Here is a 72,089-nt window from a genome sequence, read left to right as displayed (position 1 = left end):
CTCTTGTGAGCCAGTTGGCTTTTGGAAATTTGTTACAGTAGCAACAGGAAACTCATACACCATTTTACATATGAGAGATGAGAGCCCCAGGGAGATAAAGTAGCTTGCCCAGAGTCAAAAGGCTGCTTGATGCCAGAGCTGAGAGTTAAATCTGGGAAGTCTGTTGCACTACTGCTTACCTGAGCCACCAGAACCATTTTGTAAAGCTAGGGCTTCACCATAAATAATAAAATCATTTCATGAGTACCAGCTGCCGTCCAAGGCCCCGACTTGAACTCTGCTATGCTGCTTTTGTTTGCAACACGTAATACAACGCTTTGTCACAAGACTGATAGAATAGTCCTTGGTCTCCAGTCCCTTTCCGACAGCCTAAATGTCACTGACAGGTCCTTGCAGTAACCACACACATGCAGAACCAGCTCAGCCCCAAGAAGCCTGAAGTTTGTTGAGCAAAATGTGTTAGATCCCTACAACCAGTTTTACCTGGACTTGAAGGGGGAAAGCTCTGGCTCTGTGTCTTCTCCATCACTTTTCCCTGCCCCAGAATGTATGTGAGCTCTCACAGTACCGCCCTGGGCAGTTAGCAAAGACTCATCCTTGTGAAGATGTCAGCCAGTAACTTAAGTGTCACGTGAGAGATTCAAGTGGCAGCTCTCCTAAGAATACTGGCAGTGTAATAGGATCCTGTCCAAGAGAAAAGGTATATGCATTTCACATGGCCCTGATACTTTCAGCAAATAATGTTTGGCCTAAAAAAAACTAATAGGATCTTACTGCTTGCCAGTGAGAAATTGAAGATGTTTTATGTAAACACGTGTAGTCACATGCAAAATCTGTTAGCATACATAACCACAGTACAAGTTCCAACATTTTCTTTTTGTTCTGGTCCAGGATCCAATTTGAGATCATGCATGGAATCCAGTTGCCATGTATCTTCAGTGTCTTTATCTGGACCAGTTCCTCAGCCTTTATTTTCTTTCATGGCATGGACATATTGGAAGAAGGCAGACTGGTTATTTGTAGGATGTCCCTCATTGGAGGTGTGTCTGATATTTGTTCATGACTAGAGTCAGGTTATGCATACCAGGCAGGAATATCCTAGAAAACTGATGTGTGTCCTCAGTGTGCCACATCGTGAGGACTATGACATTGGTTTGTCGTATCACAAACATGCGATATGTATCACAGACATGGTGATGGCCTTGCTCTTAGGAAATGCACACTAAATGTAGGCAACATATGCTGAAATGATTCAGAAAAAAATAACCTAGAGAGAGAAGAATAATGTAAATGTGATAAAAACATCAATAGTTGATAAATCTGGGTCAAGATCATACTGGATTTCTTTGTACTATCCTGGTTGGTCATTCTTCTGCATGCTTGAAATTATTTTAAAATAAAGAAGTGTTTTCTTTTTTTAAAAAGATTTTATTTATTTATTTGACAGAGAGAGTGCACAAGCAAGGGGAGCAGCAGACACAGGGAGAAGGAGAAGCAGACTTCCCACTGAGCAGGGAGCCCAATGCAGGACTCAATCCCTGGACCCTGAGATCATGACCTGGGCTGAAGGCAAACACTTAACTGACAGAGACACCCAGGCACCCCTAAGATAAATTTTTAAAAGCTGACATTCAAAGCAGTCTTCAGTGTGTACAGATTTCTCTGGCAGTTGGGGGCAGAATATATTTTGGTGAGATGCTGCTCTTTCACTTGGGAACACACCTTGAGGGGCTTTTTGGTAATTCAAAGGCACTGCCTGGCCTAGGTGTCAGAGATGTGGTGGGGAGAGAGCTAAAGTGCTCAGCACAGTATAATGAAAGGGCGACATCCTTGTGTGGAGAAACTTACCGTGTTACCTGATTTCAAGCTTCCACCGGAGGTTGTAGAAGAGAATGTCATAGTGGATACAAGTGGTTCTCACAGAGATGACAACTAGGCCCCAGGACAGGACAGAAAGTCTGGCTCGAGAGAGGACCTGGCCAGTGAGGGGCCTTCTCGTTCATGGTGACAATCTTGGAGAATAGGAACACACAATAATGATTGCTGGTTCTCCCTTTCCTATGCCATAATTCTTTCATGCTGTTGGTGTGCCTTCATGAAAGCTGATTAACCAGCACGACATAGCATCAGCTTGGATTAATGGTCATCCAGGAGGATAAGGCAGATGCTGGCCATGGCTGACGTAAGCTAGAAGGGGCTCAGGCGGCAGAAGTCCTGATGAGATGATCAGAGATGACTCCCCGCCCAGGAACAGCAGGAGACAACAGGAGGATACTAACAACTGAAAACCTCCCTAAATTATTTGGGAAAACACACTGGACTTGGCCAGCATTCTCTGGGGTTTGCATTGTAGTGATTTGCATAATTATAGTAATTAAAGAAGTCTACGAAACTCAACCAACAAGGGTTCAAATGAATCAAGGTTTTATTTTCTTACCAATATGGGAAGACATCTGCACGCACTGAACTTGAAACTAGAGGCTAAAAATGTGAATATTGCTGTCAGTTCAAGGAAGTGAAGATATTCAGACTGAAGACAGACTTTTATATAAATCAGAGACCACAGTCATTTCCCGTTCTAAAGTTCCCTGGGTTCAGTGGATTAACAACTTTGAGCAAAGGCAAATGGCTTGGTGGAAATGAAACCACAATTTTCAAAAGGTTTGAAGACCATGAGTGACATTCAAAAGTTCTTCAGTTGCCTTTGAAATTTAAGTATCTATGTCCATACATATATAATTAGAAAACTTCCAGTCTGTGTGGTGCAAATTTACAACTGCTGATTTGACTTAAAACTGAAATGGGCCCATCAGAAACAGCAATGTCCATGGAAATATGACAGGCATACGAGTAGAGATGCCAAAAGTCTCATAAACTCTCTAGAAGTATGGTCTGATGATGGGCAACACCTGGGTTTCGGGTAACTGTATAAAATTGTTATTGTTAATGAAACAGCTGAAATCAAAGGGGCACCATGAGCAATGGAAGCCCAGGGTTAACATGAGGTATTCCCTGGCTGTATCCACTTCACATTCCCCAGGATAATTGAGTCTGTTAAATAGCAACATTTACAGGCATTGTTTTTGACTATGCCAAAGATTTTCTCAAGTTCCTTCTCCTTGGCTGCCTCCCAATATAGAGAATGAAAAAAAACAATAAGGCTCCCAAACTTCCCCAAACTCCTTACAAGTAGCCTTCAAATAAAATTGTCCAGGGGGTAAAGAACAAATCAGTATTAGAAAAGCTTTCTTTTAAAAAAAAAAGAGAGAGAGAAAGAAAGAGATGATTTATTGGGGCACCTGGGTGGCTCATTTGGTTAAGCATCTGCCTTCGGCTCAGGTCACAATCCCAGTGTCCTGGGATCCAGCCCCGAGTCAGGCCCCTCCTCAGTGGGAAATCTGCTTTTCCTTCTCCCTCTCCCCTTGTGCTCTCTCTCTCTCTTTCAAGTAAATAAATAAAAAAATAAAGATTTATTTATTTATTTGAGAGAGGGGAGGGACAGGGGGAGAGGAAGAGAGAGTCTCAAGCAGACTCCGTGCTGTGCACAGAGCCCAACGTGGGGCTTGATCTTGATACCTCGAGATCACCAGCTGAATGGAAATAGACGCTTAACCAACTGAGCCATTCAGGTGCCCAGAAAAACTTTTTATTTATTTAAAAAAAAGTCAGCTATGAGGTCAGCAAAGATGATGGTATTATGGACTGAATCATACCCCTCCAAAATTCATATATTGAAGTCCTAACCCTCAAGGTGACTATATTTGAGATAGAGCCATTAGGGAGGCAATTAAGGTTAAATGAGGCTGTAAGGGTGGGGCCCTCATCTCATAGGACCGTGTCCTTGTGAAAAAGAGGAAGAGGCACCAGAGACTTCTCGCTTTCTCTGCACGGCCACAGAGCAGAGGCCAAGGGAGGGCATAGCCAGAAAGCAGTCATCTGCAAGCCCAGAAGAGAGCTTGCACCAGAAATCAACCATGAGGACCCTTCCATCATAGACTTCTAGCCTCGAGGACAGTGACAAGATACATTTCAGTTATTGAAGCCACCCATCTGGAGTGTTTTGTTATGGAAGCCTGAGAAGATTAACACAGGCAAGGAAGGAAATCAGGGGCCTGTCCATCCCCAGAATCGTTGGAACGCCCGGGGAAAACGGTCAGAATAAACCTTATCTGAGCTCTGGAAGATAGTGAAAGGTTTCTAGCAAGCGAGCAAGTGCTTCCCCCAGAGAAGGGCCACTGAAACCCAGTGGGAGAGCTCTGGTGGCACTTTCACTTGCTCTTGTAGGATCCCCTGCCCCCGTGTGGCAGTGGTCCTGAAGACAGCAGACGGCACGCCCTTGCGGGGCCCTATCTGTAGAGGGAGCAGAGCAGACCATTCCTAAGGAACAGGGTTTGTGGGTTCTGACCTATCTGGGGTTCCCTGGGGGATTGGAGCACTTTGTTTCCCCGAAATCAAGAGCTCTTTGGAGGTCTTTCCTCCAAGACATTGGAAGGATATGCGCCGTCACCTGGGGGGGGAAATGTAAGACTCAGGGCACTGACAGCCTGCCAGGAAAAGCTGGGCTGAGATTCTTGGGGGTACGATGAAGGGTTTTGACAACCTGCTGTGTAGACTGAGGAAACCAGAAGGCCATGCACGCACATGTCCAGGATAGGATGCATGCACAGAGAAGACCTAAGAAAACCATAAGCTTCCACGTCTGGCTGATCTTTAGGCTTTGAGCAAGTAAGAAGTGAAGGTTAAGGCAGAATTGTAAATGGCCTGGCTAAGGGGTTGAAGGAGCACCCAAACACAGAGCCACTCTTCAAGGACCTGGAGAGGAGATCTCTTTTCTTTTCTTCTCTTTTCTTCTCTTTTCTTCTCTTTTCTTTTCTTTTCTTTTCTTTTCTTTCTTTCTTTTCTTTCTTTTCTTTTCCTTCCTTCCTTCCTTCCTTCCTTCCTTCCTTCCTTCCTTCTTTCCTTCTCTCTCTCTCTCTTTATTTCTCTCTCTCTTTATTTCTCTCTCTCTTCCTTCTTTCTCAGTTAAGCTCCAGGTATTTAAGGAAATCTCTGTCAAATAACTAGCTGACCATGAGTTCAAGGAAAGAGACCTCATGAAATACTCATGGCAGAGAATACATTCTTTACAAAAGCAGTTTGGGAAAGTCACAAAACAAACAACTGTAACCCATAGCAAGCAACAAATCCTGGAATAGGGGAGAATCTAAGGCACCATATCCTAACTTTCAAAATATCCAGTTTTCAATGAAAAATGACAAGGCATGCATAGAAGAAGAAACAAGAAAGTATGGCCCAGATGAATGACTAAAGAAAATGTACTCAACCATAAAAAAGAAAAAACTCTTACCACTTGCATCAACAAGGGTGAACCTGAGGGCATTATGCTAAGTGAGATAAACCAGACACACAAAGACAAATACTGTCTCATTTCACTTATATGTGGAATCCCAAAAAGTCTAACTCACAGAAACAGTAAAATGGTGGTTTCCAGAGACTAGGGGTTGGGAGAAATTAGAAGATGTTGGTCAAAGGGTACAAATTTCCAGCCCCTAAGATGAATAAATTCTGGGGATTTAATGTGAAGCATAGTGACTACAGTAAATTATACTGTTATATGCTTTAAAAGTTGCTAAGAAACTAGATCTTAAATGTTGTCACCACAAAAAAGAAACATTAATTATGTGAAGTAATGGATGGGTTAGCTAACCTTATTGTAGTAATCATTTGGCAATATATACATGTATTAAATCATCATGTTATATACCTTAAACTTACAAAATGTTACTTGTCAATTATATCTCAATGAAGCTAGGGAAAAAGAAAGATAAAGTCATACAGGGGTGGGATGGACCCTTCATCCAATATGACTGGTGTCCTTATAAACAAAGAGTGTGAAGACATGAGGGGGGAAGAAGTGTTATGGCTGCAAACCAAGGAATGCCGAGAATTGCCAGCAACTACTAAAAGCTAGGAAGAGGCAAGGAAGGATACTCCTCCACAGGTTTCAGAGGGAGCAGGGACCTGTTGACAACATGGTTTAGGAATTCTGCCCTCCAGAACTATGACAATAAATTTTTGTTGTTTAAACCACTCAGTTTGTGGCATTTTGTGATAACAGTCCTAAGAAACTAACATATGCCTCCTATAGAGAAAACAACATGCCCAGAGGCCTAGAGACAAACAGAGAAGATGGCTCAGTCAAGGATCTGTGAATAGCTCAGTGTATTTGAAATTAAGAGAGAGAGAGGATGGGGAATGTCAAAAATGAGGCTGGCTAGATGAATGAGCACAGACAAGATTATGCAGGAGTTTGTGACTTATCCTAAAGATAAAGGCAAGATACACTGAAAGGTTTAAGGAGGGGAATAAGATGATCCGATTTGTGTCTTAGAAGAAATAACTTCACAGAAATAACTCTAACTTCAATAAGAAATGGATTGGGAAGGAGCACTATAGACAGAAATAAAAGTTACGAGGCTCCAGAATTTGTCTTGGTGAGTATGTAAATTGGCCATTACTCTCTAAGGAAAGATCCCAAATTTCGTGGCTTAGAACAGCATCCAGTACTATTTCTTGCAAGTATGTGGATCAGCTGATAGATGACTAATCTACGCTGGGCAAGTTGGGAGTCAGCTGATTTAGAGTGGGTTGGGCGGCCATAACTCTACACCCTGCAGTTTTTTATCCTTCTCCTGGGAACAGTGGGAAAATATGGGCACATCCTTCTCCTCCAGGTGGAAGAGGTGCAGGAGAGCAAGCCCAAGCAGAAAAGTGCTCTTTCAAGCCTCTACGAGTGTCATGCCTGCCAATATCCCTTTGGGCAAAGCACATGGTTGAGCTCAATTTCAAAGGGCAGGAAAACAATTTCATCTCTTCTCCGGAGGAACTGTAAAGCCACATTACCAATGGTGTGCACATAGGGAGTGGTGAAGAATTGGCGCCATTAATGCAATCCACCTGTCATGTGGGAAACTACCTGAATGTAAGGGTGGCCTCCGAGTACCCTACCAGGCGAACTATCCCAGGGGTCACAGAGAAGACCCACAGAACACATGCAAAGACTTGAGTCACATACTTTATCAGGCAAACCTTAAAACACACAGCAAATGGCAAGGGGAAAGAGATAAGGTAGGTTCACATACTGCCCATAGAGTACAAACAAACGGAGGGACCCCAATTCCTGAATACAGGTATATGCAGTGGGCAGACATCCTGTCTGTCTCTTGCTGTGTCAGCCCCCCTGTTGATGGTGTGGTTGTGAGCACTAGACTTCAGGTTTGAGCCAGGGGTCCACAGACGGAAAGTGCCTAAAACTTGTGGCACACACTTCCTCTGAGAGATGCAGACAGGTATACCTACCCATAGCTGTAGCTGTCAGTAAGTCTGCTGAACAACTGAGGACTTGATTTGTATTTCTTAGGGAGAGGACACATGGGACCAGGATGGGGCCCCCAGTGGCAGGGGGCGGGGGGGAGGGCTAAGACTTTTGCCAACATAGGACTTCACGAATATGGAATCCCTCATAATCCTCATGTAAAACAGTATGCCTCGAGTACTTTATGTATATTTATCATATATGTCAGGAGTGTTATTGTTTCCTTGTTGGTTCCATCCTTTTCTATCTAGGTTCACATGCATATTCTGTACTTACTTTACTTATCTCACATGTCTTCCATTGTTTTGGACAGAATTTTGTCACTCCAAAATTTATATGTTGCAGCTCCCACCCCCAGTATGAGTGTATTTGGAGATAGGACTTTTAGGAGATAATTAAGGTTCAATGAGATCATACAAGTAGGACTCTAATCTGATAGGACTGGTGTCCTTATAAAAAGAGGAAGAGAAAGGAATCTCTCTTTTATCTCACACACACACACACACACCAGGGAAAGGCCATGTGAAGACACAGCAAGAAGGCAGCCATCTACAAGCCAGGAAGAGAGGCTTTAGCCAAACTTAATCATTCTGGCACCTTGATCTCACACTTCCAGTTCTCAGAACTGTAAAAAAATAAATTTCTGTTATTTAAGCTATCCAGTCTGTGGTATTTTGTTATGGCCACCGAGCCAAGACACCGATCTCTGCCTATGTATTGTCTGAGTTTCACCTGTCCCATTTGTTTTCTTGTCTTCTACTGCAGAATTGGATGTTCTCAAACAATACAGCAGATAGATATATCCTACCACTGCAAGAGATGGTAGTGATGTGACTTAGACTAGGCAAGGGAGAGAAATGGAAAATTCAGAAGTAATATTGCCAGGATTTGTTGAATGAGCAATTAGTTGGATGAGACTAAGGGACAGGAAGGAATCAAGTCTGACCTCTGGTTTCTGGTTTGGGCAGCTAGGTTAACCGCAATGCCATATGAAGAAAATGGCCAAGAACAACCATTATGCAAAGAAGGGTAATCAATTCATTTTTGTACAGGACTGAGTTTAGGTGGGTTGGGAATGAGAGACCTCCAAGGGGAAACATTGGCTGGTTAATTGGATGTATACATATGGAACTCAATAATGAGGTCTGGCCAGGATGCCTGGGTGGTTCAGCAGTTGAACATCTGTCTTTGACTCAGGTCATGATCCTGGAATCCTGGGATCGAGTCCTGCATCGGGCTTCCTGTGAGGAACCTGCTTCTCCTTCTGCCTATGTCTCTGCCTCTCATGAATAAATAAATAAAATCTTTTAAAATATAATGAGTTCTGGCGGGAGACATAATTGTGAGTGGCAAAAGTAAGTTGAAGGTAAGCAAGGTCATAGGAGAGTACAGGAGTAAGAAGGAAGGAGGCCCAGGGCAGATATTTCTTGGAGACTTAGTTTGAAGAGAGCAGAAAAGGACTAGCCTGAAATGGAGGAAGAGGAAAAGCAGTCAGAGGAGATAGGGCAAACCTGCAACTATAGTGCTTGGCAGCCACTAGACTTTCAGGTACTAGTCATTTGATGCCAAGAGTTTAGGCATAATACAGACTTATGACCCCAGATTTAGCAATCAGTTTAAGTTACCAGTGACCTCAGTAAGAGGTTTCAGTAGACAGCGTGCTCAGTAGATGATGGTGATCCAAGGGGGCCAGATGTTAATGGGCTCAGATGAAAAACTGGAGTCACCTCAAAATGGTTGGCTCTGATAGGGAAGAGAGCATGGCTGGAATCGAGAAGAAATGTGGACACCAGAGGGATTTGGTTTTGTTTTGTTTTCAACTAAGAGCTTGTAACTGTTGTTGAGAAGGAGCTAGGACAAAGGGAAGGAGCTACACACAGAAGATCTTTGATAGAGCAAGGTTCCTGGGGTACATAGAAGGAAGGAATCTTAGGCAGAGGGGGAGGGGCTCTTCTCTTGTAAAAGGATGGAAAGAGTGCAGATGCAGAAAGGTCTGTAGGGCTGGTGGCAGGGGTTTGAGGAACTTCCTCTTTGTGGTTTCCATTTTCTTTGTGAAAGAACAGGAAAGGTTTTCTGTTGATTAAGTGGCTAATGGACATTTCAGGAAAATGAAGAAAGCTTTCAAGTTTTGTGTCTGCTTTTCAGATGTAGGATTTGGCTGTAGAAAACAAAATTAAGAACCCAGTTGGCTCCGAGATCATAGATCAGCAGCGGTATGAATCTGTGGGTAATTTTCATGGCTCTCCTTAACAACTTCTGTGCAAGTATAGAGGAAGAAGGCGGTTGAGGTGATCAGGGTTGGGTTTTGCCTGACAGGTGATACGGAAGGACAGTGTGTGAGGGAGTTCAGGACATGTACGAGAGAATGAAGTGATGGATGGTAGAGTCTAAGATAAGTAGAGCATCAGAAAGTGAACACACAGGAGGGAGGCAAAGTCAAAGAATCAAAGAGACATCAAAGGTTTTGATGAGTTGAAATAGTCACCTTGAATGTGAGTGAATGAGGAAGAGAGGGAAGCAGAAGGTGGTGATCCAAAGGGTCATGTCTGAGCTGGAAACTTTAGAGATGGTATAATTCTGAGAGATGACCAGGTTCAGAGTATGGCCATGAGACAGGGTGGCTGAAGTGGGGGGACATGGAGATCTCTGAATAAGGAGGCAAGGGAAGAATGAGGCAGGGTTTGGATCCACTGAAGTCACCCAGAAGGAAGGACCTCCTTCAGTAGCAAAGGGATCAGTGAAATTGCATAGTCTTTGTTTGAATCTCGACCCTCTACTTGAAGCTGTATCACTTTAGTCAATCAATTTCACCTCTATTACTCTCGCTTCCTCATCTGAAAAATGGAGGAGGGGTATTAATACCTACCTCGCTGGGTTGGTTGGTGAGATAATGAAGGGTACGCAATGCACCCAGCACAGTGCCCAAAAATGCATGAATTTTACCTCCCTTGTAAATGTGGTGCACAGAACTGAGAAAAATGTTCTAGGTGTTGTCTGACTAGTCAAGAGTGAAGGGGGATCTTGGCTTCCTCTGTCTTAATGATAGCATGTCTCTGGTGCAATCTCAGACCAATTGTGCTACCCTTTTAAAGACTTGCCTCACATTATTGGCTCACATAGAAATGTGCAATCAATTTCAACCACCAGACCATTTTAATATAAACTGCAGCAATTGACTTGAGGTACCTGATCAAAAATTTCAGGCCATGTATATATAAATTGGGAAGCCTCATGGGAGGAAGGGCTGTTATAGTAGGCTCCCATAACCAGATACCACAGACTGGGGGGCTTAGACAACAGAAATCTATTGTCTCACAGTTCTAGAGGCTAGAAGTCCAAGATCAAAGTTTTGGCAGAGTTGGTTTCATTCTGAAGCCTCTCTCCTTGGTTTATAGATGGCCCTCCTTTCCTTCGTCTTCATGTGCTCTTCCCTCTGTGTGGGTCTTTTGATCTAATCTCTTCTTGTAAGGACACCAGTCATATTAGATTGGGACCCACCCTAATGGCTTCATTTTAACTTAATTACCTCATTAAAGACTTTATCTCCAAATGCAGTCACATTCTGAGTTCCTGGGGGTTAGGACTTCAACATACCAATTTGAAGAGGGACACAATTCATCCCATATAATTAGTCAATGGGATTTCTATTTTTTTAATTTATTTTTTTATTGGAGTTCAATTTGCCAACATATAGCATATCACCCAGTGCTCATCCTGTCAAGTGCCCCCCTCAGTGCCCATCACCCAGTCAGTCACCCCAACCCCCGTCGACCTCCCTTTCCACTATCCCTTGTTCGTTTCCCAGAGTTAGGAGTCTCTCATGTTGTGTCACCCTCACTGATATTTTTACTCATTTTCTCTCCTTTCCCCTTTTTTCCTTTTCACTATTTTTTTATATTCCCCAAATGAATGAGACCATGTTTGTCCTTCTCTGATTGACTTACTTCACTCAGCATAATACCCTCCAGTTCCATCCACGTCGAAGCAAATGGTGGGTATTTGTCATTTCTAATGGTTAATATTCCATTGTATACATAGACCACATCTTCTTTATCCATTCATCTTTCGATGGACACGGAGGCTCCTTCCACAGTGAGAATTCTATTTTAAAACCATGTAAATTTGTCAAGGCTTCTGGTCATATTTTAAGACACATTAGAAACACACAAAAGTAAAAATGTTGAGACAATATGAATTAAATTTCAGTAACATGTAATGATAATAATATAATATTCATACCAAAAGGGAAAAACCCTGAAAAACTATTCACTGAGGGAAGAAATAAATAATGCATCCTGCCCCATAAAAGATAAAATGTATAAACTGTAGGTCTAAGAAACAAAACAAGACGAAACAAAACAAAAATTCATGTGCGCAGGTGGTCTCTCTCTCTGTATTTAAGGGCTAGGCTGGTGTTTAAACGAATTTCTTCGTGGAAACATGGGCATAAAAGTTTCTCTGGAGTTGGAGCTACAAAAGAAGCTCTACAAAAGAGTGGCAGTGATGGTGCTACTGCCTAAAGTCTCATGGTGGTAGAAACAGAGGCAGGATTAAAATTTAGAATGGCCTAAGGACAAAGCTTTGGTACTTTTGGTTTTACCAAGCAAATGAGTCTAGACCAGTACTGCCCAATATGGGAGTCACTAACCACATGTGGGTCTTTAGATTTAAAATAATTACATTTAAATAAAATTTAAAATTGAATCTCTCAGCTGCACTAGCCATATTTCAGGTGCTCAATAGCTATATATAGTTAGTGGCTTCTGTATCAGAGAGTGTAGGCGTAGAATGCCTCCATTATCACTGAAATTTTTGATTGAACAACACTAGCAGGCCCTGGCATAATTTAACTGTATAATTGCTTCTGTGAACCTTTCATTGATGAGACATTTTATAGCAACTAATAAAAATGTAGATTTTAAAGGTACCAATTTGATCACTTTTGAAAATCTCTTTAAAAATCATGAAAGAGGGATCCCTGGGTGGCGCAGCGGTTTGGCGCCTGCCTTTGGCCCAGGGCGCGATCCTGGAGACCCCGGATCGAGTCCCACATCGGGCTCCCGGTGCATGGAGCCTGCTTCTCCCTCTGCCTGTGTCTCTGCCTCTCTCTCTCTCACTGTGTGCCTATCATAAATAAATTAAATTAAATTAAAAAAAATCATGAAAGATGCATAGCTGGAAGTGCATCATAACATCAATATACAGGGGTGCCTGAGTGTCTCAGTCAGTTAAGCGTCTGCTTTGGGCTCAGGTAATGATCTCACAGTCCTGGGATTGAGCCTCGTGTGGGGCTTCCTTCCCTTGGGGGGAGTCTGCTTCTCTCTTCCCTCCTACCCCTCTCCTTCTGCTCCTTTTCATGCCCCTGCTCTCTATCTCCAATAAACAAATAAAATCTTTTTAAAAAATCTATGTACAATTTAACTAATAATTTTAAAGTAAACATCCATGTAAGCACCACCAGGTTTAAGAAATGGAACATGCCAGCCCTCTGGTATTCCTCACTTGGTCTATCCCTTCCTGATTGTAGTCTAACTCCTTTCCCTTTAGAGGTAACCGGTAGCCTGACTTTATGCAATTATCTTTTTTAAATATTTATTTTTAATTTTTTTTTTTATGATAGTCACACAGAGAGAGAGAGAGAGAGAGAGAGAGGCAGAGACATAGGCAGAGAGAGAAGCAGGCTCCATGCAGGGAGCCCGATATGGGATTCGATCCCGGGTCTCCAGGATCGCGCCCTGGCCCAAAGGCAGACGCTAAACCGCTGCGCCACCCAGGGATCCCGCAATTATCATTTTCCTTTATGATTTTACCACCTATAAGTTAAGTCACAGAGTTTAATTTTTCCTTCTAAAAATTTTGAATAAACTGAATTGTAAAGTAGGCATTATTTTCTCATTGTGTTTTTATGTTCAAAATAAAGTTAGTAAGATTCATCCATTTTGTTACACATAGCTATAGTTCATCACTTACTTTCCTGTATATATAAAATTCCCTTTGTACAATTATTCTCCATTTTATGTTTCTTTCATACTGTCTGTGGCTATTTGAGTTGTGTCCAGCATCTATTACAAATGCTGTCCTTCTCTGCAAAAAAGGGAAGATTTTCCATTCTGTCCAGGTAAGACTTGTGTTAAGAGATTTACAAACATTTCTGGCCACAGTCACAGTAAGAATACATTTTATATTGTGACTCAGCATACTCACAAATGTATAGAATAGAATAAAAAATTCCCCCCAAAGAATAATTGACATGGTATGTGCTTTTATATTTTCCTTTGTATTCAATTCTAGTCTATTTCCTTTAAAAAAAATTTTGACCGTGACCCCCTAAATTAATATTGGGATGCCTTGGTGGTTTGCAAGTCACAGGTAGAAGAATTCTGGAATGTAAGTTACAAGAGATATGGGGATGCCTGGGTGGCTCTGTGGTTGAGTGTCTGCCTTCAGCTCAGGGCGTGATCCTGAGTCCTGGGATCAAGTCCCATATCAGACCCTCCTGCAGGAAGCCTACTTCTCCCTCTGCCTATGTCTCTGCCTCTCTCTCTCTGTATCTCTCATGAATAAATAAATTTTAAAAATCTTTAAAAAATAAAGATACGGATGGCAACACCAGGCTAGTGGGCCCTTCCAGAATAAGCCTTTCAGTTTCCATGATTACCCATCTTTCAGGCCAATAAAAGCAACCATGCAGTGAACCAAAACGATCACGGCCATCTGTTTCTTCCCCTCTTCTTCATCAAAACAGTAAGGTAAATGCGACACATGGCCGAAGCAGCAGGCATGCGGAATCTGCCGCCAGTCTTTGTAGAAAGCATCATGTCCCAGAAATGGCTTGTCAACCTATCTCACCCAGGCTATGGAAGAGGTGACCCCTTCCCTCACCTCAACAGCCACCCAGAGGATAATTTCTTTATGGGCCCTTTTAGGAGCTCACCCTTCCTCAGGGTGTGGTTGACATTACTGAATTACTCAGAGAAGCCAAACCTTAGCTCTAGAATAGGCATGCCTCCTTGCAAGCCACCCTTTGTGTTTCCCCCACATTTCCAAGTTCACGCAGCTTCAGTACTGCAGACTGTGTGACCTCCCTCACTCTATGTCCAACTACAAGTTGCCATTGTGGTAACTTGCCTATGTGGGTCTTCTAGAGGCTTTTTTGCAGCTTGCTGGAGATGGTACCCCAGAGTAAACAATCACAGCCTTTCCTGAGTGGCAGGTCAAGTTGCCAAGTCTGACCTTTCTGCGGTTGTGAGCCATGGGTGCTGAGGGAGAGTGACATCTGGTAAGTGTGAGTGTGGGGTGGGCACAAGGGCGATGGCAGGCATTGTTCTACTTTTGGCCGCTGAAGCAAGAACATGTAATGTCTTGGAGGCCCTCAAGGGAGTGGGAGGTTAAGAGCAAGGGTTTTCTAATCAGATGGCGTGGACTCAACTCCAGCTCTTTCCACTTCCTGGCTGCATGATTTAGACCAATTTTTTATTTTTATTTATTTTTTATTTTTTTATTTTTAATTTTTTTATTTATTTATGATAGTCACACAGAGAGCGAGAGAGAGGCAGAGACAGGCAGAGGGAGAAGCAGGCTCCATGCACCGGGAGCCCGACGTGGGATTCGATCCCGGGTCTCCAGGATCGCGCCCTGGGCCAAAGGCAGGCGCCAAACCGCTGCGCCACCCAGGGATCCCTAGACCAATTTTTTAAAAAAGATTTATTTATTTATTTGAGGTGGGAGGGGCAGTCCCAAGCAGACTCCCCACTGAGCATGGAGCCTGACATGGGGTTCAATCTCATGACCCTGAGATCATGACCTGAGTTGAAATCAAGAGTGAGAGCTAAGTGAGTGAGCCACCCAGACATCCCTTAGACCAATTAAACCTCAACCATGGTTTCCACATGTGTAACTGTTACTTCTCAGCCCTGTTTTGAAGATAAAATGAGATGGTGCATGTTAATCACTTAATGTCCTACACATAGAACGGGCTCATTGATAATAGCTGCTGTTATTAATGCTTTGCTGTTGTTCTCATACTGGGAAAGAGGAATGGTGGAAAGGTCTAGACAGCAGCCCTAAGGGCAGGATGTAATGCCTGGGAACTGTACATATGCACACTCCAACCCTAAAACTTGCCCTACCTAGGGTGGCAAATGTGGGTTTGTCCTGCTGGCCTGTTGTTTAATGGAAACATCCTGGAGAGCTGTGCTGACAAGGACTCTGAGGTCATGACAAGTGTCAGGGTGGCAACAGACCTCATGATTGGTCACCTTAGCCCTGCTGTGGGCTTGGAATGGAGGGACGAGTTTGGAGTGGAGAGACTGGCTGACCATTTGCCTTTCCTGCCCCTTTAGAGATTTAATATTTGGTGACTTACTATTGAATTTTCCAGAATTCTCAAAGCATCTCTTTTTAAAAGCATTATTTTTGGTAGGCACCTTGCTAGGTGCAAGCCTCAACCATGTCTGCAAGGCCACCGTCTACAAGGTGCATATATGAGGAGGTGGTCAGATGTATAACACAGGTGGGTCAAGCAATAGAAGGAGGAGGAAGCAGAAGGAAAGGAACCGCCCATCAGAGGACACGGGGGCCGGGGGTGGGGGTGGGGCGGGGGGGAGAAAATTTAGACTGCATATGACTTCTGAAACAGCATGCTAAACTCAGGCTGGGTTCCCGAGTAAGGGGATTGCCATTGTTTTGTACCTGGCTGAACAAACATCGCCACCTAGTGGCCAAGAAGAATAGGACTGCCCAGGAGTCCGTTTAGAAATCACGTAGTTGAAAAATGTGAGGAAACGGGTGAATGAGTAGAAACTTTAAAATATTTAAAATAAGGATGCCTGGGTGCCTCAGCGGTTTAGAGCCTGCCTTTGGTGCAGGGTGTGATCCTGGAGTCCTGGGATCGATTCCCACATTGGGCCTGCTTCTCCTTCTGCCTGTGTCTCTGTCTCTCTCTCATGAATAAATAATCTTTTAAAAATATTAAAATATCGTGTCTTGCCACGTGATGGCAAATGTGGGATCCAGAAACCCGAGGGTAGCAGAAATGACATTAAAAGGTAAATGAAGAAAAGGCATCTGTTTTTAAAGTGTAGCGGACGTTTGTTGCATATTTACAATACGCCAGGCGCTAGTCTAAGCATTGATGTGTGTTAGCTCATCTCCTCTCGTCAGCCTTATGAGACAGTACAATTGTATCTTGATTTTACCTTTGCGGAAACTGAGGCGCAGAGGGCTGAATGCACCTAGCCCAGAGTCACTCCGGAAAGAACTGGCAGTGCTAACATTTCCACGCGAGCAGTTCAGCACAGAGCCCAATGCATATGTTTGAAATATAAAGGAACCCAGAGACGGCGTGGAACTTTCAAAGATTTTCAGAGTAAGTAAGCCAGTAGGGAAAGGAGCTGAAATAGCAAATAAGTCCCAGAGACAACTGATCTTTTCGGGAGTGAATCACTCCGCAAATTTCCTGAGCGCAGCGCGCCGCCGCACTTCCTAGGGCGCTGGCATTGCACTGCAGGGGGCGGGCGGGGGGTCTGGGGTAGGCTGTCCACCTGTGCGCAAGGAACCAGGCGGGGTGAGGAAGTGGAACACGCAAGGAGGACGCAAAGAGAAAAGCTACATATAGTCGCATCAAAACATGCTGCAAGTTGTGGCTGGCCGGGTATCGATGATGGCCTGGAGGAATCAGGAGGCTGGAATGAGTGAGCTACGGGGTGGGGATGGGAGCGTTGCATCATCAACAAGTCTAGGTAATGGAACCGTCTAGAATTCAGAAGAGCCCGAGACAAAGGACTGGGACTCCACAGAGACCATTAGGTCCTGTGGGGAGAGGGCGCTTTCATGGTTGATAGTAAATACGGTTGAAGTCGCCTTTCCCCTGCATTTATTTACTTTTTGAATATTGCACTCCAACTCCTCCCAGAAGGCATTTCAGTAGTGAGAGCTCTTGGGTCTCCCACATGAAAAGATCTCTTGGGTTTCCCGTGCTTCCTCGCCACTTGTCACCTTCGTGTCTCCCAAGAGGAGAAGTGAAGGGCCACAGAGGGGAAGGGGCCACGTGGAGGGAAAGAAGAGCTCTGGTGCTTAGGAGCATAGACTCTGGAGCCCGTCTAGATTCAAATCCCTGGTTGACCTTGCCAGCTGTGTGACTGGGCAAGTTACTTAACCTCTCTGTGCTGTTTCGTCATTAAGTTGTCACCAGGATTAAGGTGATTTCATTTGGGGCACCTGGGTGGCTCAATGGTTGACCATCTGCCTTTGGCTGAGGGCTTGATCCCGGGATCCTGGGATGGAGTTCCCCATCAGGCTTCCCACAGGGAGCCTGCTTCTCTCTCTGCCTATGTCTCTGCCTCTCTCTGTGTCTCTCATGAATAAATAAATAAAATCTTCAAAAAAAAAAAAAGGTGATTTGATTGGTGTAAAGCCCCCAGAACAGGGCCTGGCACTAGGTAAAGTGTTCCTATATAATTGTAATAGGTGTGATAATCTTAAGATGCATATTAATGAGCTTTTCTCTTTTGTATTCCACCCGTTGACCCTGTCCCTGGTCACCCTGAGGCAGCATCTGCTTGGGATGGGGGAATTAAGGCATGTAGGATGCGCTGGAATTGGAGAGAGGAAGGTAGAGTTTTCCATTTGAGGTTGGTAAAGAGACTTTTTGAGGCTGACATGATCTTGGAAGTCAGGCTGTTGGGAGAGAGAGAACCACTTTCTGAGCTCTTTTGGCTCTCCCAGAGCACATCAAAAGCAAATCCTGGAGGGCTGAGGCTACAGCTGCTCTTGTAGAGCAGAGAGGACACTCTTTCAGCCTGGGGCATGTAGGACAGGGGACATGCTGCCCCAGAGAAAGCCAGCCTATGAGGAAGATGAAGTGGGCTGTGGGCCCTTGGGTGATTATGGGAAGAGGGACCTCCCTGCATCCTCAGGCCAGTCCCCAGACTGAAGCCTGGGAAGGGGCATATTGAGTCAGTTGAGAGAATACCAAAGGTTTAGGACTTTTTGCGCATCTTCCTGTTGGTGACTCTTGAGGGACGTTTATCTGGTGCCCCCCCCCCCCAATCGTGTGTTATCAAGGGAGAGGAAAGGTGCAGTCACACAGACAGAAGGCAGGGACTAGCCCTCTGGGGTGGCTACAGGGATTGGGAAGCCCAGCCTTGCCCAGAGGAGATAGGATGTGATGCTGAGCCCAAGCCTTCCATCGGCCCTTGTCCAAGTGGGGAACGGCCCAGTCCCCAAGCCCAAAGGAGGGAACAGGATGGACTCTGGGGTCTGCAGCTCACAGGGAGCCAAAGAAGGCTGAGGAAGCAAGCAGAGGACAGGCCCTCTGGCTGCAGACCTCAGCAGCAGACTCTAACAGAATGTGTAAGACCCAAGTGTGAACTAACCCTGGCCTGACGGGGCCTCAAGACCAGCCTCAGGCCACAAGGTCCTCTGCCAGGCGGTCACACAGTCTCTCTCCCACTCGGATGCTGCCGTCTTAGTACTGGAGGAGGGTAGGGAGGCATTTTGGAAGACACGGTATTTTAAGACATCCAGTTGGTCCAAAGAGACTTTCATTTGTAAAGCAGAGATGCCAAGCTTAGCAAGGTTTTGTGGGTACTGTGTGTGTGCGTGTGTGCCAAATGGGGATTGGGAATCATGAGGAAGTTCAGATCATTCTATTAAAACATTCATTTTATTCGGACATCTGAGCACAGTGGGGGGAAATCAGTGCTTTTGCTACCTTTAGATAACATGTATTGGATGAAAGATTCACCTGTTCTTAAGCCCCAGACACCCACCTCTGTTGATAAAGATTTATGGAATACTGGAATGCCCAGGTACATTGCAATCACCTGGGGAATAGGAGGGAAAAAAAAAACCAAACTGATATCTGGGTCCCACTCCCAGACATTACCATTTAATTAGTCTGGGTATAGCCTGACTTCAGAATTTTTTAAAGCCCCCCTCCAGGTGATTCTAATGGGCAGCCAAGTTTGAGAAGCACTCTACAGAGTGACATTTCCCCCATTCCTCCGGGCACTCTCTTTGAATACAGAAATAGTTGTAAGGAGTACTTGTTCTCACTGTAAATACAATTTAACTCACACAGGGGATGAAAATGCCATCCAAGGAGCAGACCTGGCTGATCTGGCATTTTTCTGGTGTACTTAGCATTCTTCATAGAAAAGCAGGTCTTCAGTGTATCTATCCAAATATCCACAGCAACCCTGTCCAATATAACACAAACCACAAGTGCCAGCCACATATGACATTTAAAATTTTATAATAGATACATCTAAAAAGTAACTAGAGGGTGCCTGGGTGGCTCAGTGGTTGAGCATCTGCCTTTGGCTCAGGTTGTGATCCTGGGGTCCTGGAATCGAGTCCCACATCAGGCTCCCTCTGCCTATGTCTCTGCCTCTCTCTCTTTGCATCTCTCATGAATAAATAAATAAAGTCTTTAAAAAATAAGAAATAGGGATGCCTGCCTGGATGGCTCAGTGGTTGAGTGTCTGCCTTCAGCTCAGGTCCTGATCCCAGGATCCAGGATTGAGTCCTGCATCGGGCTCCTTGCTGGGAGCCTGCTTCTCCCTCTGCCTATGTCTCTACCTCTCTCTCTTTCTGTGTCTCTCATGAATAAATAAATTCTTTAAAAAAATTAAAAATTAAAAAGTAACTAGAAAGAGGTGAAATCAACTTTAATTTGATTCAACATTTGATTTAGCCCCATATATCCAAAAATATTATCATTTCAGCATGTAATACAATATAAAATTATTAATATTTCCCCATTCTTTTTTGTATCAAGTCTTGGAAATCTGATGTGTTTTACACTTATGACAAATCTCACTTCAGACTAGGGACATTTTTAGTGTTCAGTAGTTACAGATAGCTAGTGGCTGCTAACACTGGTCAATGCTGGGTTAGACATCGTGGCATTCAGTAGTACTGGATGCTGAATCAGAGTGCTAAGAAGATGACATTTTAGCATAAAACTCATTTCCCTTTGGAAGCTTGTAAATGATATCAGGGCCCTGGAAATGTAATGTTTTTTACCTCCTATAATCCCAGGTAGCCCTGTCAGGTACAGAGTCCCACCTTGCCTCAGTAGTTCTCTGGGACCTAACAGAAACCTTGCTTATCATTTTCCTTCAGAATCTGTTTTCCAGAGGAAGTAGAGAATGAATTCAGGTGGGAGGTGAATGTAAAGCAATCCCAAAGAGTTCCAAGACCTAAGAACTGATGTCAACATTCAGGCAGAAGAATTAGGATCTTTTTCCCCCTCCTCTATAACCCATGATACTAGAGATATGTGACCCCAGTGGCTAAAGACCCTCTGCCTCCTTTTGCAGCTTCTGGGACCCTCTCCATAATTCAAGATGTCCAGAGCCAATTGGTCAGATTTTAGGGCCACGATTAGTCCACATGAAATACTTTACAAGTGAAAGATGTGCCCTGTGGAGCAGGTGATTGAGTTTTTTGTCCTGTTGGTCTTTCTAATTCCAAGAGTTGAGCATTGGCAGTGAAAGGAAATACATAGGGGATGTCTTATAGCCTGTTGTTCAATTAAGCTACTTAAGCCTTTCTAATGTGGGGAAAAGGATCCTTCCAGATGTGTCTCAGATAAGCTAGCTAGAGTTCTGCATCAGGGGTGGGGGAGATAATAAAATGTCTTCTTTCCTTCTCTCAAGAAACACTGTCCTGGGTAGCCCGGGTGGCTCAGCGGTTTAGCACCACCTTCAGTCCAGGGCCTGATCCTGGAGACCTGGGATCGAGTTTCACGTCAGGCTCCCTGCATGGAGCCTGCTTCTCCCACTGCCTGTGTCTCTGCCTCTCTCTCCTCTCTCTCTGTCTCTGTCTCTGTTTCTCATGGATAAATAAAAAGAAAATCTTTAAAAAAAAAAAGAAAAGAAACACTGTCCTCAGGGGCTTTGAAGAACGAGGTGATTGATCTGGGTAGGAGATGAAGTATTTCTTGTTCCCTGGTCTGACATCATCAAGTGTCATGTAACTATGTATGACCTCTTAATCCAACTGCCTTTCTCTACAATTCAAGCACTTAATAATCTTCCTAAAATATCAGCTTGAAAACAATGTTTTTCTAATTTATCTAAATGGTGGTAATTTTTTTGATTCCAAAGAACAAAAAAATAAGACTTGATTAAACCAGGTTTATGGGCTCAGGTGTGCTCTAATTCATTATTTGGACTTCAGTAAGTCCTAGCAGTTTTTCCAGGAAAAGAGGAGTGTGGCCCTGAGCACAGGTATTGCTGTAGAAGCAAAGGATCTCAACCCCAGAGTACTTTCCTCTGGGAGCTTCATGAGTCCTGCCCAGTGACCCCCTTATGGCTCTTCAGAGCATGGCTCCAGTGCTGGGAGCTGTGGAGAGCACCCCGCCTCAGCCCCCAGCCTGGAGTCTCAGGAGGAACACCTCCTCCATGCTCAGTAAGAGCTGCCTTACACCTGCTCCTGCCCCTTCACACCAGTGTACCCCGGGAAATGCCACCAGGCTTGCTGCTTTCCTCTGTCTCAGACATCTGCCAGACCTAACCACATCTGCAAATTGGGCAAACCTTAGGAGCCAGGAGGGTCTAGGGATTAAACACTTGGGCTTTGGCACCAGAGTGCAATGGGCTTGAATCCCAACGCTGCTACTTTCTGGGCTATCACAGGAAAGTTCCCTTAGCTTACCAGTCTCAGTTTTCTCTTCTGCAGAATGGAAACAATTGTGGTAACTGCTGTGTAGGGTTATGGTGAGGAATAGAAGTGATCATGTGTATAAGACACTTAGCAGAGGCCTGGCTCCTGTCAACAGTCATTCTTCCTCCCTGTCACTGCGTGGCTTCTGATCACCTCTCCAGTCTCACTTCTCTCCCATGTTCCAGCAACAATGACCTACAGGCTGTTTCGCTGCTCATAAATGTCCTTTGTACTAATTCCAGGCTTTTCCACATGATGTCCCTTTTACCAGGAACATTCTTTCCAGGGCCTTCATCAGGCAAACTCCTCCTCACCATTCAGATCTCAGACAGGGGCAGATCCAAGTTTTATGGTGCCTGAAACAGATAATTTGGTCTGGGGATAGGCTTTGAAAAACAAAAGCATGAAAAACATGAATTCCAAATTTGGTACAAGATGAAAGAATATTCAGACTGAAAAAGAAATCACAGCAAACTCCTTAGAGATTCAGGTTCCTTCCTTCTGTGATCTGTTCAGACAGTGTGGCAGAAATGCTTAGTAGATTGCCTTCCAATTGCTTCCTGACTTCTGCTTCCCACCTAGAACATGCTACACCTCCCAGCATTCACTGGGGCTTAAGCTTGATAGACTTCATGGTAAATTTACCCCCCAGTCTCAGATTTGATGTCACTTTCTCTTTGTACCTTTTCTGAACCTCCAAGACCGGATCTGGACTCCTTATCTCTCTCCCTAGGACCTCTTAGCTATATCTCCATCACAGCTCTTACCTCTATGCATTGAAATCACCAGATTGGCTGTCTCTTCAAATAGACTATGAGTTCTCAAGAATCAGACTAGTTTCTTGCTCACCAGTCTACTTCCAGTGCCTAGTACAGCATCTGGCACATGGGAGCACTCTAAATATCTGTGCAACTAATGAATGAGTATCTGGTTTTCCCCCATCTAACCTCTGAGATTCCTGATCCTCCAGAGCTGAGGAGACGTTTCCTTCCTGCTCCTCCTAAATGCCCATAGCTCCTCCATGATTTCGATCTTGTAACACTAAGACAACCCCACTAGTAGGCATCCTCACAGACTAACTGGGTGTAATTGCCACTATATATTCAATACACAACTTTTTCCAGAGAGCTTCTTAACTAGGGACACGTAATGTTAGAGGAGGTAAGTATAGGATTTCTTTTCTTTTTTTGGAAAGAAGGAATGGAGAGCTTTTGTATTCTTATCCAATCATCAGCTTAGCTGAGTCTTTATTTTCAAAAATGTCAATGAGAATTTACACAACTCAACACCAAAAAAAAAAAAATCCAATTAAAAAATGGGTAAGGACTGGAATAGACATTTTTCCAAAGAAGACATACATACACATGGAAAATGCACATCACTCATCATCAGGGAAATGCAAATCAAATCCACAGTGAGATATCACTTCATACCTGTCAGAATGACTAGAATCAAAAAAGACAAGAAATAACAAATGGTGAGGATGTGGAAAAAAAAAGGATACTTGTGCACTGTTAGTGGGGCTGTAAATTGGTGCAGCCACTGTGAAAAACAGCACAGAAGATGCTTAAAAATTAAAAATAGAAATACCATATGACCTAGTAATTCCACTACTGCATATTTACCCAAAGAAAATGAAAACACCAATTCAAAAAGATATCTGCACCCCTGTTTATTGCAGAATTATTTACAATAGCCAAGATATGGAAACAGCCCAAGTGTCCATCTATAGATGAATGGATAAGGAAGATATGGTATATATATACAGTGGAATATTACACGGCCATAAAAAGGAATGAGATCTTGCCATTTGTGACAACATGGATGGTCCTAGAGGGCATTATACTAAGTGGAATAAATTAAAGAAAGATGAATACCATATGATTTCACTTATATGTGGAATCTAAAAAAAAATGAACAAACAAGCAAAAACATACTCTCAAATACAGAAAACAAACTGGCAGTTGCCAGAGGAGAGGAGGATGGGGGGGGTGAGAGGAATAAAGGGATTTAAGAGGTACAAACTTAAGTCTGTAAAATTGTAAAATAAAGTCTCATAGGTGAAAAGTACAGCACACGGAATATAGTCAATAATATTCCAGTGACAGATTGTGACTACCCTTATTGTGGTATCGAGCAATGTATATAGCATTGTTGAATCGATATTTTGTACACATGAAATTACTGTAATGTTTTATGTGAATTATACTTCAATTTAAAGAAAGACACTCCAGGTTGCCCAGCAAATGACTGTTTCTCCCCCTTGCTGTTGCTAGCAGAACCCTGTTTTTGTGGGTGTTCCTTCTCCCATAAGCTAATGGATGGTGGCCCCTTTGCCAGTCCCTGGGGGTGAATGCCGGGCAGTTGTAGGAGAGCAGGGTAATTGCATTCTCTTTGTCAGGGACAGCTTTAGAGGCGGGGCTGTGTCTTGACCCTAGCCAGTAAGAAATTAGGGAAGTTCTGCAGTAGCAGCTGAGAGACTTCCAGGAAGTTTTTTTTTTTTCTTCCAGAAGTAATAGAGCTACCCAAAGGGAAATCATCTAATTTTGGATTCAGTTGTGTAAATGTGATGCGTGGGACACAGATTGCCATCTGCAATTACAAGGAGGCAAGCATGAAGATGAGGTGACAGGTTGAAGACAGCAGAAAGGATGCTGGAAAGCCTCTGGGGCCTGAAGCTGTTGGGTCCATTGGAATCTGAACCATCTCTTTTTCCAGATTTCTTGTTAGGTCAGATAACAAAATCCTATTGTCTAAAAACCGCTTTTAATCAGGTGTTCTACAAATTGTAGCTGCAGGTACCTTGACATAATAATTCCTAATAAATCCAAGGAGGTGACTTGGGAGGTTAACTGAACAATGCACAGAAATCACTGGACTATTGTGACAGTTACTATGCTGATGGATACATTAGAGCTTTGAAGGTGTAAAAGTGGTTCACCTTGATGACGTACTTTGTGTGAAGGTGGATAATTTACTTTGCGAAGGCAGAAGACTCACATCACATTTTAAAAATAAAAATATTTTCTCATCTCTTGGATTTGCATGTGAACTTCATTTCCAAAAGAAAAGAATACACTATATGTATACTTGAGAAAATATTCCAGCAGAGAAAAAAAAGCTTTCTAGGGTAGTAATTCCCAACATTTCCAGTTACAAAGGAGGTCTCTTTTTTTTATATATTTCTTTTTTTAAAAAATTGGAGTTCAATTTGCCAACATATAGCATAACACCCAGTGCTTATCCTGCCAAGTGCCCCCCTCAGTGCCCATCACCCAGTCACCCCAACCCCCCGCCCACCTCCCTTTCCACTACCCCACAAAGGAGGTCTCTTAAGGTCACCTCCCACATGACAGTGATTGAATTTTTAATACCTGTTCATGGTAGGAGCTGGGAGGATAATGACAAAGTGACTTTTAATACAGCAACGCATTTCATCAGTCCTGTTCTATCACTCTCAACAGCATCCCCATCAGTTTGAAAATTAACCACACAAATGTGTGCCAGACATTTCTAGTTAGCCTGCAAACATCTCATTACTGTAGAGGAAGGCAATGCCTATCCAAGTCTTGGAGGTCTGCAGCCCTACAGCTGTGCACCATTGTTCTAAAAAAAATTCACTTTAAGTGCACTTAAAGTCACCTTGTTAAAAGAAGGTGACACTGGGGAACCACTCTTTTCTGCACTGGGGCGCTGGCAGGGATGGTCTTACAAGCACCACTCCAAAATAGACTTTCTAAATCTTATTTTGTTTCTTGAGTGCTATGGCTCCTGAAACCCTGACTCATTAACCGTACAGTGTAGGCAATTAAAATAGGAAGCTGATTGATAAGAAATTAAACCAGTATGCATAATGCAGATGTCTAAGGAGGATGATATTCCCAGGGCTCTAGGAAGCAGGCTAATCAGGTTTCAATCAGGAACCCATCATTCAGAGGGAAAGAATTAATTCAGGATGGGAGGCAGAAGCACAGTCAGAGTATCAAGATCTATCTGGATGAGTCTCTCCTTGGGAGGAGCAAACCATGTCACATGGGGGTGTATGCTGCAGAGGAGTCCAGCTGGGAGGTTTTCTGATAGCCTGCCACAAAAAGATGCTGCTGCATACTGCTGCTATATATTCCTCATGGATGCTCTGGCTTCCAAAACCTGCTTAAACCAACACTGCTTCTGACCTCCTTGGCCCTAATCATTTCCAGAGAAACGACCATGCAAAGGGGGTGACAAGCAGCTGTGGAGCATTCCCTAGGGCAGGCTTTTGCAACAGACACACCTCCTTAGCAGGTTAAGGGCCTAGTCTGGTAGGGTTTGCTGTGTACGGGGAATGACAGGATTGGAGAGGTTTCTGAATTCCCAGCTCTGTCCAGGTCTCAGCTGTTATGAAGTGCCTTTTTCTGGGAGGAAAAAGAAAAGGGCTCAACATGTTACTCATTTAATTACAGTATATAGTTGACATTTCTGAGCTCTTTCCCATTTGGAAAGACATGCAGAGAGAACATAGTCTCCTGGAAGATGGGTGCCCAGAGAAATATGGCCATAGAGGAATGACATCTCTTTCCCTCATCTCCTTCCTAATCTTCACAAACTTGGGCCTAAACGCCGTAAAACAGAACTATCACAGTGGGGTGGGAGGAGTGAGCTATAGGTTCACATATGAAGCAGCAAAATGTGGTGCCTAAAATGTGTATGCTGCAAAAATCACCCAGTTTACCAGGAAACATCCCAAATGTATGGCTTTAAGCTATTAAGTGGTACTGATAACATGAAAGTGTTTTCTTCAACTAGCTTTTCAAAGTCCCAGTGTTGACAGGGAAGTTAAAACTTACTCTTTTAACTTTACATAAAGATACCCTCCAAGAAGAGGACTGAGCAGGTTCCCATCATTGGGGAAGCTCTGTGAAAACAAATGAAGTGATTGGCACCATTGTTAAAAGGAACATGAATGCTAGATTAGAGGACTAGTATTGAGTCCATGTTAAATTTCCCGAATCCGGTCACTGTACTATGCCTTTGCTCTTAGGAAACACACCCTGAAGTATTTCAGAACAAAGGGCAAAAGGGACCAAGTGAGAATGACAAAGCAAACACAGCAAGATATTAATAGGTAGACCTGGGTGCAAGATACAAAAAGAATCCCTTGCAGTGTTCTTGAGGCTTTTCTATTAGCTTGAAATTATTTCAAAATGAAATATTTACAAACACCGAATGAAGTACTTTTAGATTGACCTACTTAAACGCAATACTTGACATTCAGTTTTCTCAAGGGGTTGACTGAATGCCAAAAGCTCTCTTTCCAAAGACTTAACCTATAGCTAAGTCTTTCCAAATTGCAAGGCCATCTTCAGAAGAAAAGAAATTACTGCAATAATCCATGTCTATCTCATGCTCTGAAATGACCTCATCAATAACTGATAGTTTTTCTTCCAACTGTGGATTGTCATTTACTTTTACTATTTATGTTAATATGAAGATTATTTAAGTTAATATGAAGCTTATATTTCTGAATCGGTATAATATTTGTTTGTCTAGTGGAGATCTGGATTTGTACTGCCTCATTTTTTTTGGTATCACACACAGCAAATCAACAGACAGACTCTTAGTATCCAGCAGTGTAGGTTCAACAAATGGAATGAATGCCTTATAAAACAGAGAAGATTCGATAAGCCATTGGTGTCTTGCAAGTCAGAATGCTAGCACTCTCAAATCCTAGCACTTTCTCATCCTGGCAGAAAGAATTTTCAGGTGAGGTTACAAAACCATAATTAATCACAATGAAACCACTTTCAAATTTGTTTTTAAAATCATCCCTGACATCAAAAAGCCATGAAAAGACTGTGTAAGGAATGAAACACAAGGGGAAACTGAAAAATTAATTTATTATATGAAGAAACATAAACAATATTTGTTAGAGTCACTGGCTGCACAGAAGCAGCCTGCAAAAGCTCACATCCACAGTTTATTGACTGAGAAGTACTAACACATAACACTCATAACCACAGCACTAATGTTCTAAGGTGGTTTCCAAGGAAATGCTGTATTTGACATTTTTAATGTTTATTTTCCCATTTACAAGGCTGAAAAGATTAGACTCGCATTCAATTAAAGTCTAACAAGACCAGGCATTCAGCTTGTAAAGCACAACTGTCAAAAGACACTAGCTACTATGTCCTTCATGAAAGATGAAAGATGCACAAATGATCAGCTCATGATCATTGGAGGCAGTTTCTCAGATTTCAGTGGGTTGTCTTCCTCCAAGTATCATGTATTTGGGTGCTAATTTTTGTAAGCAACCCACAGCAAGAGAGAGGGCAACTGCTGCAATCTCTCCAAGAATAAAGACCATTTACACTTGCCCTTCCATGAGGTCAAAGGCCAACGTATTCATTCAAGACACTCATGTGGATGATACTGCTAGTTTCTTTTCTAACAGTAAAAGCATAATAATAACCTGTTTATGGACTTGAATAACTATATCAACTCCTTAAATATGTATGGCACTTTAACATATTTTCACAGCATTTTCACATCTATTATTTAATTTGATCTTTCCAACAACCTTGTGAGGTAGGCCAGGCAAGTATATCATCCAAATTTGGTGGGTGAAGAAACTGAGGCATACAGCCACTAAGTAACTTGCAGAGCTACACAGGGAGGTGCCGATCTCTACGTTGCCCTGCCTCCAGTAATGAAGAGACAAAGCCTAAATGTGTTTGATCTTATTTCAATGTATTTTGATGAAATACTTCACCTCCATTCAGCCAAATGATAGTGATTCAGTTGGAGCAGCTGTCATGACAAGTTATGGCATGCAATTAATTAAACGAAGCACTGAGAGTTTTAAAAATTGGAATTAAAATGAAAAACATTTTAGTTCTCAACACATGAGGGAATTTACTTGTTTGTTTGTCTTTAGGGCAACCTAGCTCTGCAGTCTGAACTATAATTTTACCATTTCAGAGGCATAATATAAATTTTAAAACAAAAATTCTCAGTTCACCATGACTTAGATTTTTACAATACAGAAAAAACCAGTGGTTTTTCTCCCCCAAAGTGAATGGATACACATGGCCTCACAGCAGGGATAGCTGTATATTAAGGGTTACCAAACCTCTTTGTCCTTATAAATGTGGCTTATAATTGGGTTATGGGAGCCTAACAAACCATCACTGTTAGTTTGGTTTGGGGTCATTTAAGATGTTTAGCTATCCTTTATGTTAAAATGACTTAAAATGCATTTGAAGGCTCAGATTTTGTAATAATTCTTGAGACAGGCTTCCAAGCCAAGGTTGGAAACATCTGACCCTCCTTCTTGTCTAATTCTAACCACAATTCCTGCTCAAACTCACCATTTTTAACCTGTCTCGTGACAGACTGCCTATTAGAAACTGGATAGGTCAGAAAGATAAGCCATTATGGGTCTTTAGATCATCAACCCTGACTGAACTGCAATGTCCTAGCCTAGTCAATGACAGGTCATCAGTTTCCAAATATTTCATTATCAAGGTTTTTAGGGTAGGCATAATGGCACTACATTGAGGCATTTTCCCAAGACAACTGAGGATATGCTACACAATCTTTATATGAAACAAATATGGTTCCAGATTAAAGGAGAAATTATACTGGAGACAGGAGAGTATAGGAGCATAAAACTTCAGATCTCATTCAAATAACTTATAATTATGCCAAATCAAAATACATTCAGTTAAAGATTAAAAATCCAAAAAAAAGATAAAAAATCCTCTGACCATTTCATCTATTTCTATATTTTAAAGTTTCTGAAAAAAAATAAAAAAATAAAAGTTTCTGAAGTCAGTATCTAACTTGGGAGAGGAGACCCTTTTCCTTCAAATAATGACAATTAAAATGCCCCATATAGTTACACCTGGTGAGAGTGTTCTGTGGAGTTTTCTAGAAAAACTTAAGTTAATCAATATAACTCTTATCTCAAATTTTTCTGACAGGCAAGGAGGAAGAGGGGAAGAGAAGACTGTGAGTTTATTTTTCTTCTTTGTTAAGGAAGCAAATCCTAGAAAATTCAACTAAAAATTTCCCAGAACTGTAGGATGGGACCGAACCTTGCAGAGGTGTAAACCTATCTTCCAGCAGATTCATTTATTTTTGATCATCCCGAGAAAGTAAGATTTCTGCTTATAAAAGTCTACATCATTTTGATGTTTTAACAACCCTCTTAATCCAGAATTTCTTGAACACATTGAAGGAATACAACTTTCCTAAAATTCTAGGGCTTCAAGCCAAATTCAGAATACAATTTTGCATCCGTGGATCCTTGGGAATAAAGTCTCCAAAATCTAGACTTCTGAATCAATCAGAGATTGCAGGCCAAGGTGGCTACAGGTGGTTATGTACAAAAAGCCCTCATGAGAAAAAATGGAACATCTGTCTATTCAAAAAGTGACATGAACAGCCCTCTCTGGAAACTCTGACAGGAATGATACTGCTGATGACAAAACCCCAGTAACCTTCTCTGGTAATGAGAACAGCTCTTCGATGAAAGCTATGCTCAGAGAGAGAAAAAAAAAATGAAAGGCCACCTACACCAGCAGTTAAAAAAAAACCTCAGAAAACAAGAAAGCTCCTGTCCTCATTCTATCTGATGGATCCAACCAGCCCAACTCAGATAGCATGGGGACCTTGTCAGTGAAAAGGCTGGTAATGCCTGGGAGAACAAGCTGCCCCTCCAGTGCTCAGGGGTTTCCCTGGCTTCTCTCCATAGTTCCCACATGCCCAAGAGCTCTCTAAAGTGGAGCAACTCACAGGGAGTTGAGAGCTAACTTCCCTCTTTGCTAACTGTGTGGGGCCCATCTCTTGTATGAAGTACAAGGATCAACCCAAGAACCAGTATGTGTGACCCTCGAGAGACTCCGGTCCTATTAAGCAGAGCAGAGCTCATCAGCATTCAGAATCTGGCTGGGCACAGAACTTATTTTACTGCTGGAAGGTGTCTCATCTCTGTCTCCTGTTGACCTGAGATCTGTTTTTCCTACAGACTCATGGGCTTTCTGCTGCCTACAGTTACAGCAGACACACTTTAGCCACTGTCGAAAGCCTTCAGAAACACTGGAAGAAAAGAGCTTTTTGCAAGGGTGGAAGAACTGATAGAACACAAGCATGAAGAGGATGGCTGTGCAGTAGCCAATGAGCAACTGCAGAATCAGCAGAGGTGCACACACGTACATATAGATGTCGGTCTTGTAAAGATACCACATGAGGAGGAGGACGGCATTCTCAATGAATCTCAGCATGTAGTACGCCAGCAGCCGGTACCAGTTCTGGGACTTGCTGATGAGGTCAGGGTTGTTGAGTTTCAGCTGCACGGCAGACCAGCAAAACATATTGATCCCGGCATACAGTAAGGTGAGGAAGCACAGCACGATGGTGGTGCCCACCCGACTGAGGGCCTTCTCAATGTTCTCGGGGAATGGGGAGCCACTGCACCAGAAGAGGATCCAGGGATATAAGAAGAAGCTGAAGAAGTTGACAAGCACAACCATCACCACCCAGGCCTTCAGGACAGAGGTAAAGAGGACCAGGACAATGACTCGAGTGGCAATCTCAAAGCTCCTCCAGAGGAAGATACAGACGTAAGCCAGGGGCTTCACTTTGACATCATATTCATCGTACTTGATCTTGATGGCTAGGATGTTGCAGCGCAAGGCTCCATACACAATGGACAACAGGGATAGGACCATGAAGAGACCTGGGGAGAGGAGACAAAGAACACTGTCGAGTGTCACCTGCTCCAAGAATCCTGCTACCATGGACACTCTGTCACTTCCTTCCCAGTATTCCTTGGACCCCTCTCTTTGCAGTTCACAGGCTGATTTCCAGGTGTCAGCATGTGATCACTGTGCCTCAGGGCTTTTTCTAGGGCCTCAGAGGGCTGCTCTGCCCCAGGGCTGTGGAAGGGAATCTGTGCCCCTGGGAAAGCCCTCAATACTCAAGTCCAGCCCTGACAAGAGCTGGAACCCAACCACCTGGGCGCCACCCTCCAACCACCCCCACACCTTGGGTAGCTTAACTCAGGCCTGTGTCTATGTCTTATAGTCTTTGCCGGTGTCTCCTCACAGGGCTTCTTTCTGTTCACCCATGGGGGCGGCTAATAATGCTCCCTGTATTGGTTGTCTTGCCCTTCTTCTCAGTCCCCTCTCCTGTATTCCTTAATGCCCTCCTCTGAAAACATGTGCACTCAGATCCTTGTCTCAGGGTCTGCTTAAGGGTCAACTAGAATTGAAGCATCTTCCTAACCCCATGTTGCTCTGTCTGAATAATATGTAAGGTCCTTTACAGGCTGTGCTCTCTTTCCTCCCTTATACGCTCTAGAGGAGTCAAGAATGACCACGTCTGACACGTCGTCTTGGCATCTCTCAACATGTACCAGTAGTAGGTACACAGACGGAAAGGTCTCAGTAATAAGTTGCTCTGTGAGTTCCTCTCTATCTGCAGGGGAACAGATAGTTCAGTTTCTATGCTGACTATAGAATGCTCACTTTTCTTTACTCTTCAGTGACATTTAAGACCCTTAGCCACAGATTGCTGAAGAAATGAGAACCTCACTGTTACTGGGCATCTTGTCTTAGGCTGAAAGGCCTTAGTGTTTGAAGAAGTCTCAATGCTAGCTGCTTATTTCTTAAAATGACCTGTGGCTAATGGGTTTATCCAGTTTATACAAAGCAGAAGTTTGGGGTGGGGACAAGATATGGCTCATTTAAACGGGCCATGATACCGTGTTCGAGAGCATGACAATGGTGGTTGTGAGCTACGGTCTGAGAAACATGCTGCCAATCCATGGACACAAATTGTGTGGTTGAAACTGAAATATGATCACTTATGACAGGCTGGCAGAACCTTCACATACTGGATCAAGGAGCACCTGGAGGCAGGGTTTGGTGGTAAGGGACCAAGTGTCTGGCTCTGGTTTAGTCTTAGCCCACCAGGCGACACTAGGGAAATGGTAATATCTTTGGGTTCCATTTTCTCATCCATAAAATTGAGATGATAATACTTTCCAATGTCTGCTTTATAAGGTTCAGTGTCCATATAACATAACTGCCTCTACTTGAATGTGTAATTTGAAATGTGTGGGAATTAAGGGCTTTTTCCTTATTTAAGTTCCAAATCAATGGGAAACCATTTATATTTGGTGGACATGAAAGTTCTTTGCCTGGGAGAAGCTCGATTTTACTCAAAGCATCAATTTTTTCAGTCTTTTGGCACTGACTGAAATCATCAAAATCACTCACTGGAAAGACTGTCATCTACTAATCAAATTTAAAAGATAGAAACACTACCACAGGAGGAGATGGGCAGTAATTGGACTGAATTATTTTTCCTGAGAGGCTAATTCAGTGGAGTGTTGTAAAGCAGTACATATCAGCGATGTATTTTTATATGCTTTATATATTTTCTATTTTTACAAATTTCTATGCCCTAAGGATCTAATGTTGAATCCTTTTAAGTCCTTATGTTTTTCCCACTACAAGAAATATACTTCATCTGCAGAAGATGAGCTAAGCATAAATAATTAAAATGTAAATTGTGTATTCATACACATATAATATTTATATTGTTATATTTTTTGTACTTAGTAATGCAATGACCCAAACAATTTTTTAAGCATTTATCCATTTTTCTCATTAGGTCAATTATTTCCAAATTGTATTTCTTTTTCTGTGAAGAGAATGAGCTAGTGATTACCCAGTTGGTGCTCAGTGGCAGTCACCTAGTAAAACTTTCTGAGAATGCGAAGAAAGTGTCTTAAAATCACTGACTTCAATTGTCCCTCCCACTGTTGGGTGCTCACTGCAAAATGCCACAGATAGAGAGGGGTCCCAGAAGAGAGATGTACTTGGAAGACAAGGAGCTTGTACAAAATGCTTGGAATGCACATTTCTACCTCTTGATTTAAGCTGTTATCTAATGAATGGTTTAGGGTGATGCTCATGCAAATACCTACTTATTCAGAGGTAAGTGGAGAGAAGCTCTCTGAAGCCACTTCCCAACCTTATCTTCCCACAGGTAACATAAAAGGGGATCCGCTGGCCATCCTGCCCAGTGAAGTGGTACTTCATAGAAGTCTAACATCCCTTAATAATCCTATTCTCATTTTCTATGAGTGTGTGTGTGTGGGGGGCATTCTGTTCTCATCCTTCATTAGAAGGCAAGACATCACTTTAGGTAAAGCTGAATAGAAGGCTCTGGCACTATTCCAAAATCTTGCCACACTCAGAGCTTCTTCCCACTCAATTCCTGCCAAATAATCTCCTCCCAAACAAGATTTTTCTACTTCACAGAGAAAAAAAATTGTTAATAGGCATGAATTTACCCATTTCCTGATGACACCAAAAACTGAATCTCCATGTTAAGTGATGAAGAATATTTTATTTCCCAGGATTCCTCTTCAGAGGGGAATTCTATATATGCCTACTCTCTATGGATACTGGATCTTCAAATAAAATGACTAAACTTGCAAAATGTTTAGGTGGAATAGATATTTTCCCCCCAAATTAATGACTGACTTCAAGGAGGTGAACCAAGGCGTCCTAAAGGAATATGGAGTGATTTTTACGGTGGCAGAGGGCAACTGAAGGAGTTAGCACAGGAAGCTTCTGAAAATCGGAATTTTGACCAGATTTCTGAAAGGCGGTACTTTTTATCTCTTTCTCTTTCAATCCAGTAGCTGAATAGTGCTTTCTTTACTATCTGGAGCCAGGATCTCTAACTGTATTACACTCTGCCACTTGCCTCCTTCTCAAAAACCTTGCTCCATCAATTATCATATTTCTCTTCTAAAGTTGCAGCTGCCCCTCTATCTGGGTTCTTTTCCTTGAGTGTATGAATATGCCTAAGTCAGCTGCATCTAAAAAACCATCCCTCATTTGCAAAAACCAACATAATTGTAGAAGCTGTGTGATGGATAAGAGGAGATTCATTATAGTATCTTCTTGGTCTTTTCTCCTGTTGCAAAAGGAAGGAAGGAAGGAAGGAAGGAAGGAAGGAAGGAAGGAAGGAAAGAAGGAAGGAAGGAAGGAAGGAGAAAGGAAGGGAAGGGAAAGGGGGGTGTGGGAGAAAGAGAGGAAGGATGTCTCCTTCACCCTGTACTTCTTTCCATCTTCTACTGCACTTTCCTTGACACTTTGGGTTAACCCTCTTGAGCTACATCTAATCAAAACACTCACTCTTTATTCTTCAACCTCTTGCAGTTTGGATTCTGGTCTTACTCCTTCCTGATCTCTCTGTAACACGGATGTTGCTTACTCACATCTCGAAACCTCTCCTGTAGAAGTGATCACACTGTTTGCTCCTAATCATCCTCCTGCTTTCCTGGCAGCCTCTTCTCAGTTTCATTCATAGGCACATCTTTCTCTCATGCTTAGGAACCATGGTTTTATGTTCTCCTATACAAGGGCCTACTAGGTTTCTGTTCTTAGATATCTTCTAGGTGCCTCAAAACAAAACAAACAGCAAAACAAAACCACAAACAGAACAAAACTTATTTTCCTGAAAGCTCCTCCAATGCTTCCTCTAACAACCTGTTAGACCATCACCCCAGATCACCCTATCCAGAAAGCTCTGTGTTAGAGTAGAACTTCTCATCTTCCTGTCCCGTCACAGCCAAGTTGATCTCTACTCCTGCTGTTCTGCGGGGCTCACAGACCAGCAGCAGTGACACTGACTGGGAATTTGTTAGAAGTGCCCCAACTCAGACCCAGTGAATCCAAATTCATATTTTAACAAGATTTTCAGGGTGATTTGTATGACCAATCCAGTTGGAGAAGAATTGCTCTAAGTTCTTTTCTTCTTTCCTTTTTAGTCCTATCACTTGTTGACTCCCATATGGTTCTTGCCACAGGATCATAACCCCTTTCTTTCTCTGTCACCAGCCTTCCTTTTCTCTTTGCCTGGATAAACCCTACTTGTTCTTCAAGGTTCAGTTAAAGTGTGAAGTCATCAACGATGCTTTTCCTTGGCCTTTATGCAACTACATTCATTCAGTAGTGCTAAAGGCTTCCAAGACTCTTCCAAGCTCAATGAAACACCCCTTTAGTGAGATCTCATAGCCAGCCACCTATGCAGACTTTTATTTCATTGCCAGATCTTGGGTTGGGTGCCATTTCCTTCGTGTAGCTACTGTTTCATAGAGATTTTTTATCACTAGCACCTGGAACCAAGACTGGCACATAGTGGGTAACAGATACATGTATACTGAGTGAATGAATGAATAAATGAATTAAAAGTTGCACAACCTGTGAACAGCCTTTTTTCACCACTGAATCTGGAATTAAAGTTCCACATCTCTCACAGACTTATAATTGAACTGAGCAATGAGAGCTCCCAAAGCCCCTTACCAGAGGGTGATTTCTGTGGTTATGGGCGTCCTATGCAACTACATCTGCTTCCATGTGCCTTTCTTAATCAAGAAGTTGCACCTGTTTCCAACATTTCCTGAGAAGTCAGATCCAAATTAGAAAGTGTCTTTGAGATTCAAGTCTATGTTCTAAAAAAAATTCTCTTTGAGGTACATGAGACACCTGCAAAACAGGGAGCTGTAGGAACAGTACAATATTCTCTGACCAAAGGCTTAACTAAGGAAGCTAAGTACTGCTTCAGCATATGGGGCCCAAGAAGAAGCAAGATCATTTTGGAGGATCTTGGCATTGCTGGATTTTCCTGGCCAGTTATCCAGCTCAGTGTTCTTGTAGGATTCCACAGCTTACTCCCTGGAGTGATACCTGACCTGACCACTTATTCTAAAACTCAGTGTTCTACTTTATTTTTTCCCAGTGTTCTGCTCTAACTCCACCCTAGGCTCTGACAACTGGTTAACAAACTGTTAATAAAGAAGTTGAAAATCAGAGAGCTCATCATCACCATGAGCTTGTATCCACATCTGCCACCCTCCCTCCCCAGCTGCTACCACAAATATTGCTTTGGTACTTTGTTTTAATGGCTTTATTGAGATAGAATTCACATACCATACAACTCACAATCTAAAGTATACAATTCAGTGGGGTTTCTTAAAAATTGATTCACGATATGTACGACCATCACCAGAGTCAATTTTAGTACATTTTTATCACATCAGAAAGAAACCCAGTGCCCATTAGCTCTCATTTTTCTAAGCCCCCTCCCCTACTCAGCCCTAAGCAACCACTAACCTATTTTGTGTCTCTATGGATTTCCCAATTCTGGACTTTCATGGGAATGAAATCATGTAATAGGTGTCTTTTGTGACTGGTTTCTTTTACTTGGCATAATGTTTTCAAAGTTCATCTATACTGTAGCACGTATCAGGCCTTCATTCATGTTTTAAGATTTTACTTATTTATTCATGAGAGACACACACAGAGAGAGAGAGAGAGAGAGAGAGAGAGAGAGAGGCAGAGACACAGGCAGAGGGAGAAGCAGGCTTCATGCAGGGAGCCCAATGTGGGCCTCGATCCCAGGACTCCAGGATCATGCCCTGGGCCAAAGGCAGGCACTAAACCATTGAGCCACCCTGGGATCCCTGTGTTTTTTTTTTTTTTAAAGATTCTTTTATTTATTCATGAGAGACACAGAGAGAAAGGCAGAGACACAGGCAGAGGGAGAGCAGACTCCCCGCAGGAGCCTGATGTGGGACTCCATCACAGAACCCTAGGAACACACCGTGAGCCAAAGGCAGATTCTCAATTGCTGAGCTACCCCGGTGTCCCAGGCCTTCATTTATTTTTATGGTTGAATGATACTCCATTGTATGGAACTACTGCATTTTAAAAATTCATTCATCAGTTGTTATAAATCTAGATTATTTCTGGTTATTGGGAACAGTGCTGTTATGAACATTCATGTACAAATATGTTCTCTTCCGTCTATCATATGCTGGGTCACATGGTAATTTTATATTTGTTTGAGGAACTGCCATACTGCTTTCCAGAGCAACTGCACCATTTTATATCCCCATCTGCAGTATATGAGGGTTCCAATTTCTCCACATCCTTGCCAATATTTGTTATTGACTTGAATTTTTATTATTAACTTCTTGATTCTAGCCATCCTAGTGGGTGTGGAGTAGTATCTCGTTGTGATTTTGATTTACATTTTCCTGGTGACTAATGATGTCAAGCATCTTTTCACGTGCTTATTGGTCATTTGTCTATCTCCTTAGTTGCTTGTAGTTCCTAAATGTAGAACACACTCATAATAGATTTCACACTGTCCCATACGTATCCTAAAAAGTTTAACAAAATTTGAAGGCCAGATCTGCACAGACTAATTTAAGAATAATATATTAGCCTGACCCAGAGCCATCAATGAACATTAAAAAAAAAAAAGTATGGGATCCCTGGGTGGCTCAGCAGTTTAGCACCTGCCTTAGGCTCAGGTCAAGATCCTGGAGACCGAGGATCAACTCCTATATCAGGCTCCCTGCATGGAGCCTGCTTCTCCCTCCTCCTGTGTCTCTGCCTCTCTCTCTCTCCCTCTCTCTCTCTCTCTCTCTCTCTTGTTTATCATAAATAAAGAAATAAATAAATCTTTAAAAAAAAGTACAATTCTATCTTTTGTTTTTTTAATTCCCTAAAAAAAGGCATTAAAAAGCAAAAAGAGGATTTTCATGCTGGCAATAGTAGATTAGTTTGTTTTGGTCCAATATTTCTGCCCAGAACAACTGGAAAAACATCCATTCGAAAGCATCAGAGATCTACCAAAGTAGTGAGTACTTCTGGGTCCAAGATCTCAAAGAAAAGTCCCAAGAAAAAATTCTGAAGCTGCTTTTCCCCTTAAGGTATTTGCCCATATGATAGTGGGTACTAAAAGACTAAGACTCTGAACACAGCTTTCAGCAGTATCTCAAAGCTGGTGAGTGTGGGAGCAAATCTTGACATTTGGGCCCTGTAATGATCTTAGTATATACTGAAAGCTTTATGGCGGGAACCCAAAAGACTAGATGCTAGAAGTAAAAGTGACCAGAAATAGATCAGCCCTCACAAACACCGAAGTACAGAATTCAACCAACTCAAGTTGTAACCAAATCACACTGAACTGTATCTAATCTAATTACCTGCTATAAACAAAACTTGGGGTGACTGGGTGATGGGCACTGAGGGGGGCACTTGACAGGAGGGCACTGGGTGTTACACTATATGTTGGCAAATAGAGCTCCAATAAAAAAATATACAAAGAAAAGAAAAAAAGAAAAAAATCTTGCCAGGGGTGCCTGGGTGGCTCAGTCCAACTCTTGATTTTGGCTCAGGTCATGGTCTTGGGCCATGGGATCGCGCTGCGTGACAGGCTCTACACTGGGCATCCAGCCTGCTAAAGATTCTCTCTCTCCCTCCCTCTGCCCCTCTCTGCTCACCTCCTGCCATCCCCACTCTCTCTCTCAAAAAAATAAAAGTTAAATCTTCCTGGAGAAAGATAATTCATCCAGAGTCTCAAATTTCTCTATTTTTAATATAAATAACTGACATTTAATTAAAAATAAGTTGGCATGCCAACAACAAAACCAAGAAATGATCAAAACCCAAGAATGAAAACAGATGATTAAAAATAGACCAATAGGTGATACAGATAGTGGAATTACCTGACATGGACTTAAAAATATCTGTAATTAATATGTTCACAAAGTTATATGAGAAAATGGAGAATTTATCAGAGATTGGAAACTATCTTAAAAACTGAAGGGACAAAAAAACCCCCAAAAAACTGAAGGAACAGCCCGGGTGGCTCAACGGTTTAGCGCCGCCTTCAGTCCAGGGCCTGATCCTGGAGACCTGGGATCGAGTCCCACATTGGGCTCCCTACATGGAGCCTGCTTCTCCCTCTGCCTGTGTCTCTGCCTCTCTCTCTCTCTCTCTCTCTCTGTATCTCTCGTAAATAAATAAAAATCTTTAAAAAACTGAACTGAAAATGATAGAACTGAAAAGTACAGTAACTACAATTTAAAAATCAACAAGCAGTTTTAATAGATTACAAATAGCCGTAAAGATAATTAGTTGCCAGGCAGAGGCAAGTCAGAAGAAAATGGAGAAACAAAAAGGATGAGAGACTTATGGGAAAGTGAAATGTCAGGGGGTGGGGAAAAAACAAAAAGGAAAAAAGAAAAAGAACGAATCAGAAGCAATATTTAAAGAAATGAAGGCTAAGAATTTTTCCAAACTCCCCACAAAAACAGGCCACTCACTCAGCAAAGCCACTTCTGTGCTTCAATCTCAGAAACATAAAGGCAGCAAGTTACAAAGAAGTCAGAAAACATGACCTTGTTACACAGAACAACTTGACCTGAACACAAAACAACACAGATGTACAGCCCGAGAGAGAAATAAGCAAGCTTGTGGAATGTTCAGTGACAGCCTTAAGCACATCCTTACTGAATCTTTCAAAGAACGGTCACCCTAATTGGCTGACCCCAAACAGCTTGTCCTCAGGCTGCAAGTGCTACAGAAGAAGACCACAGCTCCATTGGAAGGTGCCACTCTGGTATTTGCCAGGATTTTAAAATGGAAACATGGACCATCTTCAACCATCTTTGCCTAGTTTCTCATTTCACATGGTCCCCTCAAAACACAGCTTTTATCACAAAAATCAGAGGAATCACATACCATACATGAGCACAACTTAATCCCTAACATATTTTCTGCCTTTTCTCCTATAAAAATCTCTATTGCAAAAGATAAAGAACAAGAAAATAAATACCTTTTACAAATGCTAACTTATGAGTGGAATACTAAAATGTATATACATAAAAACCTGAATGAGCCATCATAATTTGAAGAGTAATGGTCTAAATTATTAGAATTTAAATTATGGTAGAATATTTGGAAAAACTATATTGCCCTGATAGTTTCAAGGACGTTCCACTTAAAAGGAATTTTATTAGCTCTTTAAGGCTTTGATTGGGTGAATAAATTTCCAAAGCATGGCAGATAAATGAGTATTTTAAAGTACATAACTGTTTTTCAAATAAAAAAAAACAACAACAAATGCTTGGCTACAACCTCTTATACGATAACCCTATGCTTTCTTCAAGATAATGCAAAGTAAACCTAATTGTAAACTATGCCTGGATTAAGAATAAACTCCACACCAATTAGATCCAAAAAAATTTTTCCCAAACTGCTGAAATATAAAACTAAATCCCAAGTAGGATAAATATTAAAACTACAGTAAGCATATAATATTAAATTTGCTGAACACTAAAGTCAAAGTGATAACCTTAAAAAGCAAGAAAGCGAGCAAACAGATGAATTTCAAAGAAACAACAAGGATATTGGCATCTCAACAGAAATAATGGAAGCCAGAAAACAAAGGAATGAGCATCTCAAAGTCGGAAGAAAATGATCTCGAGCAGACTTCCATACCCAAATATGAAGGTAAAAGAAGGACATATGACAAAACAAAAATGAGGGAATTTGTCACCAGCAGACCTGCTCTAAAGAAAATAATTAAGTTGGTATTTTGGGCCCAATGAAAATGATCCCACATGGAAGCATGAAGATACAGGGATACACCCTAATACTGTAAAATACATTTTAAAGTTCTAGTGACTAAGACCTTACTACTACTAAAGTCTCACTTGAACACTTGCCAGTTTACCAGATGTTTGATCAGAAATTGAGGACTTTCAATACATATTTATATCTCATCTAGTATTCATAGTTGTCAGAACAAATATTATGGCCCATCATTCATAGCACTTGTGATGTGATTATTACTGTCTATAATCCCCAGAGATCCTGAATGATTTTGCTAGTTTTCTCCCCCAAATATTCTGATTTCTTGCCTAAGGAAACTGGATGATAAAAATCTCCTCCAGCTCATCTTTTATGTTCAGAAAAATTATTGTACTTTTACTTTGTGCCAGGGACTAGAGTAATAAGCACTTTACAGGGACTAATCACTTCATCCTAACAATTCAATAAAAAATAAAATAAATACTCTTATTATCCTCAATATACAGATGAGAAAACAGATACATGAAGATGCTAAATAACTTCCCAGAAATCACTCAACTAGCAGAGCTAAAATTCAAACCCAAGAAGTCTTGCTCTAGAGTCTTGGTCTTAACCAGAAGGCAATTCTGCCTAAATAAGCATAATAAGGTCCATTTCCCTAGCAGTGCTCTTAGCTTCACTTTTCATCTCCTTTATGGATGGGAGGCAAGAAGCAGGAACCTACCAGCTTTCAAACTGCCCAGGGCCTCAAGGAGTGTGGAGAATCCCTTCTGAGTATTTGGGGAGTTGTCCAATTCTTCCTTGCTTCCACCAAGCCCAAATTTCATATCTATTTTCTACTATGTGAGAATTCTCTATATAAAGACTTCCTGAAATCATGCTGGGAGTGGGTAGGCATCACTGCCCTAAGCTAATTTCTGCGAATTACCTCCCAAGGCCCAAAAAATGATTGGAGAAAAAGTGAGGCAGGTTCCTCTATCTGTCCTACCAACTTCCTTATCTTTCTGCTTCAGGCAGAGAGAAGAGGTATTAGTGAGTTGAGCTACAGAAAAGAAAACCCTTGCCCTCCATGGCCAAAGGAATTTAGAACCTGATCCATGTGTGGGCCCCTACATCAGGTTATCTAACAGCAAAATGGTAGCAGGACCACTCAGAACCCCAAGACAGAAGTTCTGCATTTTGCTGCACCTTCTCAACTTCTCAACTTGGCAAGACACACCAAACCTTCTTAAAACACACTCATGTACAGAGAGCTTTGTAAATAATCAGGCATGGCCACTTGACCCTCCACAACTGAAATAATCTCTTCCATTTTCTGCCTTTGCCAACAGTTGAGCCATAGACACTCACACAAATACTTGTACACACATCCTTACCTCCACTAGTCTTTTCAACTCCCACAATAATCCTCAGTATAATTTTCTTCCAAATCTATCTTCTCTTCCCTCCTTTCAAATGTTTTTCTGTTCTTCTTATTTAGTGGCCTTATTTTGTATGTGCTTATGGGTTGTAAATAACACAAAAACCTTTAGAAATATTTAGAATATAAATAATAAACAGTGGATAAATAAATGGCTTGGACTTTGCAAAGAAGACATCTGTTCTCCTTCTGTGTGTGATTGTACCTGCTCAGTGCCCCCAACTCTAAGCTGTACTATCAAAATCTACTTTGCAGATATGTGGATGTGGAATCAAAAGGTCCTGTGCAGGATTCCTCAACCACAGGCTCTAGAAGGAAACCTGAGAAGGTATATAAGCAGCACTGCCATCCTCCAGTGAATCCAAACACAACCTTGACAACACACTCTTATATGCTGGGCAGAGGGGAAGGTTCCTTCCCAATGAGTAGCATTAGGTAACTTCCACTGGATTATAGTCACAGAATCCGAAAAGAAAATCAAAGCCTACACCCAGACAAAAGCCAAGCATGGATTAAAAGTCTTGATGGTACACAAGAGCATTTTCCCCCCAGTGCATTCAGAGGTGATTTCAATTTAGGAGGAATGGATATGAACCCATCCTCAAGTCTTACAGACTTCGTATTGACATATACACTGACATACACCATTACATAATCTTATAGACCACTGTTTAGACTGCTATAACAGCTCTGTATGCTATACTGAGTATAGCTGAGAAATGCTCTTTGGTGGAGAAAAATATATATATCATCACTTCCTTGTTGGATTTGCAACGGCTAAATAAATTCATCTGGTTACAGGCTGATGAAAGCATTATACAATTCAAACACAGACATCTAACATAGAGTAGAGGTTTAAGCAACTTCCATACTGGAGCAAAGTCAATACAATACACCTAAGTCAATCTCAGGGTAAGAAGAAAACAAGCTGTAGTAATCTTATACAGCTTTAGTTGATGTATGATTTATATACAAAGAACTACACATACTTAATGTGTACAATTTGATGAGTTTGGACGTATGCAAGTAAAATGGTTAGTAATCAAAATTTAAAATAACCGCTAACTTCGGGGATCCCTGGGTGGCTCAGCGGTTTAGCACCTGCCTTTAGCCCAGGGCGCGATCCTGGAGTCCCGGGATCGAGTCCCGCGTCGGGCTCCCGGCATGGAGCCTGCTTCTCCCTCCTCCTGTGTCTCTGCCTCTCTCTCTCTCTATGTATATCATTCATAAATAAATAAATAAATAAATAAATAAATAATAAATAAATAAATAAATAAATAAATAAATAAATAAATAAAATAACCGCTAACTTCAATGAGCCCATATTTAAGCAATTTTCCAATTACCCAGTGCTCTTCTTTTAGGTAAAAGAGAAATATGTCAAGTTCATGTCCCTAATAGAATACAAACTCAACCAAAACAAAGATTCTGTTTTGTTAACTGATGCCTGGCACACAGTGGGTATTCAACAGATACTTGTTGAATAAGTTAGGCAGTAACAAGGATTTACTGTTAAATAAAAAATAATGTATCCAAGCCAGTGTAACAGAGCTTCTTCATTTACCAAGCCATATGCTACAAGCATGTCCCAAACAGTGCACCATTCTTGATCTTTCAAGGAGAGAAAATGAGTGGGAAATATCAGTGAGGGTGACAGAACATGAGAGACTCCTAACTCTGGGAAACAAACAAGAGATGGTGGAAAGGGAGGTGGGTGGGGGGTGGGGGTGACTGGGTGACGGGCACTGAAGGGGGCACCTGATGGGATGAGCACTGGGTGTTATGCTATATGTTGGCAAACTGAACACCAATAAAAAATAAATTTATTAAAAAAAAGAAACAAGGAGTCAAATTTAAAATAAAAATATACAAAAAAAAAAGCCTAGCCTTTGAAACTGCTAAATAAATAAATAAATAAATAAATAAATAAATAAATAAATAAATAAAAATTAAAAAAAGAGAGAAAACCTTGAGCAAATGCCATAGTGAGCATGGAGCCCTATGAAGGGCTCAATCTAACAACCCTAAGATCATGACCTTAGCTAAAACCAAGAGTTGGACGCTTAGGAGACTAAGCCACCCAGGTGCCCAAAAGCAAAATTATTTGTAATTAAAGGACTTTCTTTCATGTATAAATTGGCCCCTAGGTTTTGTGTATGTGTGTGTACATTTTCTTTATTTATTTTAGAAACATAGACTGATCTTAAATTACTTCACTGATACAGGACAATACAATTTCCTCACCTTTAAAATTCTATATTCCTTGCCTATTATCGTAAGATAATCTCAAGAGGTGATAGAAAATAGTGATAAAAATGACAAAATAAATACTAATGTAACTATCTAATTTTTCCAAGTGAGCAGATTGTAACAATCAAAATCAATTGATAAAAGAGGGTCATTTTATAGAATAAAGCTATTAAAAAAACCTTTCACCTCCCTCAAATGCTTTTTAACTGATGCATAATTATAAGAATATTATTTCAAAGTGATGTGAGCCATAAAATAATTGCAAATTATAGACAATAATGTCAATATATTTAAGATTATATGTCCAATTATTATTCATCAAGTAGAAATAGGAAAATATCACTATTAATTTTGTCTTTATTTTTGTTTATTCTCTTTGTATAAAAGAACTTCTAGAGCCTTCCTGAATCAAGTAAATGGATCTTAAAAATGGGGAAAAAAAGGATGTTTCTAATATACATGGGATCTTGTCCAAAGAAACACAGAAAGCTAACAAATATAAGGCTGAAAAATACATGAGCAAAACAGGTTTCTGGATGGCCCATGATTATCAGAAAATTGAATGCCCCAGAAATCTCCATTCCCTTTGGACTAATTGAGTTTCATGGCACATTTGTTCTGCCAGTCACTGCTATTTTAAAAGAGAAAGAACCAGTTAACCAACTCTTTGCTCCATGTATTACCACCTTTTTTATCAAGCATTAACTAAAGTAATTCAAATGCACTTCTACAAGGTTTAAAAATGAAGAGAACTTTGAAATCAAAGAATTAGCAAGTTTTCTAGATTCTTTCTAGCTAATTCATTGCCCTACTTACACGTGCATATGTACATCCTTTAATTCACCCTGTCATTTGGATCCTAGTCCATAGACCAGAACTCAGAAAATGTTCACAGAAACAGACAGTAACAACTGCATGTCCTTAAGTTCAACCCAAAGTAGGCAGTCTCAGAAATTCTGAAGTCATGAATTTATTTTACTTTTTCCTAAACACAATGAACATATGCCACTATCATATAGTTCATATCATAACTTTGTTATAAGATGTTTTAAATTTATGCTTAACATTATTTTCCCTAGAGAAAATTCAATTTCATTCTATCCACTGATTCCAAATTACTTTTAGGTCTCTTTAGGCACAATTAGAAATACCAGATATAGCCTCCAATCTGAAGCAAGCAGTAAAAACTACTTATCTACGGAAATGTAAAGCTTGGCTCTCTAAATCTTTCTCAGTCTCCTACATGCTGAAAAACTGCAGAATCAGCCCTAATAAAAAAGGCCAGCAATACCAATGACTATTACTCACATTATAATAGAGCTATGTGAGCCAGTTTGACCCTTTCTACATGTTCCCCCTGCACATCTGCAAATCTCTAGCCTTTGGCCAACCTTTTATTCCCCCACTCAGCAGTCAGGGTAATCTTTGACTGGAGAGGAGGAGGAAGGATTGAGTATGTCACACTTGATGAATAAAAATGTGAATTCAATTCACCTTTCTAAAAAAATCTTTAGTATGTTCACATGCCCATCACCAGGCCAAGTGCTATTAAACATGTGTTTAAGAAGGTATTTGCAGTAATGTATGAGGAATGCTATTATTTGTACATATTTTTCTCAAATTGAAGTTCTTTATTTTTATTTATTTATTTTTAAAAATATTTTATTTATTTATTCATGGGAAAGAGAGAGAGAGAGAGAGGCAGACACAGGCAGAGGGAGAAGCACGCTTCATGCAGGGAGTCCGATGCAGGACTCAATCCCGGGACTCCAGGGATCATGGCCTGAGCCGAAGGCAGGTGCTAAACCGCTGAGCCACCCAGGGATCCCGAAAGTTCTTATTTTTAGAATAGTTTTATAAGTAGACATACGAAAGCTGATTTTTTGGAAAAAATCAACAAAATTGATAAAGTTCTAGCTGGACTGATCAAGGAAAAAAAAGAATATGAACCATCAATATAAGAAATGAGGGGCTATCACTGTAGACATTAAACGTATAAGGAAATACTATTAACAATGTTTGCCAAAAAATTCAGTAACCTAGGTGAAATGGAAACATTGCTGGAAAAATACAACTAACCAAAAGTGACACAAGAGGAGATTAAAAATCTGAATAGCCATCTATGTATTAAAGAAATTAAATTCATTAGCAATACCTTCATGAAGAAAAATTAATTCATCACTGCTTTGCATCAAGACCAGAGAAAGAGCCAAAACATAAACTCCAAACTCACTTGAATCACCTTTAATAAGGTTAAAATTTTCATTAAAATCCATTAAAGTCATCAATGCTGTACCCTGCCCAAAAGTAGGCACACACCCCTTGCAGACTTGCTATCTAATATGGTTTCCCTGAAAGGAGACCCTCTATAAATAAACATTTAATAATATAGTAAATTAACCTCTAGTGAGCATCGTAACCAAGGGCCTGTACCACATGCCAATGTTTTCTGCTTGTCTCACTTAATTTTCACAATCCTGTGAAGCCTGTGTTGATAGATGCAGTTTATAAATTAAGAGACAAAAGGTCTCTGAGGTCAGCTTGGTTACACTATTCAATAGCAGAACAGGCTATGAGCCCAAGCTCCTGACCTTAGTCCCAGAAGATTTAAACAAAGTACCAGCTGTGTTTCAGCTTCAAGGCTGCCCAGAATGAGAATGCCCCCTGAATTTCCCAGCACTGATGCCCCAGAGCCGTGGGGAAACCTCCAGCGAGAATTTAATACTCCATTGTTTGGGCTCAGACCTCCCCAATCCCTAGCTGTCCCACAGGTCTTCATGTGTGTCTTGCCCATCTAGGTTTCTCAATTAACTCCTGATTCTCTTCATGGAAATTTAATTCAGAGCCCACCTGGGCCAACAAAAAGGAAGAAGGCAAGGAAAAGAAGGAATAGGGAAGGAAGAAGAGAGGAAAGGAATAAAACAGACTTTGTAACATTTCAAAGCACTTTCAAATCTATTATCTGCCTTGTCTTCCTATCCTCTTAAGGAGGTAGGCAAGACAGTCATTGTCACTTCTGCTTCATAAAAGAAACTGAGACTCTTTGATTTAAAAAAAGAAATCATAATGTTGATATGATCAAGGTATAACCACTACCAGTATTTAGGAGAAGTTTAAAAGACCATAAGCTGGCATTGGAAGGAACACCATGGTAGGCTTTTTTGTAAATTTATTTTGTATTTAATTAAATAAGGTATAAAGGCTGGTGAAGTGTAATATAATTGTGTAAACAAATTCTGTTAATAGAGAGATGTACAGACTTGTTTTGTACTGTATCTTGAAACTTGTGAAATAAAGAATCCACCTCTGGTTATCCTGTAAAAAAAAAAAAAAAAGAAAGAAAAAAGAAACTGAGACCTAGGGGGCCATACAAAATTCAAAGGAGAATGGAGAAATAGTGTTAGAGCCATATGGTAGAACAAGGGTTGGCAAACTAGGCCCAATATTTGTATAGCCCAAGAGCACAGAATGTTTGATATTTTTAAAAGGGTTGTAAAAACAAACAAAAACAAAGAATAAGTGACACAGAACCACGATGGCCTGCAAAATCCAAAATATTTACCATCTGTCCCTTTACAGAAAATTGTTGTAAGCCACACACAAAAAATAACCTAGCACTATTTTCATCAGCAAGCATGGTTCTCAAAATATTATGTTGAGCAAAAATGCAAATTTCAGAATGATGCTTGCAGTATAATAAAGATTAAAGACCTAAAAGATCAATATATGGTATTTGTGGATACTGTACAAATGTAATTAAGTTATAAATTGTGCATGAGAACATTAAATACTGAAATCATGAAAGGGTCTCAGGGTGCCCCAGTTATACTAATATTTTATTTCTTAAAGAGAAAAAAAGGTAATTCTGAAGCAAACATGTCATATGCATATTTGGTAAAGTACACAAGGAGGTATGTGGGTGTTTGTTATATTATTTTCTACTCCTGTCTATATGCTTTAATATTTTACAATACCAATATTTTGAATTAATGTACAAAGAAAAAATATCTGCAGTTAAAAAGTGGGTGGATACTGTAGACACTGTGTATGGTTTTTAGCAGGCCTCCAGAAAAACACCAAAAAAGCCCTCATGACATCCTTGTGGGCAAGTTACAGAAAATTCATATGCGAATATAAGTGCAGTTAGATAGATCTGCAACTGGATAAGCAGTCTGTACTCATATTCTTCACTACTTCCATTAGGAATAAAGGGCATTTGCCAAGGAGCTTAAGGCTTATGGCTTTGCAGCTGTCCTAGTCTCACAAGTCTCACATTCTTGTCAACTACCAAAGGCATATATGTATAGCTGTGACCAAACCGGGAAGATAAGAGAATTATGATTCAACATGTTCTCAACAGGCTGATACACTGGGCATGAATCCAAGAAAAGGAAACAGAACAAGAAAAAATATCAAGCCCTACCTTTTTATGTTTAAAAATACATTGTACAGGTACAGATAGGTAAATCTTGGCTTAGCTCCTCTCAGCATGACAAAAAGAACTGAGAGAATTTATATCCATCCATATAAACCAATTCTATATTTTAGCTCCTCCCAAAGATACAACATTTGGGCACATAAAAAAAATCAGAGAGTCCAGATTAAAGCCAAACAAAACAAAACAAAATAAAATATAACATAATCCCACTGCTAACAGCTTCTGTCAAAATAAATTTGCAATATCATATGTAATTATGAATGCCATGTTTTAAGAAAAAAAAAGTGACAAGCCAGATTGTATTTCAAGTATAGTAACATTGATGGCTACAAAGCATTCCATTAGAGAAATGACTGGAAGATTTGAAAAACAGAAAAGAAAAAGGAGATAAGATAGTTGTGAATACTTGGAGATCTGCCCTGTAGTAACGGGGAGTGGATGTGTTAGTGCTGCTTTAGTGGGAAAAAAATCAGCCATGAGGCTGAAGGTTAAAGGAGGCTGATTTCCATAAAATATAAATAAAATATAATATCTATTTAGTGGTGTCAACTTGGTGGGGATATTATCATGAAAGGGATTTCTATTCCCCCCAATCTTCTCTCAACTGTGCTGTGGAAACGGAATATGGAAAAGGTGACAGTGACCCATTTCTAAGCCTAGATCACAAGAGGCTCTGCAGCTCTGCATGCTTTAACTCTTCCCCGAGCCCCACAAGCAGCAGCTGTGGGAGTGAAGAGCACCTGTAAGTGAGCCATCCCAAGTGCAGTCATCCTAGATCAGTGACTCCCAAATGAACCAGAGGTCGAGTGTGTACTCGGAAGCAAGCTCAGTCAAGATCGCCCTGGCCTGGCCCAGACTGGTCCAGCTCTGCCCAGTTGACCTGCAGACTGATGAGCAACGATTAAGGCTTACTGTCTAAACCATTATGTTTTAGGTGGTCTGTAACTTACAATAGCTAGCTGATATCGAGGAGACCTGGAATGGCATATGGTACCTTGGTCTCTTCCTTCAAGTCTCACCTTCAGAAATCTATAAATGATAATCAGGCCTCAGTCTATCTACTTGTGAATAATCCTAAACTCCAGGGTACACCCAAAGAGCTATTTCAGGAGAACAGCAGTGGGGTGGGCCTGTGGGTTCCCAGCTTAGAAGGCAGGAAATGAAGTGTTTGGCTACCCATGTTATGAGCACTCTTCAGCTTGAAACCCCCCTTTAGGTGGCTTCTGGGAGGGAAAGGGAGGGAGTGGCCTCTTACCACATAGATAATAGAATAGATAATAGAAGCCCCTATTCTCTCACCTCTCCTCTCAGGTTATTTCCTTATAGAAAATCTGAGGGTGGGGATGTGGGGGTTGATTGTGGTATGGCTGGTTTGTCACACTTGGAAAATCTTGAAGAAAGGAATCTGACCAATGCTTAGTGGCTTTTTTTTTCCCCCTGAATGTGGCACATACAGCAACTGGGCCTGATGTCTTCTGGGGGAAAAGGAAAAGTTCCACTTACACAAGGAAGAACATACCAATAAGAAAGTTTTATCAGTGTAATGGTGCCTTTTGAGTACTGAGAGCTCTACTGCTGAACATTATCAATCAGACACTGGTGGACCACCTGTAAGGGACACCAAAGAAGGGATTTCTACACAGAGTACAAAGTCAGACATGATGACCTCTTAAGTCCTCTCTATCTCTTAATATTCTCCATCTCCATGAGCAGCAGTGTTGGCTAAAAGCCTAGCCATGGGCCAAGCCTCCAAAAACCTGGTTTCAGTCTTGGCTTTAGGTCCTTAAACCTCCTGAACCTTGGTGTTGCAGATACTATGGGCCTCCCACTTAACTGGTATCCTTTCTTCATTCTTCCTTGAAGGCAGGACTCTAATCCTGATTACATGCTTGCTCTCCCATATGTTTAAGGAAGACACTCACAGGTTTGGCCCCTGAAGTAAATCAAGATTTGTGTAGACCAATTTTTGGTCCTACAATTTTTTGTCACAAACATAAAAAATTATATATGCATGGTCTAATCACTGGGTTAAGTGGATGAGGTTGATCTATCTATTCCAGGCCCCACCCAGGTGCTCTGTGGGGACAGGGGCATCTATACCTTAGAGGCATCTATAACTCTCAATTACCATGGCTAGGGACTAGTTTAGCCTGACCTATGTCTGGCCAACGAAACCTGAGGAGAATTCTGCTGAATGAAAGGTCCCCAATAAAAAAAAAAAAAGCACACAGGAAGAAACCTCTCTTCCCCCCTGGCTTGGTCATGCCTACATGTGTCTAGACCTATAACAATCTGTAGCTGGTTTATTTTTAAGATTTTATTTATTTATTCATGAGAGACACAGAGAGAGAGAGGCAGAGACATAGGCAGAGGGAGGAGCAGGCTCCCCACATGGAGACTGATGCAGGATTTGACCCCAGGACTCTGGGACCATGCCCTGAGCCAAAGGCAGACACTCAACCACTGAGCCACCCAGGTGCCTCACCTGTAGCTGTTTTAAAACATGGCCCCCAAATTCTTTGACATTCTTCCCATTGAGAAGTAGAGTCTGTGTCTCCTCTTCTTGAATCTGAGATCTAGTGACTGATATGGCAAAAATGACTCTGCCAGTTTCTGGGCAAACATATTAAGAAATGGGAAACTTCTACTGCATGTCTCTTAAAACAGTCATTCCTAAGACCTAGCTGCCATGCTGTGAGGAAGGCAACAAAAGGACCATATGGAAAAGACCCAAGGCCTTCAGCCCTCAGCCCCAGCTAAGCAACCGAAAGGAAACACAGTACCACAAACTGCCAGCCATGTGAGTGATCCATCTTGGAAGTCTTCAAACTGTTCTAGGTGATGCCACGTGGGACAGAGATAAGCTGACTCTGCTGAGATTCACCTAAATTACAAGTGCGTGAGCAAAAGAAAGGCCTGTTGTTATTTTAAGTCACTACGTTTTGTGGCGGTTTACTATGAGCAATATATTACAAATACACTGTCCTCTTGCAATCACAAGGGGAAATGTACAATGATAGAAAATGCCGAAGTCCTTGATGATGCTATTGCATCAGTAAACTAGCCAACCACGGGATCATTCTGCCTCTGAATTTATTATAGGAGGTGGTAAATATATCTATATCTATACATATAAAACATGTATTTTTAGTTTTTATGTTTATTTTTTTAAGCAACTTTAAATTAGGACTTCTATCATTTGTAGTTGCGATGTCTTCAATGATACTCTCCGCCTTTTCATTTGTAAAAAACGAGATTAATACAACTGCCCTGCTCTTTAGGTTTCATCATTCACTGAATATATACTGAGAATCCATACGTGCCAAACTGGGCATGCACAAATGAGTAAGACAAAAACCCATGGCTACACCAGTAGATCATGCCTAACCACTCTCCTCACCCCCAACAAAAACTAATAAACATTCACTGAGGAAGCATGAAGAAGACAGATAAATGGAAAGAAGAAAAAAAAACCCATAACCTCAGTATCCCAAGACAACTAATTGACATTTCAGTGTATTTCCTTTGAGACTCCTTTTGAAGTTTTCTATTTTGTGTATGTGTGTGCCTATGTGCATGTGAGTGAATGTGTGTACATACAAAAAGCTGAGAAGAGGGATCCCTGGGTGGCGCAGCGGTTTAGCGCCTGCCTTTGGCCCAGGGCGCGATCCTGGAGACCCGGGATCGAATCCCACGTCGGGCTCCCGGTGCATGGAGCCTGCTTCTCCCTCTGCCTATGTCTCCGCCTCTCTCTCTCTCTGTGACTATCATAAATAAATAAAAGTTAACAAAAAAATTTAAAAAAAAGATTTACAAAAAGCTGAGAAGATGCTGTGGCAGAAACTTCTAAACTTATATAAAGCACTACACACACACATAAAGCACTACACACACACACACACACACACACACACACACACACAAAGCTATCTATCCTTCAACATCCCTCCCCGTGCCTCTAAGAAGGTACAAATTAAAATTATTATCTTTAGACTAGTTCATAAAACACAGCTGGTCCTGGAAATAGGTGATATGTTAAGTTTTTTTTGTGAAGCTAGACAATGTGTCTGGCCAAGGTACATCTCTGGGAAGTGCCCTAGTGAAAATGAAGGCAATTATGTCTGGTTACCAAGCTCAAAGAACTGTATTATAAAATTAGACCAGTGAATCCTAGCCTCTTCAGCCCTTCCCCAAATATGGCAGAAATAAAACAGTAGGGATGAGTTATTAAGAATGCTTTCCAAGGAATCCAAGACACAATAAATACCTCTGAAATCACTAACTGAAACATCCTATGCTAACCACCACCTTCTACCCATTCAGTACCCTTGTCTAAGAACTACTACAACTGTTTTTTTTATGTACTTTATATAGCTTTCAAATCAAATGAACCCTTTTATTTCCCCCCATCCAGCTAAGAATCCTTGATGAACAACTTCATTCACGGTCTTGCACAAACCTCAAACACACAGTCTCTGACAGAACTTGTACCCCGGAGGGATCTAGCTATCTTTTCCACAGCTGTATGTGCCTGGCCCACTGTGGTTCAAATTACTACCTCTATTCAGATGACTACTTTCAGGTAGCAGAGCCCGAGGCAAGCATTTGGATGCAGGTGGTTCATCTAGGATGTAAGCCTAGGAAAGAAAGGGAAGGAGTGAAGGCAGCAGGGCTAAGAACCACTATGTTAAGCTGGTTACCACTGTGGCAAGTAGAGTTCAGTGTCTCTAAGGATCCACAGAGGATTGTACAGTTTGGACCCCAAATTATCCATCTTAAGGACAGAGGCTGAGGTTATATCCATTGACTACCATCTCCTTTGGTTTGCAGGTGCCCCCACAAGTGTTCCCCCATACTTCTCATCTATACTTGAGCTGCATTATCTGGCATAGGAGAAAACCTTAAGCAGAAAAAAGAGAAATATTACCGTGTGTGCTGGGACTTGTAGTTGATGTGCGATGCTGGCACCGCATGTGGAATTCTTCACCACAGCTGCACTAAAATCCAGAGGGCCACGGAAAAGTGGCTAAGAGTATCCAAGAGCCTGCTATAGGCCCCAAATGTAGCTTTCCAGGCTATACATCCATTCTTGCTTGCAAACTAAACCTTCAAACTCTATAATGATTCCCCATAGACACTTCCAACTCAAAATGACAAACCAAGAGGAGGAGGATGCATACCCATGGAGTTAAACCCTTTAATAACATTTGCTGATGGCAGTAGCACGGGGCTCCCTCAACGGTGAGTGGGCTTGCCAGTGGATGAGGCTACGAGGGCACTTGTTAGGCCTTAGAACACAAGCATCCACAATTCTTCCTGAATTGGGACACATCATCAATTAGATTGTCCCACCCTTAAAGAAGTGGTAGAGCTCAAGGTCTGGCACTGCCCTCTCTATAGATTGTGAGGTAATGGTCATTGGCCTTGTTACTTGGTAGCTCCAGGACACAGGCTATCAAGTCACTGATATACATGCAAAGTGCATAATCTAGCAGAGGTTCAATGGTCTCCCCTACCACAATGTAATAAAACCAGTTTTATTCCCAAGGACATCTTTATTTCAATATTCCTAATCAAATTCCTTTGTTTTCTTTTGAAATGGTTTTTAACATCTGTCTACCCCTTCATAAGTAATAAAATATTTTAACATATATATATATATATGTCACTCATATAACATGATTTTACCTTTTGAAAAATATCTTTTAACTGCTTTGAAACTCAAAATGAGATGCCCAATAGGTTCACCTGTCAGAGCCAGATAAACTGTTGACAGAGAATGGACCTTATATGCACTAAAGCCCAGAAGTGTCTTTTCTCAGCTTTCCTAGCTGAAGCCAAAGTGCCAAGAGAACTGTGTTCACTCTGCCTTCCTCTGTCTTTTAAAAAATTGCCTGTATACTAATGTATTGTTTTGTTTTTGCTCATTTATGGCCATTAAGTTATTCCTCATGGTTGGCAGAAATGAGTGGGAATTTGGTTTTAGGATCTGACCATCTGGAGATCTCTCTACATGGACTCCTGGTTTATAGAGATCTAGTCCCTGTTGGATGAGAGGCAACAGAGAATCTGGTTTGTCAGTCTTTTTGTTTATTAGTCTCTTTTTAAGCTTAAGTCAATTCAAAATTCCCTGCCCTTTGGGAGGAAAACAGCTTTTTGAAATCTGGACTGGCAAGATTTTGTTTCTGTGTTTACTCTCGATCCATGGCTAAAATTGTAAAGTTGAAGCTGTTTCTCTAGAGCTATATGTCTCCATAGCTGTAACGCAGAAATGCCTTCATCTCTGATTGTAACATTTTCCTACCACTGGATGGTATGAATATGTTAGATTTTAAAGTCTCTTTCTTAATTTAAGAAGCTCTGTTCTGACTGGCATATGTAGATAAGGAATTGTTTATATAAACTGAATATAACAAAATTTCCTAAAATACAGAAATTAAATACATTAAATGTGCTAAATTTTTAAAATATATTTTAAGAATTTAAATTTACATGGAATTTATGTAAATCTTTAACAATTTCAACTAGTATGTATTTGGAGTTTAACGAAAATATGCTTTCTCTAATATATTGGTGTGAAATATAGTACAAGCATACCTTTTTATGCTTCTTGGATATATTTTTGCTAAACTTACACAGGTTTATAAACAAATGGGCTAGAATGACCTACTGATGTTTAAGATTACAAAAATACCAATTTATTTTTAAGCAAATTGAATCACTGTTCTGACGAACTTGTATTTCCACAGTAATGAGGTTTTGTAGTATGCCACCTTGAAAAGCACTTCCAAAATCTTTAGATAACTGAAGACCTTTGACCGGTATTGTCAAATAGTTAGTAGACACAGAATGGACACCTAGATCATTTCTAAGTAAAATACTAAAACATTCATTACTAAGTATAATTTCAGTTTATACTTTTGCTTCTTATTTGTATATCCTATAAAGAGGCTATATCTTTGGGTTTGTAGATGGATGTGTTCATTTCTGCCATGATGTGAAATGTGTAAGGGAATCATGTAGCTAAATAAAATCTAGGTTGAGTGTAAATACAAGCTCTATCTAAATTAACAGAAATTCACAATTATCCACCCCCTAGTTTCCTTTGTGAAATATGAGTGCTTAAACGTTTTAAGTAATAAATAGGAATGAGACTATATGGGACTGAAACTTTACCTGGAGTCCCAAGATAATGAGACGTGGTTATTTTTTTAATTAAGTGCCAAAAAGAGAATGTTTCTGTCTGAGGTAAAATCACTTGTTCCAGAACTTCCTATGGCTGCTGTAACAAATTACCACACTTAGTGGCTTAAAACAATACATATCTGTTCTCTTACAGTTCTGGAGGTCAGAAGTGTGAAATCAGTTTCAGTGGGCTAAAATCAAGGAGTCAGTGGGGCCAGGCTCCCTCCAGAGGCCCTGGAGGAGAGAGAATCCCTTTCATGGCCTTTTCTAGCTTCTAGAGCTGGATTCCTTGCATTCCTTGGCTGCTAGCTCTTTCCTCCAGCTTGAAAGCCAGCAATCCTCACATTATCTTCTTCCTCTGTCATCAAACCTCCTCCTGCCTCTCTCTTATAAGGACACTTATGATTATTTTAAAGGCACACCAATGTCATTCACAGGGTTTAGGGATTAGAACCTGAGTATCTTCAGGGTCATTATTCAGGTTCCCACCTCACCTTCTATGTATTCTGTCTGAATAGCAGAGATTCCCTATCTCACCACGGTGACACTTTCTTAGCATTTTATCATGCCTTTGATAATTCCCTTTAAAATAAGACACCTGCATTTGCAAATGTGTTAGTGATTTTTGTATGTTTAAATATTGAATTGTTACTTTATTTAACAAATAGCCAAGCTACAATCATTCATGGACTCAGACACCCACAATCCCATCTTAACTCTCAAATCTCCTGGGAAACTTTTGGATTTTACCTTCCAACACTGATTCCAAAATGAAAACTGAAATAAAACTTAATGACACCTTTTGGACTCCAAACTGCCTTTGAGATTTCCCAGAGGTCCCTAAAAAGCAAAGCAGGTTTGTTCTTTTCTTATAAAAAACTGGGGGAAAAAACAGCTCTATTTGCTATGTTAGTATTGATTAGTTACATAAGAAAAAAATCGAAAGACGTATTCAGCCTTCCACAGATTCAAGTTGGAATAGGGAAAATACTATGAATATCAGTATTTCAGTTCTATGCTGTATGCAGAGTTCCTAGAGATTTGTCAGCACCCTGTCTATTATATGTTTCTGTCAGAGTCCTGCTGGTGCTTTCCCTGGTATTAGGCAACAAGCTGCAGTTCCACATCAGCCGCGTGGACCTCCTGCGCGAGGGTCATTATGCCCATCGCTTAAGCTTGTCCACGCCTGTGTTCCTGGCCAGCATCCTGGAGTACCTGACGGCCAACATCCTGGAGCTGGTGGGCCAGGAGGCCCGCAACAGCCACAAGATGCGCATCACCCCCGAGCACGTGCAGAAGGCCCTGGGCAACAACCAACACCTGAGCCAACTCTTTGAGGAGAACACCTACTGGGGGGGGGGGGTGATGGGATGCCCCAGGCCAGGAAGTGGTCAGTCCCAGGTGGCTGACAGCCTCATCTAGTCTAGTCGCCAGAGCAGCATGCAGATGAGGGGGACCTGCTCCTCCAGGGGCACCAGCCATTAAAGGGTGGAAGCCCAGGGCTGTGCCTCTGACTTGTCTCAGTTTCTGTCATTCTGAGTCGTCAGTGTCTGTGAGACATTCTCTCCCCCACAACCAGCTACTCCCTTTGGAGTAGCCTATGATTTTGAATATTATGGAAACAACAGAGTTTCCTTCCAGCACAGACAAAATTAAAAATTTTCCTTACGTCCAAAATGTATTTGATGCTATCCTCCTGCCAGGACGTCTGGCTATTATTAAAAAAAAAAGTCCAAAGGAATCCACCTTGCTGATGTCTTTGCAAAAACACTGGTCTCTTAGGGGATCCAAAGACCAAACCTCTGTCATGGTCTGGAATACTGCTTCCCCTAGTGACAACCCAAGAGAACCAACTAGGGTAATACAATTGGCCCATGGAAAGGAAAAACAAAATTGGAAATCTAAAGCTGTTGGTGTCACAAAGAAAAGGAACTCAAAAAGGAACTCGATTTGTACCTAATAATAAACTGTCCTGCCAGAAAATTTAAAACTTGTATATCAACTACCATATATGAATTAAATCACTGATTAACTGAAAAAATAACATTCATGAATCAATATTGGTGGGGAAACGCTGACAAGGCCTCAAAAAGCATTTATCTTCCTTGCTCCATATGCCCTAAATTTAACTCAGGGAAACCTATCTGTACTGTCCCAGACAGTTTCATGTGCCCAGTGGACCATTCAGATTTAGCAAATGGATTTCATACAATTGCTTCCATCTACTGGACAGAAGTACATTCTGGTAATGGTTTGCATGTTTTCAGATTGGACTGAAGCTTTCCCACGTAGAGAGGCAACTGCTTCTTCTGTACTTAAATTCCTACTAGAAAAGATTATTTCTGCTTGGGAAATCCCCTTTGAACTTCATAGTGATTGGGGAACCCATTATACTGGTCAAATACGTCGATAAATCTATGCTGCCTGGCCGGTTCGGCAGCTGTGTGTCACTGTGTTATCATCCTCAGTATTCAGGCCTGGTCAAATGTACAAATGGAATTGCTAAACTCAATTAGCTATATCAGTTGAAATCTTCCAAATACCCAGGGCAAAAGCATTATCACTGGCTCTTCTAAACCTTAGATCCATTCTCTTTAAGATACATAAACTTTTGTCTTTTGAAATAATTATAGAATGACCAATGTGCTCAGCTTCCATTTCTTTTGACCCACAGCTAATAAGGGGTTGGCAGGGGGATGTACTTCAGTTTTGCAAAGGCCTGATTAAGTCCGTAGAAAATAATTATCTCTGGTAGAACAATCTTTCCATAGTGAGCACCTGGGAAATGACAGCATCAAACATCACACCTTAGAGTCTGAATAGTTCATCTATTGGAAAAGACATCTCCAAACAGACTCCCTTCAACCTTACTGGAAATGCTCCTACCAGGGGTGTTATTAACTAACCTCTGAGCAACCAAACCTCAAGGAATAGATTCTTGGATTCATGTGTCTCATGAAAAAAAGCCCCAAATCTGAATGGACTGGCATACCACCTGGTGATCAAACAATGAAAATTTCTAGAAACTGAAGCAGATGGCATCAGAAATAGCATACCCAAGATGCAAGGATTAGACCTGTATTAAGTTTTTTTTTTTCCTCTTCTTATTCTGTGTTTAATCTTGTCATTCAGGACTTCAATGGTTTCTTCCCTAGTTTCCCTACTATCCTTTATTTTAGCTTTAACATATCCTTTTAGCTTCACTTTACAAAAACTCTCACATTCTGCTAAACTTACTGATTTCCGGATTTGTGCCAGAGTAGATGATACTCATGATGATGAAACTGAATTGGTGGCCTGGCCACTGTCTTTTGAAGGATGGCAAAACCTACCTGGCAAAGGTGTAGGATTTTCCTTTGGTACCTTTGAAATCATCCTTCTGGTAAGCTGGCAGAAAATATTATGGTTTCCCATTGAGTACCCTCCATTCATAAAGGGATACTCTCACTCAGGTCTGGATTCTTACCCAAAATCTTTCTTTCAAAAGCAACGATGGAGGGACGCCTGGGTGGCTCAGCAGTTTAGCGCCTACCTTCGGCCCAGGACATGGGCCGGACTCCTGTGCAGTCCGGGGACCGAGTCCCACATCGGGCTCCCTGCATGGAACCTGCTTCTCCCTCTGCCTATGTCTCTGCCTGTCTCTCTCTCTCTCTCTCTCTCTCATAAATAAATAAATAAATAAATAAATAAATAAATAAATAAATAAATAAATAAAATCTTTAAAAAAAGCAACTATGGGAATGGCAAAACTCTAGGGTATCTCCCAGTAAATATTTGTTAACTATATTATTTTATATGACCTAGATGGACATGAATTCACTCCCTGCTGGAATCCAGACAATTATATAATCTTCCCTATTAATGTATCTCTATTGTGGGGCAATAAAAATGCAGTAAGAAGGGGAAGTGGGAAGCTAATGTGCTCCCACTCAATGGTACTTCACTGGAGACTGACCAAGTATCTGGTAAAAGATGGAAACTTAATTCAACTTACTTTTTTCCTAGAGATCTTCCAGACCTCAACCAAAATCTTATTTATACTAGATAAGCTCATTTGTTACTTCAGATCTATAGAAATTTCACATAACCATTCCCATAATGCTAGTAAAATAGATTATCATGTGCTCTGTATAAAACAACAACAACAACAATTTGCAATCTTTCTATAGTCATGTCCACCACCCTTAATGCTTCTGTCCAAACTTTTGCTATCAACAGACCCAAACAACCTTGTAGAAGTAGTTCTACAAAACCTCCTCACTGCTTAGCAGGGGGAACCTGCATCCTACTTGGAGAAGAAAGTTGTCTTTATGTCAGTAAATCAGAGAAAATAACACAAGAACTAAAAACAATGAAGGACAATATCAAGCTGCTGGCTGAAGCTGGCCAAGCTCCTGGAACTTCAGGACATTTTTTGATCTATTAAACACAGGCAGTTAGGGAAGCTGATTGAGAAGTGCATTTCAATCACTCACTATCATTGGGCTTTTTGTCTTTGATTTAATCTTTTTAAATAAATTTCTACTGTTTCGTATTAATAAGCAAATGTCTTCTTCCCAAATATATGTATAAAATAAAATTCTTCTCCTTTCAAAAGCTTTTCCTGAAACTAAAATAACTATGGAAACTAAACCATCCACCTTAAAGGGCTGGACCAGAGATTATTCATTTTTTAATCTTCTTATTGTTCAAATGAGGCCATTATCATTTCCCTCCTCCATGGGACAAGACACCTGAGGATGGGGTCCTCCTCAGCTCTGTGAGGAAAGACAACTGAGAATGGTCCTCAGCTCCATGGGAAAAGACACCTGAGGACAACCCTCCTTAGCTCTGCGGGACATACAGTACAATCCACCTATAAAGAACTATACTTTTAAGAAAAATTAATATACATACACCTGAAGGATATAACTGATCAGCAATGTTTTCTGTGAAAGATCTTGATCAAAAAGGATGTGAAGGAACTTCAATCTAAACCAGAACCCAAGGATATGAAATGGAAAATCTCACTCCTGTGCCCTAAGGAAAACAAAACTTAAGGACTGAGAGACTGCCTTCCTGTAAATGTCTGCATTTACCAAGAAACTGATAATATTGGAATCTTCTTAACGGGGTCGCATCATATCAACCTTGGAAAGTTTTGCTTATGGTTTCCCAGAGGCATAAACAAGAAATGACCAAGGTTGGCTGGTCTCACAGAATGAGCTGAATTGAGCTTTGTTTGTAGGACTGGATTGGTTTTGGCTGCTTGGGGAATTTTTAAAGCTGGTCTCTACTTGTTTTGATTTTAACAGACTCCAGCTGAACTCTCCCCGCTTTACCTTCCCTGCCGAAAAATCCAGCCTACCCCAGACTTTTGGCGGACTTGTCTGTAGCTAGCTATACTCTATGAGTCCCAAATTACAATTCCTCTGCTATTCTTAAACTCATCTCTTTTCATGATTTTAACCCTGCCTCTTCATTTAGATCAACAAAGACAATCTTCAATTTCAAAAACTTGAGGGGAATAAAAACTGGATCTACCTGTCAAAATCAAAGAGGCTGTCACCACATATGGTCTCTTGCTATGCCCCTGTCACATGGAAAAACAATGACCTAGGAAAGGGGTAGAGTGGCATGCAGAGGACTCAACTTGGTCAAGGCCCATTCCAGTTACAAGTCCTTAGAGAACAAGGATGCTGCTACATTTATTGAGTACCTACGGTCTGCCTGGGGCTGTAGGAGGCATTTCACATAAATGTTAATGTACCGAGGTTCAAGACCTCAACTTAAGGTCCTGATATATCTTAAGAATCAGTCACTCTGAGGTAACCTGAATAAGTTGTGATGTGCAAATACTCGATCCTGCCATAAATAAGCCATTTTACCAGCTAGCCTAGATGGTAAAATCTAACCTTGGCAGAAGGAAGATAATACTGAGGGAGGCAAGATTAATTAAGAGTGATTATTTTTTATAATTCCAATTCCCGTGTTACCTTAAATGTGCATTTTTTTTCAACTTAAGGCTTTTAACTCATTTTTGCTTATCTATATAGTAAAACTTACCAAGATATCTGGTTTTCATTTGCCTATAACATTAATATTTGGGAGGAGTTATTTCCTCTTCTCATATAAAGGTTTTCACTTGTGTCTTAGGCATGTAGAAGTTTTTTAAAAAATCTGGCTTAACCAAAACCTGCCCTCAATTTGATGATGTGAGAACAATCCAAAGGTTAGAGAACTGTGTTCATTTAAGAGCCGAGCTCCCTATTAGAACTTTAAGAAGGGATCCCTGGGTGGCGCAGCGGTTTGGCACCTGTCTTTGGCCTAGGGTGCAATCCTGGAGACCCGGGATTGAATCCCGCGTCGGGCTCCCGGTGCATGGAGCTGCTCCTCCCTCTGCCTGTGTCTCTGCCTCTCTCTCTCTCTGTGTGTGACTATCATAAATAAATAAAAATTAAAAAAAAAAAAGAACTTTAAGAAGACAGGAGAGTGCTCTTGATTCCAGAACCTGACAATCAAGGGTCTCAGCTGGTTTAGAACTATCACTGAATGACAGAGGCAAAATCCAAAGAAGTCCAGCTTCTGACAAGTGTATTTTCAGCCAACAGCAAGCTGTTTTTTTTTTTTCAAAATGGTTACAGCAATGAATTTCCAGAACTCTCCCATTCCCAATAGAGAGTCAGAGTTTCCTCCCCTCCCTTTCCTTTGAACCTCTATGGGATTCCTGACTGCTTCAACAAAGAAAATCCAGCAGAATGTCACATGACTTCTGAGTTGGACCACATAGGTGATACTCTTCCACCTGCCAGTTCATTCCTCCCAGAACACTGACTGCCCTTGAAAGCAGCCACCATGCTGGAAGGAAGCCCAAACTGCCCACATAGAGAGATGAAATGGGGAAGATTAGAGGCCCTCAGCAACAGCCAGCATCAGCCATAAGTAATGTGAGAGAATGAGCCTTCAGTGGATCCTAGCCCCTCATTTGTGAGCCACCCCAGCTGATGTACAGTGAAGCACAAGTGAGCCCTTCTGGGCTACCCTGCACAAACTGCAGATTCATAAACAAAATGAACACTTATTATTTTAACTAAGTTTTGAGCTTAGTTAACTGGAACACAGACTCAGAACCGAATGCACGTATGAATTTCACACTTTGACCCCTGACTGCAGGCAGAAATGAAAAATATACATACATCTTCCGACAGTAACATCCTGCTGCAAGGTGCTTATATACAGTTGCAGAGTCAGCTGAGGAGCTGAGCCCAGGAAGGCCTGGATCACCGATGCCCGGCTGAACGCAGACCTGTGCGTGAACAGCTTGCCTTCTGCCTGGCCCACTTCCTTCTCAATTTCTTCTGAAAAGCCATTTTTTGGTATCTGTCGCTTCTTGGTGATGCTGACATAAGGCTCTTCGATGTGGCCTGATTGACAATAGATGCAGAAGACTTCAAAACACCTGGAAACAAATCAGCAAGTCATGATAATCAGAGGCAGACAGGATTCTGTCTTTTCTCAGTTACCTTGTTTACACTTACTTAGCCTGATTCTCAAAGCTTTGACTTGGCTACTCTGGACTATAGCCCCTTCTCTCAAATTATCCACTGCAAGGAGTTCTGAGCATGCAGTCAGCCCTCTTGCGGCCCTCTGGCAGGTCGACTTTAAATGAGTGTGAACCTAATTGAGAGATGACATCAGAGGCCACTGAAGAAGGAAACCAAGTAGGGAATGGGAAGTGGTTCAGGCTCCAGAGCCACAGAAGAATGTTCAATTTCCTTTCATGACACTTAGCATCTGTGCAACCCTGGACAAGTCCTTTAACCCTTGAACCGTTTCCCTCAATTATAAAGCAGAGATAATATCCACTGTGCCACACTGTTATGAAAATAATACAGCATATTGGTGCATATGCTTATGTGCGTATACATATATATTTTCCTCCCACATCCACTAGATGCCCTGTATCACCTCAGTTAAAGCAGCAGCTATGGTTGGAAGATCCCCTAGCACAGAGCAGCATGCCATCTAGCACTCTCCTAAAAGACCACAATATACTACTTAGCCCTCGGTTCTCATAAGCCCTTATGGGATATGACTAAAGTCAATCCTGTCTGGAGGTCAGCTATGCCTTATTTATGGAATAAGCCTACCCTAAGGATGGAGCCTTAACTAGTCACATTTCTAGACTGACCGAGTACCTGACTTTTAAAATTAGATTTTCTTCTCTAGGTAATGATATGGATAGCAAAGAGAGGAAGAGTACCGATGTGCGTGATTTACTTTGAAGCGCACATGCAATACACATGGATTGAGGGATCAATTGAGGGAGGAATAGGCGTGTGAAACAAAATGCTAACTGTAGAACCTAGGTGGTGAGTACTTGGGTGTTCACTGTACAATTCTTTCATGTTGTCTTCTGTATGTTTAAAATTTTTTCATAATAAAATGTTGGGGAAAAATGGGTTTTCCTTCAAATAAGAAAAATGCTCATGGCCTTACATTTAAAAATTGTTAAAGGACTTTTTTTTCTCCCAACATGCAATTCTATAACAACTTTATAATGCCGCCAGAAGGTTTTATGGCTTCACTTATTTTATTGAAAGTTGTTAACTTTGTACTCTCACCCAAGGCAACAATGGCAACAAGAACACATTTATAATTTTAAATAATAAAATAAAACTTGATGTAAGAAAGGAAATGCAAGAGTATGAAGTGGACATATTTTGTGACTGTTGTCTTTGTTCATTTATTCCTGGAAGAAGGTACATAGCAGTGTGTGTGTGTGTCTCTGTTCATTTATTCCTGGAAGAAGGTACATAGCAGTGTGTGTGTGTGTGTGTGTGTGTGTGTGTTAGAGAGAGAGAGAGAGAGAGAAGGTGGGGGAGACAGGTTTGTCTGCTACATTTTGTCCAATGGGGTCACAGACACTTTAATATAGTACATAAAAACAGGTAAAATGGCCTGGGCCAATTTGTTCAACTGAAAATAATGAAGTACAGGTTATGAGTTCAAGTTCAACTAATCCAAGTGAATTTTCTCTGAGGAAAAAAACCTCCAATCTATAAGAACTATTTGAGGCCCAGCAACTTCATACAACATAGACTAGAAGACAGAGTAAATAAATCAAAAAACATATATTCAATGGAATATTACCCAGTCTTAAAATTGATAGTATAGACTTACATCTACTAATACATAAAAATGTTTATTTGGTAAGTGAAAGGAGTAAATTAGAATATAATATACATAGAAAATTCCATTTTTTGTAAAAATAATTATGTATATGAAAACATATAAATCACACATAAACACTGGAATGCTTGATTTGGCTCACACTGATTCAAGAGACTGTTAAACAGTTAAGAATCATGTGAGCCAGTTGTTAAAAAACTGGTAACTTGAAATAGGCCATGATAGGAATATTTACATTACAGAAACCAGCAAACACCACAATTCAGGGATCCCCCCTCAAGAGATAGTTTAGCAGTTACTGCAATAAAAATATGAGTAAAAATACACAATAAAATGGTGAAAACTGTTCTCTCTAGGCAGTCGAATTAGAGGTTTTTTATTTTTTAATTATGTGTACCTGTTTTCTGTTCTTTCAACAACAAATATGTTTTACGTGAATAATCAAATCAGGCTTAGAATGTTTAAAGGCTAAACAATCAACCAAACACCAGCACGTCCGTGTTTCCAATACGGACCATAGATGCTTCCAGAATGGCTTTTCACAGAGGTGGCCTTGAAGCCCAAGTGGGACACCTTCGTAATCCACTATTTTTCCCAATTAATACATTTATCTCAGCACAGAGTTTTACACATAGTAGGTGTTTAGTAAGTTTGTGTATGGTCCTAAGACTTCCACTACTTGCCACTACTGGTTAAGAAAACTGGTAAGAAACAAACTACCATTCTTCTTGGAATTCTGCAAGACTCATCCAATTACTCCAAATGTGGGGTTTTTTTAAATTTCTTTCTCTTTCTCTCTTTCTTTTCTTTTTTTGCTTGAGAGATGGTCTAAATATAGCCGTAAATTAAATATTTTTATCAAAGTCATTCAAGGCTGTTTTTCAGTATCATGCAGGCCAAGCATTGGCGACTATCTTCTGTATTTACAAAGAGTAAATATTTTAGGCTTTGCAGGTCACAGTCTGTATTGCAACGACTCAGTTCTGCCACTGCAGTGCAAAAGCAGCCATATGTAATACATTAAATGAATGAGCATGGCTGTGTTCCAATAAAACTTTATTTACAAAAATAGGTAGTGGGGGAATTTGGCCTGTGAGGCATGGTCTGCCAACCCATGATGTACAAAATCAGCAGGCTGATCCTTTTTTTTTTTTTTTTCACTTTGCCCCATTTTCAAGTGTCACAGTGGAAGGAGTTTTATTCCTTATCCGAAACCATGCTTGTTAGTGTCTGCACAAATAACCCATGGTACCAGAGACCCTCTAAAGCAGTTAATAAAAACACATTTTCAAAAGAAATACTGACTATAATCTCCTATACACCATGTTATCTTCATGTGACACAACATGCTCGATGAGGCTATACAAGAACTAAACTGGTTAAATAGAAAGTGCCAAGTGCCCTTTGAAAAGCCACTTGCATAATCTCCCTGAACCTCAATTTCTCCACTGTCACAAAAAAGAAAATGACAGGTCACAGGGTTTTATAGTAGATGGAACTAGATACTGTACGTAAAAGCACTTTGCAAACAAAGAAAAAAAAGCTCTTCAAATTTAGGCTGTTATTAAAGTCTTTTGAAAGCTTATTATACAAAGAAATACTATGATAAATCATTTTGCAATGTTCTATAAAAAATTACTAGTACTTCTTAGCTTTCATTTTAATAAACCCAGATTTTCCTCATGATACCAGTAAAATAAAAATGGAGGGAAATCCCTTGAACTTGAAACTCATTTATATTTATCCCTTCTCCCAATTAATTAATAAAATTAACATGATTGCGAAACAACGATAAATAGATTTTGTCGTTGTTAAGAGTTGTTTTCCCCTCTCTGGTTTGCCAGAATATCTATTATCGTTCACAATAAGATCATCCTTAAAACCAAAAAATAAATTCAAGATATTATTCAATGATCAATCATTCAAACCTAACCTTAATAAGGAAACAACCACACAAACCACAACTCGTTTTATTTTTTATTTTTTTAAAGATTTTATTTATTTATTCACAAGAGACACAGAGAAAGAGGCAGAGACAGGCAGAGTGAGAAGCAGACTCCATGCAGGGAACCTGAGCAAGACTCGATCCCAGGACCCCAGGATCATGACCTGAGCCAAAGGCAGGTGCTCAATCACTGAGCCACCCAGGCATCTTCCAGTTTCAAATAGAAGACCGATAAATGAAATACGATGCTCTCCCAGTGCTTCCCTTAAGGAAAGAAGGAACAGGGCCTAGTTTTTAATATTTAGCCCATAATCATTACAGTGTAATGCAGTGAAGATTTGAGTAAACTCAAAAACAGCATCTCACCTAAAAAGAACATGAGTTTGGCTAGTTAGTACCCACCAAAAATAAATTCAGCTACATTTTCCAAAAACAATTTCGAAATATTAGTGAGTCAAATAAGAAGGGGAAAGAAACATACCATGACTCTCCTTTGTTTGGGGGAAATAATTTTGATCTTTAAGTAAAGCTGCTATCTTGGAGTTAAAAGAGACTCAAACTGTCAGGAGGGAAAACTTCCAATAAGATACTAAGTCATGTGACTACATAACAGCAAATTGCTTTTCTCTTAATCTGGAAGCTAAGAGGTTTGGGTTCACGTTTTGTGTACCTCAGCTCTAAGATCATGGGTGAAGTATCTCCTTGAAATAAATCAGGCGCAGGGGCACCTGGGTGGTTCAGTGGTTGATAGTCTGCCTTTGGCTCAGGATGTGATCCTGGGGTCCTGGGATTGAATCCCAGCATCGGGCTCCCCGTGGGGAGCCTGCTTCTTCCTCTGCCTATGTCTCTGCCTCTCTCTTAGTGTCTCTTGTGAATAAATAAAATCTTTAAAAAAAAAAAAAAAGAAAGAAAGAAATCAGCTGCATTAGAATAAAAGAGTCCTGCTGACAGTAGGGGATGATTTGTTGACTTATTTTTTATGTTTCATTTTTCCCCAAAAAAGACAATGACCCATTCAGAATTTTCTGCAAGTAGGTCTTTCTATGGTATTGAAACCTTTTATATAGCTGAGAAGTTATCTCTTCAAAGTGCCAAATTTTTTTTAAAGAAAGTTAAAATGTTTTTATTATAAAAACTGAAAGATGAAAAAAAAACTGAAAGATGTAGAGAAGTATATAATAAAGGGGAAAATGATGTACTTTTCTATATTTTCCAGGACAAAATTAAAACTGCCCATAACTCTGTCATCCAGAAATTACCACTCTCTACAACTTGGTATACTTCCTTGAGCTCAAGTTTATATGTGCCATCCTATTTTTATACCTATCATGTAATTAGCTTTGTCTTGGATAACTCTCAGTATTTAGAAATATTTCAAATGGCAGTAATGATAGAGATCACTCACTTGGATGGCTATTGAAGTCGTTATCTGAACTCTGTTTTCGTTTTTTGTTTTTGTTTTTTTAACTGAACTCAATTTCTAAGAAGCTTTGTGAACATCGTCTGGGGTATCATTTTCCTCATCTATAAAGTGGGAACAGTGACATCTACTTCATGGTGAGGATTTAGTGTCCTGAGGGATCTAAGCACCTACCAAACCATCTAGCGCAAGCTGCGTTGAGAATTGTCAGTTCCCTTTTACCTGTTACTTCATTTAAACATCTTAAGAGGGCTGCCTGGGTGGCTCAGCAGTTTAGCGCCGCCTTCAGCCCAGGGCGTGATCATGGAGACCCAGGATCCAGTCCCACGTCAAGCTCCCTGCATGGAGCTTGCTTCTCCCTCTGCCTGTGTCTCTGCCTCTCTCTCTCTCTCTGTTTCTCTCATGAATAAATAAATAAAATATTTTAAAAAATAGAGCATGGGTGCTCCAATTAAACATCATAAGCAAGGAGTTTTCTTCTCAAGGTTAATAAACGATCAGTGCCTTGCCCAAAGTCAGATCACACTGATTTTACTGAGCGGGATTACATTCAGGATGCTGTGGCCTACTTGGCCAGGGAGGACTACCTCCCCACTAAATAGCTCCAAGTTGCACCTTTGAAAATCCCTCTCTCGCTCCTTGTTTTCCCTAACTCTTCTCTTGCTCTTAGATGTCAGTAGCAACATTTAAGTTCCGCCAGTATACCTGTTTTTCTTCCTTTCTAGCACTCTGTGGCTTCTGGAGCCTGGGAGACTTGTTCACCAAGTTTGTCCTGACTGTGAACTACAGGTCAATATTCTGAGCGTCAGCTGGGATAGCTGTGTTTAATATGAAGTGCCAAGTTTCAGAATAGTGCTCTCTAAAATCTATCTTGCTACTGGACTTTTTTGTCTATGTGTGTGTTGGGGCAGGGAAAATACTGCCTGGTAGGGAAAGATCCTGGCTAGTTGAATTTTCTGGCAGCTGAGCTCTAGCCTTTCTATCTCTCCCAATTTGTCTATCACCTGTGTCTAAATTTAATATTATAAATTGCTTTCTAATATAGATAAAAATCCTTTGTTTTGGTTTCCCTACAGAGTTGAAAGCTGTCAAAATAACACATTTTAAACTCTCTCCACGGCCCTTAGATAAGCCAGTCTACTTCACTACCATGCATTCTACTAGCTTTGTGTTAATTGAAATTAATTTCTAGAAATGTCACTAATGTTTTTTTTTTTTTTTTCTTAACGAATTGCAAGTTTCTATCTTAATGGCACACTGTGTTGCAGCTTCAGTGACTACGTTTGTAAGTTAGGCAGGGCCGGAAGGCATTTCTACAACCCTGTTTCCACACCAAGAGAATGATGCGTGGATTTCTAGAGCTCAGTATGAGAATTTAAATAAATTAATATTTGTAAAGCGCTCAGAACAGTGCCGGGCACCCAGAAAACTCCACGTGTTTGATAAATTTAAGAATCTGCACACGCTTTTGCTCTAAAGGCGACTGAGCCCCCACACACCTCAGGGTTTGTCACGACACAAGCCAATCCTGCCAGAGCCCACCTGACCCCAGGAAGGCCTTTTGTTTTGTGAGGTCGAACTGTATGCAACTGCCCTTTCTGCTGGTCAAGTTCAGTCGCATATTGGCAGTTTCATATGCGAGGACCTAAGGGGAACGCGATCCGCCCCGGCTTTATTCCCATTCTCCCCGGATTCTGTCGCATTCGCGTGACAGGAACGGTGGGGCCGAGGAGCAGGGCGGGCCGGCCTGGGCCCGGCACCCGGTGCAGCCACCCGCCCCTCCCGGAAGGCCGCCCCCTCGGCCGGGGCAGGGGGAGGGGGCTCCGGGGGCCCCGCACGCACCTGAAGAGCGGCCCGAGTTGCAGCAGGTGCAGCAGCAGCACGAGCGGGCGGTCGCGGCTGAAGTCCCGGTGCACGAAGAGGAGCGTGAGCTGCACTAGCGCGCAGGGCAGCAGCGAGAAAAGCAGCGTCAGCGCCTGCCACATGCCATCCCCGCCCGAGCGGTAGGTGCTGCTCAGGTACAGCGCCGCCGTCGTCTCGGCCACGAACAGGAACACGGACGCCAGCACGGAGCCCGGGAATTTCATCTCCGCGCGTCAGCGGCGCGTACCGGCGGCAGACGCTGTGGCGGCGGCGGCGGCGGCGGCGGCGGCGGCGGCGGCCCGAGGGGCTCCCGGCATGCCCGGCCCCCGACTGCTCCCGCGCTCTGCGCTGCCCGCCGAGGGCATGGGGCGGCCCGCAGGCCGGGGCGCCGGAGCTGGGCCTGGGGGCACCCGGCCTGGCTGGGGTGGGGCGGGGAGCGCGGCCCCGCCGAGACACGCCCACGCGCACCGTGCGCCGCCCGCGCGCAACCCCGCCGCGGGCGTCTCTGCGGCGACGGTCCTCTGGCGGGCCGCGAACCTGCGCCTGCGACTGCTTGCGCCGCAGCCCCAACGGCTGCGGCGGGCCCCGCTGGCCCCGCGCTCAGCTTCTGGGTCCTAGAGCCCTTTGCCCGCGCTCGCGTTCACGTTCCTTTGAAAAACTGCCACCGCTGGGGCCCAGAATCCGGGTCTGGACGCCTTTCCATTCCCGTCTCTATTCTGCGAGCCTAGAGAACGCTTAATTCCTCAAAGGACCGACATTTCCGGTCATTTAAAAATAACCAGACCACACAGATGCTTTTCAAAGTACGAGTGTGAAGTCCTGTACCCGGGATTTGCCGTTTCAGGGGGCCAAAGGAGCATGCCCTTCAGTCTTGCAGATACGGGGGTCTAAAACGTTG

The 72,089-nt window shown here is 41.4% G+C and overlaps 1 protein-coding gene across 1 annotated transcript; it reads right to left on the bottom strand.

Moving 5' to 3' along the window:
- Nucleotides 1-27,905: 27,905 nt before the first annotated feature.
- Nucleotides 27,906-71,762, bottom strand: XK (X-linked Kx blood group antigen, Kell and VPS13A binding protein). Its single transcript, XM_026012199.2, has 3 exons — nucleotides 71,171-71,762; nucleotides 63,968-64,230; nucleotides 27,906-31,766 (listed from the first exon to the last, which is right to left on the bottom strand). Exons 1-3 carry the CDS (start codon nucleotides 71,413-71,415, stop codon nucleotides 30,940-30,942), a joined length of 1,335 nt encoding a protein of 444 aa, XP_025867984.1. The 5' UTR covers nucleotides 71,416-71,762; the 3' UTR covers nucleotides 27,906-30,939.
- Nucleotides 71,763-72,089: the final 327 nt, after the last annotated feature.

Source organism: Vulpes vulpes, chromosome X, assembly GCF_048418805.1.
Source record: "Vulpes vulpes isolate BD-2025 chromosome X, VulVul3, whole genome shotgun sequence".
Taxonomy (NCBI): Eukaryota; Metazoa; Chordata; class Mammalia; order Carnivora; family Canidae; genus Vulpes; species Vulpes vulpes.
This window is presented reverse-complemented; position numbering and strand designations above follow the sequence as displayed.

Excerpts from the sequence above, each read along its gene's own strand:
- XK (XM_026012199.2), bottom strand. The coding sequence starts at position 71,415 with ATGAAATTCCCGGGCTCCGTGCTGGCGTCCGTGTTCCTGTTCGTGGCC. Across the intron at positions 64,231-71,170 it reads CAACTCGGGCCGCTCTTCAG|GTGTTTTGAAGTCTTCTGCA; the intron begins GTGCGTGCGGGG and ends ATTTGTTTCCAG. Across the intron at positions 31,767-63,967 it reads GGATGTTACTGTCGGAAGAT|GTCTCTTCATGGTCCTATCC; the intron begins GTATGTATATTT and ends TCCTCTCCCCAG.